We start from the raw sequence: 72,089 nt of genomic DNA on the forward strand, positions 1-72,089 counted from the left end.
TCATGGCTTGATAGTTCACTTCCTTTTAGCACTGAATAATATTCCATATTCTGGATGTACTGTAATTTATCTCTCCATTCACCTACGGGTGACACTTGGGTGTTACCAAGTTTTGGATTATGAATAAAGCTGCTATAAACAGCCACATGCACGTTTTTGTGTGGACATACATTTTCAACTCCCTTTGAAAAATACCAGGGAGCCTGAATGCTGGATCATCTGGGTAAGAGTTTGTTTAGTTTTGTAAGAAACCACCAAACTCTCTTGCAAAGTGGCTGTACCATGTTTTTATGTCCACTAGGAATGAATTAGGATTCCTATTGCTCCATATACTTACCAGCATTTGTTGTCAGTGTTCTGCATTTTGGTCATTCTACAAGGTGTGTAGTTGTATCTCGTTGTTTTGGTTTGTATTTATTTCCCTGATGACATAGGATGTGGAGCACCTTTTTTCATATGTTGCAAATCTCCTTTGGGGAAGTGTCTGTTAAGGTCTTCAGCGCATTTGTTAATTGGGTTGTTCACTTTTCTGTTGTTAAGTTTTATGAGGTCTTTGTATATTTTGGCTAATAGTTATTTATCAGATAAGTTTTTGCAATTTTTTTCTCCTTGTGTTTTTTAAATTCTATTGATAATGTCTTTTGCAGAGAAGGAATTTTAAATTTTAATAAAGTCCAGCTTATTAATTCTTTCTTTCATGGACCATGCCTTTGATTCTGTTTCTAAAAAATCATCACCAAACCCAAGATCATTGTAGGGGGTTTATAGTTTTGTATCTTACATTTAAGTCTTTGATCCATTTTGAGGTAATGTTTGTGAAGGGTGTAAGGTCAGTGTCTAGGTTTCCTTTTTTTTTAATGTGGATATCCAGTTTCACCAAAAGAGTCATTTGTTGAAAAGACTAAATTTTCTCTATTGTATTGTCTTTGTTCCTTTGCCAAACATGAAGTTGACTATATTTACGTTCACTTATTTCTGGGCTTTCATTTTTTTTTTTTTTAAGTGAGAGAGAGAAAGAGCATGCATGTGAGAGCACAAGTTGGGGAGGGGCAGAGACAGACAGAGAGAAAAAGAGGATCTCAAGCAGGCTCAGAGACCGATGGGGGCTTGAACTCATGGACCGTGAGATCATGACCTGAGCTGAAATCACGAGTCAGATACTTAACTGACTGAGCCATGCAAGCTGGACTTTCTATTTTATTCCATTGATCTACTTGTCTATTCCTTCACTAACATCACACAGTCTTGATTACTGCAGCCTCATTCTTGAAGTTGGGTAGTGCCAGTCTGCCAACTTTGTGGTGATTATTCTGGGTCTTTTGCCTCTCCACATGAATTGTACAATCAGTTTGCCAATATCCACAAAATAACTTGCTGTGATTTTGATCGGTTTTATATTGGATGTATAAACTAAATTGAAAAAATGAACATCTTGACAATATTAAGTCTTCCTACTAATGCATATGGAATATCTCCCCATTTATTTACTTCTTGACTTTCTTTCATCTGAGTTTTATAGTTTTCATTATATAGATCTTATACATATTTTCAATTTATACCTAATTATTTTAATTTTTTAGGTGCTACTGTAAAAGATACTGTATTTTTAATGTCAAATTCCACTTGTTCATCATTGGAATATAGGAAAGTGACTGACTCTTGTAGATTAACTTTGTATCCTGATTCCTTGCTCTAATTGCATATTGGTTCCAGAAGATTTTCACTGTTGATTCTTTTGGATTTTTATATAATCATGTTGCCTATGAATAAAGCCAGGTTCATTTCTTCTTTCCCAACCTATATACTTTTAATTTCATTTTCTTGTTTTACTTTGTCAGGATTTCCAGTCCAATGCTGAAAACCAGTAGCGAGAGGGGATATCCTTGACTTTTACCTGGTCTTAGTGGTTAAGCTTCAGGTTTCTCACCATTAAGTATGACGTTAACTCTAAGGGTTTTGTTTTTTTAATCCAGTTGAGGAAGTGCCCCCTCTATTCTTAGTGTGTACTGATATTTTTTATTGATAATAGGTGTTGGATACTGTTGAATGCTTTTTGGCATTTATTGATATGTGCATGTGATTTTTCTTTTTTAGTCTGCTGGTATGATGGATAACATTATTTGATTTTTGAATGTATAAAGCAGTCTTGCATAGCTGAGATAAATTCCACTTGGTTGTTGTGTATAATTCTTTTTATACCTTGTTGGATTCAATTTGCTAATATTTGGCTGAGGATTTTTGCATCTATATTCATGAGAGATATTGGGTCTATATCTTTTCTTGTAATGTCTTTGTCTAGCTTTGGTATTGGGGTAATGGTGGCCTCACAGAACGAATTAGAAGTACTACCTCTGTTTCTTTCTTCTGAAAGTGATTGTAGATTATTGGTATGCTTTTTTTCCCCTTAAATATTTAGTAGTACTCACAAATGAACCCACCTGATACTAGTCTTTTCTGTTTTTGAATATTTTTAATTATTGATTCAATTCTTTAATAGCTACAGGCTTATTCATGTCGTCTATTTCCTTCTGAGAGTTTGACAAATTGTGTCTCTCAAGGGATTGGTGTATTTCATACTAGTTATCAAATTTGTGATCATAGAGTTTTCCATAGTATTTATTAACCTTTTAATCCATGGGATCTGTAGCAATGTCCCCCTTTTCATTTCTAATGTTAGTAATTTAGAGAGAGTGTCTTCTCTCTTTTTTTCTTAGCTTAGAGGCTTATCAATTTTATTGATCTTTTCAGAGAACCAGCTTTTGCTTTTTTGATTTTCTCTATTGATTTCCTGTTTTCAATTTCATTTATTATTTCTTTTTTTCCCCAGTTGGATTTAATTTGCTCTTCTCTAGTTTTACAATGTGGAGGCTTAGATTATTGATTTTATTTTATTTATTTATTTTTTTCAACGTTTATTTATTTTTGGGACAGAGAGAGACAGAGCATGAACGGGGGAGGGGCAGAGAGAGAGGGAGACACAGAATCAGAAACAGGCTCCAGGCTCCGAGCCATCAGCCCAGAGCCCGACGCGGGGCTCGAACTCCCGGACCTCGAGATCGTGACCTGGCTGAAGTCGGACGCTTAACCGACTGCGCCACCCAGGCGCCCTAGATGATTGATTTTAGATCTTTCTTCCTTTCTAATATATGCATTCAATGCTATAAATTTCCCTCTAAGCACTATTTTCACTGCATCATACAAGATATGTAGATCATATGTAATTGAACATAATTTTGCTGTTATTATTTTGAACAAACTGCTATATGTTAGACCTTTTAGGAGTAAGACAATTAAACATTTTTATTTACTTTCACTTGTTTGTTTCCTGTTTTTCCTTTCTTTATGTAGATCTCAGTTTCTGACCAATATCATTTTCCTTCTCTCTAAATAAGTTCTTTTAACATGTGTTGCAAGGTAGGTCTACTGGCAACAATTTCCTTAATTTTTATTTGCTGAGAAAATTTTCATTTCTCTTTCACTTTTGAAGAATAATTTTGCAAGATATGGAATTCTGGGTTGGTGTTTATTCTCTTAACACTTTAAGTATTTCACTTTATTCTCTTCTTGCATCCATGATTTCTGAAGAAAAGATGGATATAATTCTTATCTTTGTTCCTCTACAGGTATGACATTTTTTTCCTCTGGCTTCTTTCAATATTTTTTCTCCACCTTTCATTTTCTATAGCTTGAAAATTATATGCTTACATGTAGGTTTTTGTCACTTATCTGTTTGGTGTTCATTGAATTTCCTGATTTTTGGACTGGTGTCTGACATTAGTTTGGGGGGATTCTCAGTCATAATTTCAAATATTTATTCTGTTTCTTTCTCTCTCATATTCTCATTACAGTCCTTGGATATTCTGTTCCTTTTTGTTTTTCCATCTTTGCTCATTGCTTTTCTGTTTTTGAGACTTCTCTTGGGATATCCTCAAGCCTAGAGATTTTTTCCCTCAGCTGTGTCCAGTTTATTATTAAGCCCAACAAAGGCATTCTTCAAATCTGCAGTAGTGTTTTTGATCTCCAGCACATCCTATCTGTACTTTCTTAGAAATTCCATCTTTTTGCTCACATCTTTTCTTACATGCTGTCTACTTTATCCATTAAAATCCTTAGCATATTAATCATAGTTATTTTAAATTCCTGGTCTGATAGTTTCAATATCTGCTATATCAAAGTCTGGTTCTAATGCTTGCTCTGACTCTTTAAAATAGGTTTTTTGCCTTTTAGAATGTCTCATATTTTTTCTTGACAGTCGGAGATTATATCTTGTGCAAGTGGAACTACTGTAAATAGGTCTTTAGTAACGGGGGGGTATGATGTATGGTAGGCGTGGCATTCTATAGTTCTATGACTGGGTCTTCACCTTTTGGCAAGTCTGTGCCTCGGGTCTGTGAACTTCACATGTGCTTCTCAGTACCGCACCTATTTAGTGGAACAGGATGGCCAGAGTGGGCTGCAGTTGTGTTATTTCCTTTCTCTCAGGAAGGAGTCATGCAAGTAGAATATATAAACTTAAGAAAAAAGGGCCAAGTACTGAAACCAATGACATAACAGCATTTATAGGTAAAATAACTCACAAAAATGAAAAATAACTCACAAAAATGACTATATAGAACTGTTATGGGAATGGGGATATATTTTGATGAGAGAGAGACAATACTAGACATTTGAAGGAGGAGGAATATTGGGGTTAAACAGGCATGGACTTGCATCTTTGTTCTCCAACCTACCAGTTTGTGCCTTGGGAAAATTATTTAAGCTTTCTATTTCTTGATATCTGGATCCATCATGGGATGACCATGACCACTATGGTGTTTTAAAGATCAATGTGACAGGGGCGCCTGGGTGGCGCAGTCGGTTAAGCGTCCGACTTCAGCCAGGTCACGATCTCGCGGTCCGTGAGTTCGAGCCCCGCGTCGGGCTCTGGGCTGATGGCTCAGAGCCTGGAGCCTATTTCCGATTCTGTGTCTCCCTCTCTCTGCCCCTCCCCCGTTCATGCTCTGTCTCTCTCTGTCCCAAAAATAAATAAACATTGAAAAAAAAATTAAAAAAAAAAACTTGTTAAAAAAAAAAAGATCAATGTGACAAAAATCTCACAGCAGTGTTTAGCTATAGTTGACATCAAACAAATGTTATTATCACTATGGAAGTGAAGAAAGAATATATAATTTGTGGGTAGCCCAATACAAGATACTTCAAAATATACAACAGAAATTACATGACCTGATGTTTGCTCAGAAAAGAGAAGACTTTTTGGTTTAGTAGAGAATATGTGTCAGTGGACACATATTTCTTTATATTGAGAGAAGAACAATTTACCTGACTTAATTTTTAGAAGAAAAAAAAGGTCTAAAAATAAAACAAAATATTTTAGGAAAGAGACCCACAATCTTGAATAGGGACCAGGCTCAAATCTAGGTACAAGATGCAATCCACAGCCATCATTTAGTAACTGGAGTTCTTAATTCTCTACTTTTCCTAGATTCTCTCTTTTTATTTTTAATTTTTTTAAAGTTTATTTATTTATTTGGAAAGAGAGAGGGAGACAGAGAGAGAGAGAGCAAGCACATGCAGGGAGGGGCAGAGAGAGAGAGAGAGAGAGAGAGAGAGAGAGAGACTCCCAAGCAGGCTCCATTCTGTCAGAGTAGAGTCTGATGCGGGGCTTGAACTCATGAACTGTGAGATCATGACCTGAGCCCAAACCAAGAGTCAGATGCCTAACTGACTGAGCCACCCAGGTAACCCTATGTTGTCTCTTTCTGTGGGTGATCTCATCTTGTGCTGCCTTCCAATACCATCACATACTTGTAACATTCAAATGTATGTATCTGACTCCATATTTCTTCTAAGCTCCAGAATCTATCTAGTGTGTTTTAAAATTTGAATTCTCAGTGATACCTCAAGCTCAACATGAAGGCTCCACCATTTATTCAAGTGCAGAAACTAGAATACCAAGGGTCTAGATGATTCCTGTTTATCAGTCTTTACAGGTAAACAATCCTTTACCAGGAGCTCTAACTTTTTTTTATCAATTTCTCATCTCCACCAGGTCTCAATTATCATTAATTGGACTCTGGTAGCATTTGTTGGTACTTCCTGAATCTATTCTTGCCTATTCTGCTCTTGTCCCTGTTCATTCTATTCATTCTTGACACAGCATTAGTGCATGAATATGCCTCTGCTCTCCTACTTCTCTGATGCTAGTTTTGAATGTCTGTCTATGGTTTTCAGGATAAAGATCAAAGTCTAAAACATGTCTTACAGGGCTCTTAATGATATGACCCCTGCCTTTCTCTGTAACTTTACTATCATATCCCACGAATCATGGTGCTTGACATGTAACAGACGTGCACCAAATATGCTAAGTGAATAAAGAAGTCAATATCCTCAGTAAGGTTTATTTTCAAAACCGGACCACATATATATATAGGGAAGGGGAAATAAGCCATAACATCCTGGAAAATTTTTTTGTGGAAAAGAAGAAATAGATTTCCCATTTTTTCTCATCAAGTCACTTTCCTGCCACTTAAAGAACTCACGATGACGGCAGTGAAATCACCTTGATCAGACTTCTGTCTATTTCTTGAACTTACCCTAAAACAACTGGATGAAATCAATTTCAAAGGCTCTGCTGTTTCTTTGTCTTCTGATACTTGAAAACCTGAATTCACTTTCCTGTAGAGATTTTGATTTGGAGAAAATACATAAATGAACCTGAGGTAAAAGTAAGAAAAAGAAAAGCGAGCTTTGGGACAAGGCAATACTAGAACTTTTCTGAAAATTAATATAAATGTACTGTTTTTTTGAGTATAGAAATTATTTTGGTGTTAAGATATATCCATCTTAGTGAGTGAGGCCTGGAAATTGGTGTTTGGTGCATTAAAGCTGATAGGGAGAGGGGAGATGAAAAAGTTAATGTTATTCAGAGAGATTGGATATAGTAAAGATAAAAAAAAAAAAAGACTCCAAGGGTAAGAGGAAAAGTCATCACAAAGGGACTTTCTGAGGCACTAGATGAACAATGAATTTTGGGAACAGTGATGTCTGATATCCTATCCTATCGTGATGTTGCATTTGATTCTCTTTTGTTACTTCTTCCTTCCTCTCCGTCACCCCTTCAGTCTCAGTCTTCAGTAAGACTGATTTTCAACCATTAAAAATTAGAGTAAGCCTTATCTTTCTCTGCCTAAAATAGGCATGAGACCAAGATCACAGTCTGGAGCAAGACAGGACATGAGACCGTAGGAGGAGCTCGTGTGACAGACCCAGAGGTTACCGAGCTGAAGATTGATGACCAGATAATATAATGATATGATATGATATGATATGATATGATATGATATGATATGATATAATATAATATAATATAATATAGAATATCCACTACTTCCAAACACCCAGATTCAAAGAAAGATTAGAGAGGGGAGGGTGGGTGATGGGTACTGAGGAGGGCACCTTTTGGGATGAGCACTGGGTGTTGTATGGAAACCAATTTGACAATAAACTTCATATATTGAAAAAAAACAAAGATTAGAGAAAAGAATAAGTTTCTAGAAGTAAATGTGGAATGGGTTTTGAAGTTATTTTGTTTGGAAATTAAAGCTAAAAGTGAACCCTGAAACTCATTCCTGGTGCCACAATGGTTTTTCTTGAAGAATGTCCTAAAAAATAAAGACTATTATACAACACTTTTTGACAACACTTAATAAGTCACAGGGAACGGAGCAATGTCTCAAGGTTGTCATACCAAATACAGGAAACAAAGACAAGTGGCTGCTCATTCTTAAGTGCTGTCGTGGTGCCCACAGCAGGCTGCCAGCCAGCATGCCACTCTGGTATTTGTCCTCTTGGGACTATGTCTTCGTGTTCATAAGAGAACTCACTCTTGCCAAAGTTCTAGCACAAAATTTCAGAAGCAGCTGTGGTCTGGCCCAGCAGCTCTGATCTGTGCAGTGTTTTTTTTTTTTTATTTTTTAACCATCCCAAGCTCATGGCATTTTTTAGGATGACCCACCAAGAGAGTGACTGATGGTCAGTCACTTTTGTAATGGAGGCTGGTCCCCTGTGCATGAGGTTACCACCATTAACATTTCTCAACCCTCCGTGGGATAGATTACTGACGCTTTTTGTGAGCTTTCTGACCTTGTCTCAAGCTTTACAATCCATGGTGATGAATTTATAGAGTGATGGTGACTATGTATGAATCGTGTAACAGAGATAAATGGGCATTAGATGTTGACGAAGCAGAGAAAAAAATATTGTTCTCGACACCTTTTGTTAGCAAACGCATGATTCACTATAACTCTTCTTTAGTGACTTATCTATAAATCTTCTTTTCTCACTTAATAAAATGCCCCCCGTTGCTCCTTCTAAGCCGACACCATGTTTTTGTAATACATTATTAAAGCCATGTCAGGCTCAAGATGCAGCATGCTTGGGGCTTCATAGCAGTATTCGTTTACTTTCCACTTCTACAAAATCCTCAAAGTGTTTCCAGGACATATTAATTCCCTTCTGCATCATTCCCGTCTGGTTGTTGGTAAGCAACCAGATCTACCTAAAGCTTTGGACGTGGATGTGTTTCTTTCACAAAGTTCTCATGTATTTCCAATAAGGTTTGAGAAAAAAAAAAACAACTATAAAACGTGGACTGTAAGACTTGGGAAAGTGGGGAGCTGTTTTTCTCAAAATGAAGTTCAGGAGAACCATTTATACAGGGTCCAGGACCTAGAAAAATGTTGAATGTTTCCATTACTCTGTAGCTCTTTTGCTAGCTGGCTTTAAAGAGCCATATTCTCTTTTTGTATGCCCTCCAAAAGGTATGCTATTTTTTCTAATTGTTTTTGTCTTTCTTCTCAGACCAAGGCAGGAGAGTTTGTTGACAGAAATAATTTCCAGTGAATGTGCCTGCTACTCGTGGACTTTCCTGGCTACAGTCAAGAACATCATGGTACTCACTTTTCTTTAGGCTCATTGCCTAACTGTGTGCCTGCTGTCGAGGGTCTCTGATGGCTTCCAGACCTTCTAGGTTGAAATTCAGGACCAATTTAATCAAATATGATAGGCCACAGGATTAAGACTTTATTGAACATTGCACAGTAGGTCAGGTCATATATATAAGGTCATATATATATGACCTTATATATATGACCATATATATATGACCATATATATATGACCTTATATATATGACCATATATATATGACCATATATATATGACCTTAAAATAAAACCGAGATTTGGCCAATTTGGACTATGTTATGTTAAGATGATTAGTAGAAAACAAGACTGAAAAGAGAGTCTGAAGGCAGATAAAGTTAACCTGAAGGCCTACTAACCATCGTGATTTTTTTCTATAAGTAGGAGAAACTTTACGTGTTTTTACACGAGGTAGGTGACTTCATCAGAGCTGTTCCTCAGGAGGAGGTGAAGTGGCCATAAGGGATTGATTAGGGACACATTAGTTCAAAAGAAGGGCTATCACCTAGGAGACTTTAGAATTTCAGGCAAGTGGTAACAGGGACCTGACCCCAGGAAATAAAGATTTCATTAGATAATGGAGGCAGAAACATGAGACCTTCTGGTAAACTGGACAGAATAATTCTAGGTAACTTCAAAAGTGCCATGCAGGAAATAATGAAGAAAACGAAACAGTTCTGTCATGCAATATAAACATGTCACTCGCTCAAGGCCTGGTATCCTAATATTACATGACAGTGTCCTCTGGGTTATTTTTCCATTACAACAAGTTGCAGGAGCTGATAAGCCTGTGACTAATTTAAAGTGTAATTGTTGTCCGTCTTCCTGCAACATAGTTTGTATTTCGTTTCCTTTAAGCAAACAGCGTAAAGAATTACAGTCAAGTTCAACACTAGGAGCTTGATTCCCAGAAACAGAAGAGGGCTTGAGAAAGGTCTCTGGCTCTAAAGCAACCATGACCCTCAAATTCTCATTCGCCATTGACAGTGGCATGGTGGGTGAGACCTTGTTCCTAGATTGAGTGAGGCTTTCTGATGCTGATACCGGTGAAGGAGACGAAGCTAAGCAAAGAAGACACGTGTCACTGAAGGGGATTGATGGGTTAACAGATCATGAAAAATTCATTTGGAGGAGAGATATCATAAATCAAAGAATGTTAGCACTGGAAGGGATTACAGAGATCACCTAGTTAAGTGTAAGAATTTTAGAGTCAGGCTAAATTAGTTATGAATCCCCAGCTCCCCAGTGTACTAGATACATGGCCTTTTATTTTTCTAGTTACCATTTCTCTGGGACAGGAGACCTAAGTCATTTCACAGAGTTACTGCAAGGATTAAATATGTTAGTAAACGGAAAGTTCTTGGCCCAGTACATGGTACACACTTAACACCAGACACGTGTTGTTGGAAATAAAATCCGGATGTGGGCTTGGGTTTCCTGAATGCAGATGGGGGTTCCTACCACGGGGCCACACCATCCCCTCTTATAATCTCACTTGAAACTAACGCTTCCAGAAAAGCTCCCCCAATTATGTTGGCATTGCTTTATATATCGGATTGCTTCCGTCATTACTAAGAAGCTATTAAAGTCAACTCTACACACCCAATCATTTAAAACAATATATTGAGTGCCTACTCAATAAAAGGAACATGGTTTTAATGATAAATGACATGCCACCATGAAAAAATTATTACCTGTTGCCCCACAAAATATTAATCATCATTATTATTTTTAACCCGAATTAAGAGTCACTGTTCTGTAATGAAGTGCTCTGGGATTTGATGCATGGATAGAAATCAGCCCCTTCCTTGAGGGCGCTAGTCATTACTTTTAGATACAGTTGCAATTTGAAAAGACACATTCTGCCTATTTAGAATAGACCTACAAAAGCATGCAGTTTATTCCAGTATCTGATATTATAATAACACAAGTATCCATAATACGTGGTTGGGAAAAGACCATGTCAAAGCAAGTTAAGAATTATGTGGGGAGAGGAAGGAAAGAAAGAAAAAGCAGAGTAGCCAGACTCTGGGTATAGATCATTGCCTTTGATTCTTAGGACAGTTCTAGAGGATGGGTTTATTCACATTTTATTGAGGAGGAAACCAAGCCTCAGATAAGAACTTGCCAGTCTCACAAATAGTACATGGTGAGCCATAATTTCAACTCACAGTTACTCGATTCCAAAACTGTTGTTCTCTGTTTCTTTCACAGATCTTTTTGTAGTGAGATAAAAGATGGTTACAGAAAACAGCACATAAGAAATTCAACGCTTGAGTGGATTGTTAGAAGGTGAACACATTTGTAGCCACCATCCAGGTCAGGAGATGGAAGTTTGGCACCTGCTCCAGAAACCACCCTCCTCTCCAAAAGTAAGCACTGCCCTGCCTTTTAGGTTAATCACTTCCTTACATTTGTTGAGGCTTTCCCAGACAAATGGGTGTCTCTATACTATACTTGAGATGTTCATATCCTTTTAGGTTTTGTATATATTTGACGTATGGAATCCTCGTTCTTTTCCTTACAACTTACCTGCTGAATAAACTAGACCGTTTCATCTGTAGCGTTTAAAGCTGTCTGGAGTTGCACGCTCATGGTGTCATGGCCACACCATTGTTCTGTGCGTTGTTTGTTAACTGACATCTGGATCCAGAGGCGTAAGCAGACTCAGGTTTGATCCCTCGGGCAAGAATTTAGAGGGAGTGTTTTCACCAAAGGGCACATGATATCTGGGTTTTGCTCTTGTTTCATCTTAACATTAATTCATTGGAAGTTGCAAATGGTTAAGTCGCTGGCATTTCTTTTTCACTTATTTGCTGAAATAATTTTGAAAGAAGAAGGTGACTCACCTAGGATTTGGTTACTCAGTAGCGTAGTGCATAAAAAAGGTAGGAATAAATGCTGACTCTTCCCTCTTAATTACCGTTTTTAAATACATGCAGTATGTTTTGATCCACTGTAATTCTCATTCCTGTTGAAGCTCAAATTTCTCAATCTTTGGCCCTAGTCTTTTTGATATAACGCTAGATGTTTTTGATAACCTCCTGGCTCTCTGGCATGACAAGATGCTCCAGACTTTTCTTGTCTATTTTCTCCTAAGTACCTGGAATCATCCATTTATACAAGCGACCTTATTTCTTTGAATGGAAAATGGTATTTCACTATCAGAATCTGGGCCTAGAGATGCTAATTGCTACCAGTTGATAATTGTTTCTGACTTTTTAATGTACAGAGATAGGATACAATTAAAGGAGCTTGTGATTTAGTAATGGTATTTCAATTTTGTCTACATAACACCTGTATTTGTTTTTAACACTTACTCATTTTTGAGAGACAAGAGAGAGACAGAACGTGAGCAGCAGGGGAGGGGCAGAGAGAAAGGGAGACACAGAATCCAAAGCATGCTCCAGGCTCTGAGCTGTCAGCATAGAGCCCGACGCAGGACTCAAACTCATGAACCGCGAGATCATGACCTGAGCCGAAGTCGGACACTTAACTGACTGAGCCACCCAGGCGCCCCACGTTTGTATTTTTTGACACCAAGAATCATAAGTTGTCAGGGCATAAGAGATAACGGAATTATAATGTGATACAAATATTCGCTTTTTCGCACATTCTATATAAACAAGGTTTGGAGTAATAATACTATGTCACCATTGCCACGACTACTCAAAAGAGTTATGCATTTTTCATTTGATATCTCATTTCTTCTCCCCCATCATAACTGAGTGGTTATATTGTATCTGTACTATCTGATACTCCAGCCACTATAATGTATGGTCCTTCATTTTTGATTCCCAATTTGTCCTACTTCTACAAGTAATTCTATAGACTACTAGTACTTATGTTCAGGTTTCTTTTGTGATTTTTGACTGTCTGAAGCTTGTTCTCTAATATATATTCCCTACAAAATGCTCTCAGGGAAAAATCCTTCCTGAATTATTGTGTATTATATGTTCCTTTTACAATTAGAGGTCAGTAATTCTTCATATAAAAGTAGTGTTTCACATTTTCCTTTCTTATTTTAATTATTTTACCCACGTTTTTTCTGAAATAAAATTGCTATAAAAGAGTCTAATGAGGACACAATGATCTAACCCTTACATATCATTGATCTTTTTGTGTAGGTTACAAAAGGATTTTTCCTTTTATTTTTAAATTTCAGGAAGCTTTCTTGAATTATTATTGTGTTGGTTGTTGTTGTTTTGTTTTGCTTTCCAGAGACTTCCATCATCAGTAGGTTAGGTCTTCTTTGCCTGTATTCAGTACACACTGATGTAGACCCATGCTATTCTTTTTCTTTTTAATTTTAAAAATTTTCTTCCTTTTAAAAATGTTTATTTATTTATTTATTTTTAGAGAGAAAGAGAGAGAGAGCATGAGTGGTGGAGAGGTGAAGAGAGGATCCCAAGAAGGCTCCATGCTGTCAGCACAGAGGCTGACATGGGGCTCAAACTCACAAAACGTGAGATCATGACCTGAGCCAAAATCAAGAGTCAGTTGCTTAACCAACTGGGCCACCCAGGCACCACCCCCCCCAAATATTCTTCCTCTTTTATCCTCCTTTCATCTTAGAAAATTTTATGATGTGTTTTTCACTCTTGTATTCCTTCTAGTTTAGTCTTCAATTCTAATATTTTTTTCCTAATTTCTAGTTATTATTTCTAACTCTGATATGTGTTTTTCTTCCATATCATGTATTATTTTCTTAAATATTTAAAGCTAATTTTAAATTACTACATTATAATTTTCCTCTGTTATTGAATATATCTCCTTGGTATATTTTTATTATCGATAAGAAGGTAACTGCCCCTTGTTCTCTATTTCCTTATGGTAACTTTGTGTGGGATTTTACCCCAATTCCTCCCTCCCTCCCTCCCTCTTTCCTTCCCTCCTTTCTTTCTTTCTTTCTTTCTTTCTTTCTTTCTTTCTTTCTTTCTTTCTTTCTTTCTTTCTTTCTCTCTCTCTCTCTCTCTCTCCCCCACCCCCCCCTCTCATGAGCCTTGTTGTCCTTAACATTTAGTAGGAGGCTGGATTCAAAGTTCAGGTAACATTTCCAATTTCACAGGTACCCTCTTCTGTTGTTTTTAGATAGTGTTTAAAAATACGCACTCTTTTTCTTCTTCTAATGTTTCCAGGTCCAGCCCAACTTTAGTTTTGACCTTTCTTTTTCTTTACCTTTCTTTTCCTTATTCTGCTTCAGTGATGAACCAACTTGTAGCAGTTTCTTGTCCCTGTCCTGGAGGTAACCCCTGACAAGATAATTTCAGGAGTATACATGGTCCAATGACTGCAGCCTCTAAACTTCACTCTGGTGTTCTCAGTCACCCGCCACTGGAGAAGGTAAATCCTCTCCCATTTTGACTGCCATTCTCAGGTTGGCCTGCCTTCTTTTTCTAGCAATATTCAATGGCAATTCATTGATTTCTCTATTTTCTGTTCTATATAGTATTTTGCCATTTCTCTTTCCCCTAATTCAGATGTTGCTAACATCCCGGGAATTGATGGCTTCTCCCAGTCACTCATATTTTGTGGTTCTTCTGTGTATCTTTGCACCTACTTCTGTTTAAATGTTGGCTATAGATAGAGGTGTAATTTTACTACCTATGCAGGGGCTAGGAAGATGCAGAATCTATATTTTTACTGCTGCCACTATATTTCTAGAATTCAATTTTATAAAGCCTATGCATTTATAATAAACATGCTACTTTCTCATAGGGATAGATTAAAGATCTAAAGAATAACTCAGAACTGAATTAGGATATGGGGAATTTGTTTAGTATATGACATTCATTTCTGAGTAAGTTCCTTTTTTTTAAAAGAAGTTTTATTTATTTATTTTGAGAGAGACAGACAGCATGACTAAGAAGCAGGGGGTGGGGACGGGGAGAGAGAGAATCCTAAGCAGGCTCTGCATCATCACCACGAGCCTGATGTGGGGCTCAAACTCACTAACTGTGAGATCATGACCTCAGCTGAAATCAGGAACTGAACACTCAACTGACTGAGCCACCCAGGCATCCCTCTGAGTAAGTTCTAATCAGATTCTAGGTACACCTTGCTGTTTCCTGTTGTAAACTGAGGCCCCAGATGATCTGCATCACTTTTTACTAGATAACATACAAATGTGTTCAATTGGGGCAGTGCCATATAATGAAAAGAGTGTGGATTTTGAAACCAAAGAGATTGAAGTTCAAATCCTTATTCTATCACTTAATGGCTGTGAAGATGTGGGCAAGGTGTTTATGCTTTAACACCATTAATTTCCTTATTTGTGAAAGGTACATAACTATATCTGTCTGTGAGTATATAGCACATTTTGAGTGAATTTTAGTCCTTTTCCAAATCCCAGAATCTCCAACATTGTGATGATCAAAACTTTTAGGACCCAATTAGATGCAGCTTAAACAGGTACCCTACTCAGATGTGTAACAAATGTATACTTTTTCCTAAAGAATTATTTGTTTTTCTATAAACTAAAGTTATTTTTCCCTTTTCCCCTGGTATCAGTTTTGACTTGCCCCAACCTACTCAATTTAGGGAAATATGGGAAAGCAAGAAAAGTAATTCAGAATTAGAAAAACTATTACATAGATTTAACCACAATTTACAGAACTGTCTCTCCCTACAGGACAGGACAAACCCAAAGGAAGGATTTCCTTCCTTCCTTCCTTCCTTCCTTCCTTCCTTCCTTCCTTCCTTCCTTCCTCCCTCCCTCCCTCCCTCCCTCCCTCCCTCCCTCCCTTCCTCCCTCCCTTCCTTCCTTTTTTCTTCTCCTTCCTCATGCATATTGTCACATAATGAATTACAAGCAGAATTCAGCTTCCCAGAACCACTAGAAGTGGGGGCAGAAGGTGTTCAGAAGATGGGCAACCATGATTAAAAATCTTTGTCAAATGCTAACTTTGAACATGCTGTGGTTTGATTTTTTTAATGTAACTATGAGCAGAAAATAGCATTTTCTCACTCCATGAAGTCACACCTCTCTTTGTCAATGGAATAGTTGATAAATCAGTGAAAACAAAATTAAATGTAAATTGAGCTTTCCATCTGGCCACTGTGACACCCTCTAATTCAAGCCAAACAACCTGTCTTTGAGGAAGTCTTTTCTGAAACACACTGGATTGACAACATTTTAAAGTTCGGTTCAGGAGAGTATTTTAGGATATCCGAGAAAAAGAAAATCCTGAAGAGGACAAAAGAAGACTATATAAAAAAAGAAAATCTAAGTATTTACCCTTACTCTGAGACAGAAGGTGTGTCTGTGTTTAAAGAATTGAATAATTCCATTGTCGGCTACCCAAGTATGGTTTGGCAGTGTGCTTATTTTCTCTAGGTTCAGGCTCTTCCTTTTCCCCTTCCTTCCTTCTTGTTACTATTTCATTGATTTCAAAGAGCCCAAGAGAGAAGGGAGGGAGGAGGAGAAGAAGAAAGGGACCAGTGACAAATTCAGGAACTGAGAGAGAAATGGTCAAGAGATTCAACTTTGGAGTCTGTCATACCAGGATACTAAGTCCAGCTGGGCCATTGATTAGCTGAACAATCCTGGGCAAGTTTCTTAATTTCCATGGGCTTCAGAAATAGATGTCATAAACCATGTAAATCATATAGGTTATAGTAAGCACTCGTTAAAAGTTAGTTATTTTTTATCAACAGATGGTTTGAGGACTAGGTTAGAATATTTTCTACTTTGGTAATATATTTTAAGTTATTCCATTCTTTTCTGTGGTGACCCGTCGACACAAAACGAATTCATTTTATATCACACTTAATGGTGTATCTGATGATACAGAATTGAATGAAATTATGATAGCTACTTCTCTTCATAGTTGGAGGTAACATGTATGGAACACACATATTGTGTTCAGAGGAGAGTCATTTCAATTTCTTCTCTTAGATACGGCTAATGGTTCCTGGAGGGAAGACAAAATATGCAACCTTTCATGAGTGAAGGAGGGAGTCCCCACTGATTACTGTCATTGAGAGTCTCCAATGACAGTAATCATTTTTATGGACAGTTCTAGGGAAGAGATGGACTGACATGCATCAGGTGTTCTTTTCTAGGATGAAAGAAAGCAAAACTGGCACAGAGACAGTCTTTAAAATCAGAGGTGGCGATGGGGTTGAGATGTTATTTATTAGAAATGAATGCATGTAATAGAAAGAGGAAGGAAGGAAGACTGGCGAGAAGAAAGTGAACTTCTATGCCAGCCTGACAAAGTCTCCACCAGCCCAGCAGGCGTGCTGGACCAAAACTTCCCCTTTGTATCATCTGTAATGGTCCTACCTTTTTACTTGGACTTTGCTCCAAATGTGGGCTGCCACGGGAAGGTGTGATGTTGAGCAAGATGGCTCTCTGCATTTCGGGCAGGTCCTGAAGGATGTGATGCTGAAGGCGGGCTGTTGACGCCACGCCCATAGCTGGCCACAAGCCCTTTCTCAGAAGGAGGTCTGTCACTGCGTCTCCAAGTTGGCCAGAGACTTTCCAGCAGTGCTACCTGCAATCTGAGAAATTTGAGAATTGTAAATCCTGACCTAGTGGACCTGGTTGAATGGACCCTAAGCATTATTATCATAATAATTAATGTCTTTTGGAAAGGAAAGGATACAGGGAGCCTTAAGGAAAATCTCACAAAGGAAGAAGGGAGAGTCTGGGCTGAGGGAAGATGAATACAAGCACCTAGAAACTTTATTTCTGCTGGAGGAGAGCTATTTCTGGTTATGTCGGACAGCACACCGAGTCTCTAAACACAATAAATTGTCAACTTTTGGTTGTGATATTATTATTGTTTTGAATTTAATTTACTTTATGCATCATATTTTTAAAAAAATGCCTTTTAGTGTTAGCTTGTCCTAATATTGAAAGAAATAGAAGTAGTTTATACTTATTTATGTATTTACTTATTTATATCTAAGCTAACATGTAGTGTGATAATGGTTTCAGGAGTACAATTTAGTGATTCATCACTTACATATAATACCCAGTGCTCATCCCAACAAGTATCCTTAATGCCCATCACCCATTTAGCCCATCCCCTCACCCGACAGGGTTGCTAGAAGTATTTTAAAGTCGTCATTGCCACATACTGACACTAAAATAGTCATATTTACTCTCTCCCTGTCTACAAATGCCTATTGCAAAAGTGCAAATTCTTCCAAGCATTGTATAAAAATACAAAGTGTAGTGTCCCCTGTTTAGTACTGTACCTCGTTTACTAAATATATATATATATATATACACACATATATATGTTTAAAATATATAAAATAAAAAATCTGTATATTTAATTTTTTTAGTGTTTACTTATTCTTGAGAGAGAGACACACAGCGGGGTGGGGAGAGGCAGAGAGAGAGGGAGACACAGAATCCGAAGCAGGCTCCATGCTCTGAGCTGTCACAAGGCTTGAACTCACGAACCACGAGATCAAGACCTAAACCAGAGGTGTAGGCTTAACTGACTGAGCCACCCGGGCACCCAATAACACCGATAGGTGTTAATTAGAGCAAAATAAATGAAATGTATTGTCCCACTTGAGGAGAAATGACTGAGTATGTAATGAGTGAACTAAAGAAGATAACAACTTTAGACAACAATGTAGTGCACCATGGTGCATGTGGGGGACCTGGACCAGTGCCCTGGAGTGGGTGAGTATCTCTGGGAAAGGACCAGGTTTAAGTTGTGATGCTATTTGGCTAGAAGTAGCAAACGCAGAGTAGGTAATTCAGCCAACACTTTCTATTCCTGTAATTGGAATAAAAAGAATGGGCCTCCTTTGGATGACGCAAATCCCTAAGGGTTTTTGGACAATTAAAAGGTCTGGATATGCAGGGAGGTAGGTATCAGGGGAGAAAACATACCTTTTGCCAGTAACGGAGGTGAGTAGTCAAGAATCCATTTGCAAATTAAAAAGAGATTACATCCATATTTATATGATGAGGTTGTGAAGCAGATCATGTTAGTTCCATATATAAGAGAGGAAGCTTCCTCTTCCTTCAGAGAGGATAGTTGTGTTTTTTTCCTTTTTTAATATTTAAAGATTTTATTTTTTCCCAGCAGTTTTAGGTTCACAGTAAAATTGAGAGGTAGATACAGAGATTTCTCATATCCCCCCATCCCCACACCTACCGTGTATAGCCTCCCGTACCAGGGGGACATATTTGCTACAATTGCTGAATCTACATTGACACATCATCATCACCCAAAGTCCATAGTTTACACTACAGTTCATTCTTGACGTTGAATAGTCTGTGAGACTGGACGAATGTATAATGCCATGTGTCCACCATTAAAAAGGCATACAGAGTATTTCCATTGTCTTAACAATCCTCTGTGCTCTGCCTAATCCTTCCTCCTCCACCTCTCTAATTCCTGGCAACCTTTTTACTGTCTCCATAGTTTTGCCTTTTCCGAAGTATTATATAGTTGGAACTGTACAGTACCTACCTTTTCCTTTCTGGTTTCTTTTGCTTAGTAATATGCATTTATGGTTCTTCCACACCTTTTTGTGCCTTGATAGCTCACTTCCTTGTAGTGCTGAATAACATTCCACTGCCTGGATGTACCAGAGTTTATTTACCCATTCACCTATGAAGAGTATCTTGAGTGCTTCCAAGTTTTGGCGATTATGAGTAAAGCTACTATAAACATCTGTGTGCAGGTTTTTGTATGGACATAGGTTTTCAGCTCTTTTGAATTCAGCTCTTTTGAATGAATACCAAGGAGTATAATTCATAGATCATATGCTAAGAGTAGGAGCTTCGTTTTATAAGAAGTTCCCAAACTATCTTCTAAAATGGATGTACCATTTTGCATTCCCACCAACAATGAATGAGAGTTCCTATTTCCCACAACCTAGCCAGCATTTGGTGTTGTCAGTGTTTTGGATTTTACTCATTCTAAATAGGTGTTTAATGATATCTCGTTGTTGTTTTAATTTGCACGTTTCTGATGACATATGACAGGGAACTTCTGGTTTCCTTTCGACTACTTTAAATAGGTACTGTATTGGTTAAGTATCTTCATCATTCCAGAACACTTTCTAAGCTTAAAAAAAAAAGGAATTGAACAAGAGCTCATGAATTTTTAAAATTTGCTAGGACTCGTAAATAAATTCTGCCAATGATATCCATATATGATTTTAGCCTCTTGTGTGGAGAGAAAATTAACATTTTATATTTCTGTAAAAATTAATTTCCTGGAACATTAAGACACAGTGTTTATAAGGAAGACTGTCTTTTCATACAATGTTTATAAAGAAGACTGTCCTTTCAATCTGTTTTTATTTTAAATTTTTTGCTGTCATGAGAACAAAATATAGCAAGAGTTAAATAATGTTGAGATCCAAACCAACAACAAAATAGGACATCAAACGAAGCTCACAGGCATCAGTTGTGGAAATTAGGCAGATCAGTTTCTAAATCTAGACAATCTTTACATGTTTCTAAAAGAATACTGAAAAAAAAACCCACGGGATTTATGGTTACCATCTCCTATTCAACAAAGCATACTGGAGTATTTTCAAGCTCAACATTGCACTATTTTTCTCTTAAAAGTTCTAGCAGCACCTTTAGCATCAAATTCCCCTTATTCTGTACCCTTCACAAGTGATTAGTGTTTTCCTGAATTCCTCAAATTCCTTATGACCTTTACCCCATATTTCAGTGTCATTCCTTTTCCAAATGTGACTAGGATATTCTCTTCTAGCACATTTTGATGGACAAGGTAATCCATTTTGTTGTCTAACCTCTATATCAAAGTGACAGAAGATTCAGTGATTTAACAGCTGGAGAAATTTTCATTACATGAATGAGATTTAGATAACACTTCCATTAACAGAACTTAAGATCAATGTCCCTAAACATACCATTCCCAAATCAAGACTTTATTGTGTGTTTTAACACTTCAGAGCCACAAAGCTTTTCTTACTCAAGCTGCCTGTAACACAATCTGGAGTGAAACATATTTAAGTAAATGTTCAGATAATTTATTGGAAACTCCCAGCAAGTAGCAGAAGATGCCTTCACCACACAAAAAAGTTAAAGTACAGTAAAACCAAATAAAGAAACAAAATGATATAAAACAAAGTGCTGATCTTTCAAAGGGCCTGTATGTAGCTATCCCGGTTCTCACATGGTACTCGGCGGAATCCACTGTTGGGTTGGGAACGTGGAAAGGACAATGGAAAAACTCAACTATTTACTCTATCTTCCCACCCACCATTCTTTTAAATAGAGAAAGTAAGCCAGGCCTATGGCACCATTTAAAGTTCTATTTTATGGCATAGCTCTTCAAAAATACATTTACTGAATAAAAGGAACTCCTCTGATTTGGCCATTGATATTTCTGAAAATAGGCTATAAATTAGTAGTAGTCCTGAAACAAATCTTACCCCTTTGTACTTATCTAGACTCTGGCATACAATATAGGAACATCTTGTGCACTCATGGAATTGTTAAAATAAAATGCAATGCTTCTGTACTAAGTAAAAAACACAATTTTCACTTTGGTGATATAGTGATATTATTTCCTGATTTGAGTGTCTCAATTTTCTTTCTAGAATTTAGGATACACTTTAATTTTTGTTTAAAGTAATTGCTTGAGTATTCTATGTGCCAAGGTAATTTTTGATCTCGTGGATTCATTAAAAAAAATTTTTTTTAATGTTCATTTTTGAGAGAGACAGAGAGTGAGGTGGGAAGGGACAGAGAGAGAGGAAAACACAGAATCTGAAGTAGGTTCCAGGCCCCAGGCTGTTCAGCACAGAGCCCGATGCGGGGACTCAAACTCACAGACTGTGAGATCATGATCTGAGTCGAAGTCGGATGCCCAACCTACTGAGCCATCCAGGCACCCCTTGCGGATTCATTTTTAAAATTGATATAAAACAAAAATAAAGTAACTGGCTGTTACTTTTTTTTTTTTTTTCAACGTTTATTTTATTTTTGGGACAGAGAGAGACAGAGCATGAATGGGGGAGGGGCAGAGAGAGAGGGAGACACAGAATCGGAAACAGGCTCCAGGCTCTGAGCCATCAGCCCAGAGCCTGATGCGGGGCTCGAACTCACGGACCGCAAGATCGTGACCTGGCTGAAGTTGGACGCTTAACTGACTGCGCCACCCAGGCGCCCCAACTGGCTGTTACTTTAAACTCAATCTCAAGGAGCATTAAAACCAATGCTTGCTAATATAGAAAGACTATCTAGGGGTATCCAATTGAAGATGCTCCCATGAAATCTAGGGAGTACTTTCCTGACATCCAGGGAAAACAACACTTTTTTCAATTTCCAACATCCTCCTGTCTTCAGCATAAAGAACTCTGTAGTGGTGACAGATGGACTTGGAGATGGGTAAGATAAGGGACTGGAATGGAGGGTGAATGACATTGGCAACCCTTAAAATACAGTGAAAAAAATCAGGGATTTGTATAGCCAGAGTACCTCACGGGTTCCAAAAAGAGAAGCAGAGGGAGGTGTTAGAACAACATGCTCTCATGTGTTCTGATAAGGGGGGTTAACTTCTGGGGGTGTTAGGGAAAGCGACGTATCCCTAATTTTAGGGGCTTGATTCTCCAAAGAGCCAATATAATCTTCATGACACAAACATGGACTATAAGCCTCAGGGAAAGTCACATGGAAAGAAGACAGTTAGGCACCCCTACACTCCTACTATATCATACCCAAACCTGCATGTCAGTTGTACTGTCTGGTCAAGTGTATATTCTCACACATGGAGGCTGATGGTGGGTGGAGAGAAACTGATCTCTCTTCTACTATTCATGTGGTAAGTCCCTGCTATTTCCCTGACAAATATATGAAATTATTTCTTCAGCAAGCCCCTGTCAGCACTCTGGTACGCTTTCCTAGGTAGGATAATTAAACCATTGTTGATCTACCTGATGGAACAATTAGTATAGTAAAATCAAACCCAATAATCGAGATCTGCCTATCATTTCATTACTTTTTTAAGTGGGATAGTTTAGCCAGATGATTTTGACTAACTGATCCTGGGGCACATATTTCCTGTTTTATTGTTGGATCCAGACAAAAATATTGAATCGTGGCTATTTAATCTATTTTCCTTGTATTGTGGAGGTTCATTTGACAGTAATTTTAGTTTTCGTCTTCCCTTACCTTGAAAAATGAATCTTCAGACAGTGATTATACATAGAAGCGAACCTGATCTACTTCTCATCCATGCCATGGAAAATTCACCCGAAAAACACTGAGTCTGTAAGACTTCTCATTTTATCAATTATCTAAGACATTAAACTCATACCAAATACGTATTTTAATTCTGATGAATGGGTTTGAAAGATCTCTGTTCATGTAAATGAAACCAACAAAGGAGCTCAATTCTTCATGTTACTCATACCATATACGTGCAGTGATTCTGTGGTCCCAGCTTTCATATTTGGCTGAGATCTAAGACTTTACCTGTTTCCTGCGTCTCTTTATTATGAGCTGAAAATAGCAACCTAAGTTTAGGCCAGTAATAGCAATAATTCAGGTACCTGACTGTAACTCTGAAAACTATTTAAAAAAAAAAGAAAGAAAGAAAACTAGGTGGAGAATGGTTTCTAAGTTGCCTTGGTAATAGGCAAACAGACTGATGAAGTTTCTTTCCTAACTCTCCTTAGAAATGGCAAAACTCAATCCCATTACCAGTGATATAAGTCTCTGAGCAGGCAACAGTCTACCAGGAGCTAATTTTTCTACATTAAAAAAAAAAGCAAAAAAAAAAATAAGGGGAAAGCATATGTTTTTGAGTTTTTGGCATAGAGAGGTGATGCTGGAAAGCTCTGGTTTTCAGACATTTTCCAAGCGACTTCTGTGCTGTTCCCAATCTGCATGTTTCCACCATGTGTATCTCCCTGGTGTGAAACTGATTAGTAGCAGCGTGAATCTGTCACCAAGAGTTACAGTGACTGGGATTTAGGGAAACTTCAGCCTATTTTTGTTGATGCTCTACTGTACCACACACTCCTTCAAATATGACCTGGGTCTGGAAATGATGTGCTGCGATGTGTCAAGGTCTTCAGGGACAGAGATTTCTTTTTGAGGAAAAATAAAAACAATTTCCACCCCCTAGTTGTTCTCAAACAAAGAACGAACAGGTCAGGGAGATTAAAATGTCTCTCAATATGATAGTAAATACCTATAGAGCTGTATCTGTGGAAGATAACAAAAAATTACCCAGCAAATTACCCAGCAAAGCCTAAATGGTCACAGCTATGTCTTTATTTACATATTACTAACTCTTTTCAAAGTATGTAGTGCTTCAGATTCCTTAAACTAAGGAGGCTTTAAGTGTTTCTTCTTTCATATATTACTACTTATTTGTAAAAATATATGTCAGTGCTCTGTGCTAAGGAGACGAGTTAGCTAGATTGCACTGACATTAACATCTAGTGTTGAAACGTAGTAGATTGTTACAGTCTGTCAGTGTCTTCTTGCAACCAAACAAAAATATCTAAATATTTGAATTCAATTTTCTAGCAAATGTGCATCAAATCCATTTGATTTGGTTAAATAAAATCACTGGATATCTTTTTTTAAACACATACATTTAAATTCACTTAAATTTCAATACATACGGTTGTTTGCCTAAATCAACGCATTCGCTTTGCTTTATTATTGGGATTTTCATTTCTAAAAAAAGGGAAGGGGCTGTATTTCTTGCCAAACAAACACTTTCTTTAGTTCCTCAAAATGCTTGTATAAAAACTCACTACCCTGCCATTCTTTTTTTGCTATTTTGCCATTGCAGGGGTATGGCGCTATGGTTGATTTCAGCCAGTGGTTCAAAGAAGAGAGCAGATCCTTTTGATTTGGAAAGGCCACAGATACTGAAATGCCATAGTTTGTTTTGAGAAGAAATATTTTCATCTTATTTGAAATGAAAAATTAAATGAAAAATTACACAACAGTTGTAATTCATACCTGTTGTATACCGGTGACTTTGTGCTTATTGGAATCCAATTGAGTCAGAGGCTGGAGTATGAGTGTCATTAACTTTTAAGAACTCCTTAACAGGGATTGAGAACCACTGACCTCGCTCAGATGTTACTTTCTTCTTTCTGTGCCTTCTTTTTTGCATACTCCCTCAACCTCCAAGCAGACACAACATTAGTCACTTTTCTATTGTAATACCATTTTTCGGGCAGATCTTTTCTGTGGACTTATCATATTCCACACTGCGTTAGTATTGTTTGGGGGCATGTTGTATTTTCCTCACCAGATGGTAAGACCATTCAGGTTCACAGACAGTGTTTAAATCTGCCATGACATGTTGGCAAATATGAAGACTTAGGCAGACAAAGGAATGCTCGTGCATATTAAAATTTAAGAAAATCTAAATATGTGTTTCTAAAAACCTAGATGATTTCGAGTGACCAAACCCAAAAATGTATGTGTGAACTATGAAGGAAGCGAAGGTGAGGCTAAGGATCCACTTCATGTAGTATAGCAATAAATATAACCCACTGGCAAACTTTGTGGAGACCATGTGGATGTCAGATCAAGAGAAGAGAACGCCAGGATTTTGTAGGCCTTATCTTTGCTCACTCATGTCAGTTTTGTCTTAAAGATTATGGCCCCGGGATCATGTAATATTCAGTGTACAGGACCAACCGGGTGCCACTTGGATATCCACAAGAATGTAGAACAAGTGACTGCTGCCTGATTCCCTGATTCTTACCTTCATAGAAAGTGGGGGGTTGGCATGGAGTCAAGCTAAGGAAGGAAAAGCAATGAACAGGAGCAAAGATCAAGTGACAGAGAAATTCAATGTGCTCACAAGTGAAACTCCACAAACACTACTTAGCACCCCATCTTGAAGTCCCTTTTAAAACAAACAAAAATATGATCCCAACTTCTACTGCCTCTAATTCAGAGAAAAAGAGTTATGACTCTAATGTTGTGAGTGTGTTTGTGATTGCTCCCTGGTTCTTGGTGAGGAGAGGGAGATCGCCTGGGATCGCTCTCCACATCGGTCATCCTCTCTGGTCACTTCCCCTATGGTGGGAATGGCTGCCCCCAGATCAGACATGGAGATTCCCAGTGAAGCCACACTGGAAGTGGGCCTGAGAGGGAGTGACTTGGATGGAAATGTCAAGTGTTGCAGGATCAGATCTGCTTAGAAAATATGACACAAAGTGTTGCTGAGTCATTTCCTGCAAATCACATTTCTCTTTATCTGGCTGTTCAGTGAGATGCTCCCTTGTTTTTTGTTGTTGTTGTTTTGTTTTTTTGGTTTTTTTTCATGTGTCTCTTTCCCTCACACTTGGGTTTCCAGCTATGAAACTCTGTGCCTGTAGCAGAGAACAATACTAATATTGCTGATGTCACATTGGCCTCTAAATCTTATGTGCTTTGGGGTGAAAAGGGAGCATAGAGCTCATAAAATCCTCACCTTCATTAGGAAAAAAAGGTATGTGATGTAGCACCTCTCTTCCTTGCCCTGGTTACATTCCATAGCCTACTGATAATGATATTTTAATACAGGAGCATTTGTGAGCATGGCTTTTTTTTTTCCCTGCCCTCAATGCCTGGTTGTCATTTACTATTTATGTGTAGTCTTGGGGATATAGAGGGTAGTAATTCAAATGCAACAAATCCATCAAAATGAGTTAAAATAACTTAATGCTTTAACCAGAATTCTGGAGGAAGAGAATGGTACAAAATGACCACAGACTATTGTACCTGGTTTTATTAAGAAATACAGAATAAGAACATTAGCAAAAGTGGTTTTATGTTAGGCAAAATTTTCTCCAATTTACCATTTAGGCTACAGAGTGATATATTTCATGAAGGTGAAAATCCTTTAAATGTAATTCTAAGCCCTTTTATTCTTGTATTTAGTTTTTTAAAAAAGAATCATATATGTTAAGAACAAAAGTGGGTTTTTATAATAAGGCAAACATGAATGTTTAATTAATTTATGGGCCTCGGACATGGGTAATAATTTACTGTAATTATATGGCTTTTGGTTTCCTGAATCCCGTCTCTCTTCCAACATTTCAGTAAAAAGCAGAATTAACCGTAAGGGAAAAATATGGTTTCCTGCATTTCCATAGCTAATCTCTTCTATTATCCAAAACCTAGCTTTTATGGCCCAGAGCAATAATTTTTATCTACCAAGGAAGCTTTAACTATGGATTACTATTGAATTTTTTACCTTTTGCTCAACTTCTATAGGCTCAGAAAAGTTTAAAACATCAGGGATAATATTCCTCTATTCTACTTTTAGAGTTTCTGTATATTATGATTATATTTCAGACAGTTATAGTCCCATGAGCTGACTACAAATTATCAATTAAATTTTCCATCTTTTCAGATTAAAATTTGATAAATTCTTTTCCACCTTTGCACTTTACCAATAATTTGGAGCTCACATTTGAAATTTTTCCATTTCTATGACTTCTTTTTTCTTCCCTACCTTGCAATTGTCTAGAAGTCCAACCGTGTCGGGGATGTTCCAAAGTGTATTGAATGGATGCCTGAGCAACCTTTTCCTTTTCCTTGTAATTTGATAAAATTGGATTTGCTGGGTGATTTCATGGGGAGAGACTGTGTGTTTTCTCTGCTCTTTTGCTCACTCTCCTTCTCTCCCTTTAGCATCTTTAGTAGCCAAATTTTGAAGCTCAAGATGTTCAATTAGCCTCAGAAAATACCCAGAATGGTGCATGGTCTCTATAATTAGTACGTTTCATTTGTTTCCTTTTGTACCCCAGTTAGTTTTGCCTCTGTGTCTCTTCTTCAGCTGTTAAGTGCTTAATGGTTAGAGAACTAAGGATATGGTGTTGAGGAATTCTAGATAAAGAAACAAAAAATGGCTCTTCTTTTTGTTTTTTAAAATAACACATCCTTTCCACTTTTTTTTTTCTCAAATCATTTTTCTAAGACCTATGGTACAGGAGCAAACCACAGATTACGAGGTGTATCTTTATGGCATATTTGTGCCCTGGAGGATACAGAAAGCTGTTCTCTGAGGACGACGGGGTATCTCGGGTTCTCCTACTGTTGTGCTTGTTCCTCTGGCCAGGCACACACATCTGGCTGGGGCAGATGATGAGTCCCACAGCTTTCGCTAGCTACTGTTCACCTGCCACTGGAGACGAAAGATGACCTTGGAAGAAGAGGATGCTATACCTTGAAAGAGGCCATCTAAATAGCACAATGAACAAGGCCGTTACTCCCATCATGACCCTTTTCAATGTTGCTTTCAGCTTCCCATTCTCCATGACTGTTCTCCCTGTTTCCATTCCCTTCGGCATCTAAATACCACTCCTCTGCTTCAAATCCATTCATGAGCTCCCTTATTACACCCCATGCTTTGCCTCACATGTGGAGGTTGGGTTCATTTTCTATTTCTATTTTCTGACCACTCTTACCATTCCTTAATGCCTCTGATACCACTTTGACTTTGAGACACACACACACACACACACATTTTCATTCATTTACACTCTAGAAGTACAGATGTGAATTAGCTTTGTTCACATAATTTCCCATTTTCCCTTTTCATTTGCTTTTTCACTATGAATATCATGAGTTTAAGAAAGATGGGTTTATTTATTTCTTTTTAATTTAAAATGCAGAATTTCATATATTGGATTCAGAAAATCAAAGTTTTTAAAGCAGATTAAATTGTGTCTTAAGGGCAAAACTTCCATGTCTCTAAATGGAGTGCAGGGCTATTACTAATATTTATCAGAATTTCTCCTATGTGGCCAGATCACAAAAATGTTTGTCTTGCCCTCTTTTCATGATCCTCTCCTCTGCACTTAGGATTCCAGACTATTCCATGGACAGTGGCTCAGATCTCCGACTTGCCCAGATTTTGGTATCTTGTCACCATGGTATAGAACCCTAGCCACCCCTTGGCTCTGTTCTGACATCATCAATTGTGTTCTGGTCTCTTGTGTGTACTTTTCCAGCATTTGTACCCTTGACATTTTCTTGGATTGTACTCTGAATCCTTTATGAATAGGTTTAACTGCCCAAAGAGAAAGACAAAAATAATAGTAGGGGTTTATTTTCATAAATGAAGTATAGGAATAGGGAATCCAGGCTTGGCATGGAAGTTTTACAGAGTTGTTAGAGACATGGCTCCTTTTAGTTTCTGCTCTGTTGTCCTCAGCATACCCTCGTGTTTGCTGCAAGTTCCAAGATAGCTGCTTCAACACTATTCATCATGTTGGCATTCCAGGAAGCAGATAAGACATACTAGGGGAGGTAAAGGGTACTTCTGTCACCTAAGTCAGTTCTTTTTGAGCAAAATGCACGAAGTTCTGTCACACATCCACGTACCTATTCTTGTCTAGAAGGGAAATCTACTGGCTAGATGTATTATGGTTACATTCCTAGGTGACAGTTCCATGATAGCCCTGCTCCCTACGGGCTGAGCAGTCTTCATGAAGGTCTTATGATGCATATGACAGACTCTACCCATGTGCTAGCAGCCCTTATTGGAAGACTGCTGTGTGAAGTCAGCTCTGTTGCTGACATATGTTGGAAAGCACCAGATATATTCAAGGAAACCCCCTCTCAAAGCCCGCCCTTGGTGGTAAGGTATCCATCCCTGCCCTTAAAGATTATTAGTCCTCCAACAAATTCCAGCCTGACCTTCCAGAATTCTGTTCTCAGTCTTAGAGTACTAATGTCCGTATGAAAGTTTACTTGTGTGGAGATATCCCTGACCTTTCTAAGTGTTTCCTTTCAGGAGGATATTTAATTTAACACCCCCTTTATGTTCCCTTGGCACAGGCATCAAAACATAACAGTAGGTCACAGTTCATTATGAAGGGCATGTTATAAATAGTAGCAAAAATACCAAATCTTGTCAATAATTTTTTTCAAAAAATTCAATGAAGTAAAATGAAATTTAAAGTATGGCTCTCGGGGAGGGCTGCCAGTTCTGGTCAAGGCAGAATAAGAAGGACCAGATTAATCTTACTACTTGAAACAACTAATAAGCAGGATAAGATATATGAATCAATGAAACTCAAGAAACTGGATGTTAGGCAAAAAAGGACAGAGACCTTGAAAAAAAACCCAAAAAGATGAGTTAAGCCCTCTGATTGCCCTAGTTTCCTAAGAAGTTTCTAGACTGCAGTGTAGGGAGGGGCATCCAATCAGTGCCTCTTTACAACTAGACCAAAAACCTCATAATTCAAGGGATATTAGGTAAAATACTGAGGAGTGTCTGGCCTCAGTATTAGGTAATTTGACATGGGACCAATACTGTTTGGATGCCCACCTCCCACATCTTAAAAGCAAGACCTGAAAGGATCAAATTCTTTCCAGGTAAATTAACCATCACAAAACAAAGTACAGGAAAATTAGGAATGTAAAAACTATTTAGCTCTTCAACAAAATAAAATATACAAAATCTGGCATCCAATTACAAATTACCAGGCATGCAAAGAGGCAGAAAATACTATCTATAATGAAGAGAAAAACCATCAATCAAAACCGACACAGAAATGACCCATGACAAAATCAGTGGACAAAAACATTTAAGCAGTAATTATGAATCTATTCCATGTTCTCAAGAAGCTAGAGGAAAGGTTGGACACATTAACAAGGGATGTGTGCAATTTTTAAAAGATCCAAATAGGATTTCTAGAGAAGAAAACTGCGATATCAAAGATGAAAAACCTTCTAATGGCATTAACAGTGGACATTCAAAATATCAGAAGGAAAAAACAAATGAACTTTAACAGATAGGAGCAGACACTATCTAAAATTAAAATACATAGAGAAAAGATATGAAAAACAATGAATAAAGCATCACTGAACACAGAGACACTTTAAGAGGCCAAATATATGTGCAGTTGGACTCTCCAAAGTGGGAGAGAAAGGAATAAGTCTCAATAAGCAATGTCTGAAAAATTTCCAAATATGATTAAAATTATAAACCCACAGATCAATGCTCATTATAATCACGTTATTTAAAACTGGTGAATAAGAGAAAATCTTAAAAAAATTTTTTTAATATTTATTTATTTTTGAGAGAGAGAGAGATAGAGCACAACCAGGGGAGGGGCAGAGAGAGAGAGGGAGACACAGAATCTGAAGCAGGATCCAGGCTCTGAGTTGTCAGCACAGAGCCTGACAAGGGGCTCAAACCCACAAACTGTGAGATCATGACCTGAGCCAAAGTTGGAACCAACTGAGCCACCAGGTGCCCCAATTGTGGAAAAAGTGAAAATCTTAAAAGCACCTGGGGAGCAAAGAGGGCACATTCAATACAGGGGAAGAGAAACAGGGATGGCAACAGATTTCTTACTGGAAACAATGCGAGTGGGAAGAGAGTGTAGCAACATCTTTGGGTAATGAAAGTGGAAAACAAACAAAAAACTGTTAATACAGATTTATTGACCAGTGAAAATGTTCTGAATAACGAAGGTGCAACAAAACCTTTTCCGACACCCAAGAGCTGAAAGATTTTATCACACCATAAGGGTTTTAAAAGAAAATCCTTCAAACAAAAGTAAAATGGCACAAGATGAAAGCCTGGCTTTCACAAATGAGTGGAGACTAACAAGACAGTAACTGCGTGGATAAGAATTAAAACATTTTCTATAAAACTTTTAAAAACTAGTTCTATTAAATTTTTATTCATCATATGTAAAAGGAAAATGTAGGACTATAAGAGCATGAAGGCCAGGAGAAGAGAAATAAAACTATGTTGTTCTGTACTCTATCACACTAAACTATACTACACCATTCACAAAGTAGTGTAATATCACTGGGAGGTAGGCTGTAACAACTTAGAGACATGTATTATAAGCCCCAAAGTAACCATTAAAATAACACAACAAAGGATTATGCTGATAAGTGAACATCATCACCACCACCACCACCACCACCACCAAAAACAACGACAAAGAAATGTTAAAGAAGTATGCTATTAAATAAAAGAAAGACAAAAAAGAGTGAAAAGGGAATAAGGAACCAATAGAATGAGGAAATAGTGAGATACTAGAGAGAGTAGACGTCAATTCAGCGATACCAATAATTATATGAAAAATAAAGTGTTTAAATACCTCAATCAAGTTGCAGAATTTGTCAGATTGCATCAAAAAGCAAGACCTAACTACATGTTGCTGCCAAGAAACCCACTTTAACCATACAGGCACAAACAGTGTAAATGTTTTTTAATGTTTATTTATTTTTGAGAGAGAGAGAGAGAGAGAGAGAGAGAGAGAGAGAGAGGTCATCCAAAGCAGGCTCCAGGCTCCCAGCTGTCAGCACAGAGCCTGACATGGGGCTCCAACCCCACGAACTGCAAACTCATGACCTAAGCTGAAGTCAGATGCTTAACCAACTGAGCCACCCAGGCGCCCTGAGGCACAAATAGTTTAAAAGGAAAAGACAGAAAAACAAGCAAACAAACAAAAAACTACTAAACAAAATATATGCTAAACAGAAGAAAACTGGAGTGGCTAGTTTGATAGTAGATAAAGTAGATGTCAGAGCAAAGGATATTACAAATGATAAAGAGAGTCATTTAATAATGATATAAAGGTCAGTTCCTCAAAAGAAAGTAACAATCCCAACCACTTACGAATGTGATAACAGAGCTTCAAAAATAATGAAGCCCAAACTGACAAGTGCCAGAAGAAAGAGACAAATCTCAATTAGAGCAAAAGATTTAATCTGACTTTTTCCCCAAAGCTATAGAATAAGAAGACTTCAGTACGTGTATGAAGGACTCAAACACTACTATCAACCAACTTATCAAATCAATACTTACAGACTATTCCACCAACCACAACAATACACATTTTCAAATGTACACTAAGGGGCATAAAACAAATCTTGAGTAATTTGAAGGGACTCAGTCATGCCAAGTATGATGCCTGATCTCAATGCAATTAAATTAAAAAACCAGTAATAGAAAAAAATATTTGTAATGTATCCCAACATTTGAGAACTAAGTAACATACTTATAAATGACCCATTGGCCAAAGAAGAAATCCACAGAGGAATTAAGAATTTATTTGAAATGAATGAAAATGGAAACCTAACATCTCAACACTTACTGAAGCAGCTAAAACAGTATTTAATGCAAATTTGTAGCATTAAACACATGCATTAGAAAAAAAGAGAGGTTTTACATCAATGAACTGAGATTCTATCTTAGGGGTGGTTTAGTTGGTTAAGCGTTCAACTCTTGATTTCAGCTCAGGTCAGGATCCCAGGGTCATCAGATCCAGCCCTGCTTTGGGCTCCATGTTGGGTATGGAGGCTGCTTGGGATTCTCTCTTCCTCTGCCCCTCTACTTCTCCCCTGCTTGCATGCTCTCTCTCCCTCTAATACAAATATATATATTTGTACAAATATATATATTTGTATTTGTATATATATATTATATATATACACATATATATACACAAATATATATAATATATATACACAAATATATATAATATATATCACATATATAATATATATCATATATATCATATATATATCATATATATCATATATATATATATATATATATATATATATATATACATATCTCAAATGAAAGATCAAGTGACAGCCAAAGAAGCAGAAGAAAGGAAATAAAAAAGGATCAGGGTGGAACAATGAAACAGAAAACAGAAGAACGATAGAGGAAAGTCAATGAAACAAAAGCTAGTTCTCTCAGAAGCTCGATAAAATTAATAAGCCTCTAATTAGAGTGACCAGGAGAAATGGGATGGAATAAACTACTGATACAACAATAGGAATAATCTGGAAACAATTAACCTGAGTGAAAGAAGCCAGACCTGAGCGTGCAGACTGTGTGATTCCGTTTATAAAATTTTAGAATATGCAAAATAAGATGTAGTTAGAAAAGCATGGATTGGGGGGTATGAGTCAGTGGTGGGGCTGGTTACAATGAGCCAAGAAAAATTTTGGGGGTGACGGATGCTGTTATCTTGATTGCTATTTAGGAGTACACACGTGCTGTGCACTGAGGGCCAATTACACCTCCGTGATCCTGTTACTATGAAATGTGTGGCTCTAACTCCCTTGAACCCTGATTCACCTCCCTCTCTATGAGGGAAACACACAGAAGGCCATAGCTGGATGTCAGGAAACCACGGACAAGCCTGTGTAGCTGCTGCCACCATTTACTCCCCAGGGTGGCATCTCCCCGCACACAGGTGAACCTTAGGACCACCTGTAGGCTCTGCTTATGGTCACTGATGTCAGGAAGGCGCTTACATTTCCCATTCATCTGAAAGCCCTTTTCACCACCGTGAAAACGTACCAATCAGCTTTGTCTCATCTTCTCTCATTTCCATTGACATGTTTCCACCAACTCCCCTTCCGGATGGTCATTTCACCTTGTCCCACTTTGTCTTAGTTACAGAGGGGAATTTATTGTTAGTAGGTGGTCTTTTATCTGCTGGTTTCCTTGACACCTTTTTCTTCTACTTCTCTTTGCTCCCTTTCTTGCCTTAAATCTCTCCTTCCCTTTTTTCCATGCAAAACCCCTACGTAGCCTATTCCTTATCTTAAATTGGCTACGGCTTCTAGTTTTATTGCTAGGCCCTCCTTCAAATTTCCTCAGAAATAATATTTAGAAACATGGACTTTTCATTCCCAGTGTGTGTTCTTGTCTGTATTTTTTCACATCAGTGCTCTCACCTAAATCTATGCCAATAAATGATCCTTTTTTTATTTAACACTCTGTTGAAAAATGTCATCTCTGCTTAAAAAATATACTTCTAATCATGTAAATGCTCCATACATACCTACTTGTGAAATGGAGAAGAGTATGCTCTATCCAGGTGTCTCTGTTTTTGGACAGATGGTCTATTTTAGAATCTCTGTGACACAGTCATTTGATATTTAAATTATAAGTGACATCATACCAAGCATCCTCTATATTTGTTCATGTATAGAATTGCAATTTGTCATTGGGCATCTCCAACCTCTTATTAAACATATTTATATGTTACATTTATTATTGTTTTGAGTTGTTCTTATAAGTTTAGCTAGCAGCTCCTGTTCTCCCAGATAATCTTTCAAAAATGAATCATAAACAGATTGATTCTTACAGCTTGAATTATATTGTTTTAGGAAACAGAACTGGTAAGAGAGAAAGATTTGTTTTCAGGGATTGGCTCATGTGAATATGAAGGCTGAGAGGCCCCATGATCTGTCATCTGCAAGATGGAGGCCCAAGTAAACCTCTAGTATAGTTCAAAGGCCTGAGAGCTGGAGGGCTAATAGCATAGATTCCAGTCTGAGTCTGAAGGCTTGAGGACCAGGAAAGGAACAAGCAGAAAAAGACAGATGTCCCAGACTGACAGTCAGACAGCACATTTCATCTGCCTCCATCTTTTTGTTCTATGCTGGCGTCAACAGGTTGGGTGAGGCCCACCAACACTGGGGAGGACAATCCCCTCTACCCAGTCTGCCTATTCAAATGCTAGTTTCTTTCAGAAACACTCCAACAGACACAACCAGAAATACCGTTTAACCAATTATCTAGTTATCTTGGGATTCAGTCCAGCTGACTCATCAAATTAACTATCTCACATATCATTCATTTATGATTTGTGCATGAGTCACCACAAAAATGAATTGCCTCCATGAGTTATTGCCACAAATTTTACCACTAATATTTTCAAAAAGGAAGTCCAACATGAATGTTTGCTGCCTTAGCCTTTAAGTTGATCCTGGTGATACATCAGTTTTGACTGCTCTTAAGTCTGTTTGCTATCTTCTTTCGTCCCGTGTTATTTGTTTTCACTTCTTTAAAATCAGAGGTCATTAACAGAGCCAGTTACACAAAACATAAATCTTGAATATTTCTTTAGACCACAGGTCGTCTTTGAACAAATATTTTGACAGATCTTTAGACGCTTATTTCCGTCCTTGTGACTAGGGATATTTTCCGTTATGTTTAAGAATGGTGATATCTGCAAATACTATTTTTCTTGAAGTTCAGATACTATGGTCACATAGTATCTCTTTGGAAATGAGAAAGTTAACATTTATCTCTGAAAAAAATGAAAACAGTTTCAGGAAGAAGAGATTTACTCTAAATTGCAATGGCAACTCCAAGTCAGGTAAATTTGAAAATGTCTGAAAGAAAAAAATGCAAGAAGAGATAGTGTCTAGCCACTATATGTTAAAAAGAGACTGCAGACTTGGAAACCAATTAAAATTCACAGTGTCTAAGTGCATAAAATATCACCAAGATTCATCAGACGCTCACTGGGTTGCCTCAGTAGAAAAGGAATGTGGTGGTTCATTCGGTCTCTGCATGGATGGTAAGGTTCTTCTGGAAGAGCAGAGCTACAGTTATCAATAACCCCAGGCAGCAATATTTTTGGTCTTTGATAATAAAGAAACACTGCTCTATTGAAGATTCAGGGAGGGGCAGATGTACAAATACGACAGCAGAACATTTAATTTGCCATCATCTCTTCTAGTATAGAAATCTCCAAGCTGTGGGTGATGCTAACATGTTGTTGAGACTAGTCTCCTTTCTGCTTCTTGTGTGAATTTGAGTAAGTCTTTTAAAATTAATTCTCCTATTTACAAAATGGTGGGTGTGTGTCTTTCAATCAGATTATAGGAAAACTCTATAGAGTGAAAACGATTTGAACTCTTGGTACAAATGGAAAAGTTCAAGAGGACTTTAGCAGCTTAGCTTAAACTTTCTATCCTTTGGAACTTTCCTCAGAGAACACATTAATTTATTAAAAGACAAAAACAAAAATAAAAAACACTCACTGAATTGCCGACGATGTGCCTGGCACTGAGGACACTGAGTAATGAAAGACATTACTTTCTTGATGGATTTCACTTGTTCTTTCCTTTTTGTCCTTGCTGTAGGACGTGGACATGCAGATATGAAGACCCGGAACTGTCTTCCTCATTTCTGGCATCCTATTTTCTAGCATGGTACAATGCACTGAACATGTTTATGAAGTACTATTAAATGAACAAGAGTGAGAGCAATGGAGCATCCCCATTTTCTCTACTTGTCTTGACTCCTAAAGGCTTTGAATCAATGTGGGTTTCTTTTTGCCCTTAACTACTTCTACTCTTCCATTTTCTGTTTGGCTCCTTGAACACAGGCATATGTATGTTGCAGGGGTGTCTGTTGCTTTAAGAAGTGGGAACAAAGATTCTCTCCCCCCATACTTGTTGTGTAGCCCCTTAACTCTCAGTGACTCTTATTTCCCTAGCTACCAATAGCAATTTGGTCTTTCCATGGTTTTTAATATATTTTTTCCATCTCCTTGGGGCACTATGAGAATTACCATCTTTTATGCTGGGTTCTGTAAAAGACACCTTCAAGGTCCAAGGAGGAAAGATACTGTACATAATACAGGTAATCTTGTAATAATGCATCACAGGCATATTGCAAGGAATGCTTGAATGCTATCTATAAAATATCGTGAGTGCCTCAGAAGACAGACACAACTGCAATTTTCTTGTGTGTAACTAAGCTTCTGGTTCATAAACAAAGAACGCATATCTCCTTCTATATGTCCTTTTTTATTTGCAAGTAGTTTGTCTTTTATCTTAAAAAATATATGACATAAGGATGAAAATAGAAAAACTTCTATTTAAATGATAGTTAAATAAATTTCGTTGTCAGCTGTATACAGAAAGTGCACCCATGCGCTTTAATCTCCTTTCTGTTCCTGGATTACTGCAACCTTCAGGACAGGGACCGATCTTTATGAACTTGAAGAACCTTTGGTGTTAAGCCAAAGATGGAGACAGTGAACTTTAGGTCCCTTCCCATATTTTTTGATTCTGATTCCCACCGGTTCTGCTTGGAAGCAGAAACAATGCATTTTTTTTTTCATCTCATTACACCTAGTCATAAGCATAACATCAAGCAAATGGTAGACCCTCAATAAACATTTGTTGAATGAATGTCTTACAAAATATAATTGGTAATAGACACTTAGGTAACACTATTCGGATCCAGAAATTCCAACACTTAACATTAGAGACGGCACTTATCTTCTCAAAAGACCGAGAAGTTGACATCATTAAGAGATTCTCTTGGAAAAGTAATAAAAAACTGTCAGACTATGTCATATGGACCAGCTCTGAACAGATGCTGTGCTAAGGATCTGGGAAGAGCCCCATGCATTACATTCTAAAGTTAACTGTGTGAAATTGTATGTTATTTCTGGCTGTGAAGCGGAAATGGGTTTGCATGGATGGTCCTGCTGCTGTGTTTGGGTGAGCCCAAATGGAAGGTTTTGGAGTCCTCAGTAGGCAGAAAGTTGAAGGCTATGGCAAGCTTGCCAAAACCCCATTCGGCAGTGAGTTAGACAAGAATAGCATTTAAAAATCTTCTACAAATGTTGCTGCACCTTGGAGGCTGATAGAAGCATACATCATTATGTGCTGAGATCCTTAGAGAAGACAATGTCTGCAATTCATTACACCTCAATTTAGGGCCTAGAGTACGAAATATGTTTTAGTCTTCTGAGTACAAAATAGAAGTAAGAAAGACAAAACAAGAGTAAGCAAGAGGGTGGGCACATCTCACAGTTGACAGTCTGTGTGCTACTATACTTTTTTTCTAAATTTTATTTATCTCTAAAGGTGTCTAAAAAAAATTACCACTAAACATTGCAACTGGAAGAAAGATTTATCTTGAGAATATTTATAAGATTCCAAAAGGACTTTGTTTTCAGGAAATCTAAAATAGACTACTCAAAACATAGGGCAAAACACTGATGACAAAATATTTAGGATAAGATAAAGAATAATATCTGGTTGAAAAACTTTCTTTCTTTTTTTTATTTTTTATTTTTAGGGAAGGATAAGTTTAGTTATCCCTGGGGAAAGATTGACTTAGAATTACCTAGGGAAGTATGTTCTGAAGGCTATATTCCCGGATTTCACTGTGGAAAATTCTAAATCAGAAAATCTGGATTTTGTTTGCTTTTTAATAGAAATTTTCCAATATAAACAGCTGCTATGCCCATGGAATGTTTGCTAATACCCTGTGAGAAACTTCTCAGGTGTAGAAAAACCATACTTGGCTTAAATACTACACGCAGCGTGACCCATGCCTACTCGGGTCTGGATCATTGCCTTGGTTAGAGGTGTGAATAAATAGAATGTATGCTGGTCACAGACAATTTGTGTGCCTTCAATGCAGCTTATTATTTCTGGTCCATTTCATAAATCCTGGCCTCTGTTATAACTAATTTCTCTCTCTTTCTCTCAAATCCTCCAATTGTGAAGACAGATTATTCTGAATATTGTTTTTTTTATTTTAAAAAATAGCCACATCATGTGATAATTTTAGAGTAAATCTTACTACAGTCTGAGATTACTTTTTCCTCTGTTAGCATGTAAATACCTTAATTTGTTTATTAAGTAAGAATGATCTAAAACAAAAAAAAATTAGGAATCATAAACATATGCATTCCATGACTGCCAAGTATTTTAACACAGTGATATAAACTTTATGGATAAATGGTTCTAATTAATAAGGGAAGATGTATCAAAATGTCAGTTTTTGATGCTGGGTAAATGAGAGCAGGCTAGGTGACATTCGATGACTCTGGCTGATCTTTAATATTGCAAGAGAAAGGTGACTTCAGCCACTGGTTTGTCTTTAACACATTTCCGAAGAGTTCCTGTAGATCAGTGGAGGCTACATTATAACATAGCTGCATAAAACCTATGCAAGCGCCAAGAAGCTAAAGAGAATCATTTGTTTTCCTAATAGCTCCCTTTCAGCAGTCCATGGCCTTACCAAGAAATGCCGTGTTAGCAAAGCTGTCATTCCACGATGATCTCTGGATGAGAGAACGATGATAGAGCACAGACCTCGGCATTTGTTGCAGAATAGCATTTTTCCTTTATTTTTGAAAGAATTCATAATTTGTATTCCATTTTCTGTTGGCTATCATGGACTGAGGTTTGATTCAAGGTAAAAACTCATCCGAGTAGGGAATTATACACTGGAGAAATATTTACAAGATGCACTGTAATCTTTCCAGCTAGAGTACATTAGATTTTCTTCTCATATCCAGGCACTTGAAATTGATACACTGAATATTTTCTTTTCCCCAGGTCACCGTATAAGAATAATATCATTTAGTTTACAAATTATACCTTGGGAGTCAAACTTTATGTGGTATAAAACTAAAGATGGGTTGATACTGTTTTGGCAATTTATACACCAAACATCTTCAATACCCTTGGGCCTGCAGGAATAATGAGGAGGGTAGGGTTAAATAGCAGTCCCCTGTTTGAAATTCTTCCATGGCTTCCCATCATCTTGGACTTAATTCAGATCCTCCCCATGTCCTACAAGGCCTTACTGGATTCCAGCCTAAACTCTCTCTCAGACTTCATCTTGTATCGGCCTTCCTTTCTGTTACTTTCCGGGTATACTTGCCTTCTTAATGTCCTTCACACACATCAACCTCGTTCCTCCCTTGGGGATTTGCTCTCCCTTTTTTTCCTGCTGAAATATTCTGTGCATAAAGTATTTACTTGGTTTGGATCTTTTTATTAGATAGCAATCAGCTTAAACATCTTCTCCTTTAAGAGGCTGTATGACCACCCACTCCAAAGTAATTTCCAATAAGATGCCCTTATCTACCTTTTTCAAAAAATAAAAAGTATAACTAATTTTACACTTGTTTATTGCTTCTTGCCTCCTTACTAGAATGTAAGCTCCATGAGATCAGCTTTCCTTCTGTGTCACTGCTGTACCTAAGGCAATACCTGGTGACAACTGCCACTTACTCTTCCTTGAATGAAGCAACAAATGAATAAATTGCGTGGAATTTCAACCTAAGGACAAAATCAAGCGAATAAAAGCCAGTTCTAATTCTCTTTCTCTGGCTCCCTCTCTTTCTCTTAAGGCACTCATGCTGTAAGTTCACATTTAAATTTCATGAAAGGCAATATCAGAGGGTAGTTTCAATTTTCTTCACACCCAAACTTAAGATGGAGAGGCAGAATGCATTCTGTTGTTGCTGTCGTTGTTTTCCTATCTCCCCAGAGCCAACATTCAGGGACTTGGGTCTATTTGCAGCAAGGATTGATTAAGTTTATGAAGGTTTGGCATTTAACTGGAACTTCCACGTTGGTTCTATAAATCTCTAGACTTAGAGAAGTCTTTCAAATTTCTCACGGACACTTCTGGACTATTGCGATGTCAAAGAGATGAAATAAATAGAAGTTATCCAAGGATACTGATGCAACGTGGTGCCAAAGGGAGTTGATGCCGTTGTGTTTTTATTATTTTTTTCTGGTTTCTTTGAGATCCAAACTTTTTCGAATTCTTCCAATTTATACGGTTGCTCTAACTGATAACCCATGGTAACTTGACCCTGTCATAAATAGTTCATTAGGGGGGGAAGTAAAGCAATAAAAATAATCCAAGATGGGTTGTTGTTTCAATATGATATTTATGGTTAGGAGATTTTATTCTGCTTTGGAGGAAAACTGGGTAATTTGTGTATAGTTAAAACACAGATACACACACACACACACACACACACACACACACACACACAGCCTAAGCACATCAGTCTCATCTAACAAACTTTCCTATATCTGTCACAGTCACTTGTGATTAACCCTTAACAGCCTTCTTGAACTTTTACCCTATAATTGCCTTCTCTGTAAGTAATGTCTGACTCTGGCTCATAAATTCCATACAACGTCAGTATTTCATGTAGGCATACATGGAAAAAAGAGTTGTGGTTCTGCATGCAGCAGAAAGTTTCACCAGTATGAGATGATGCATAACGACTGAGGATTGTAGGACACAGGAACTCAGGATATAATTTTCCTGGGAGTAATGAAATATCTGAGATGTAGCTGTGGACATGCTGAGAGGTTGATGCTATGTTTGAAATGCATAATATTTTGTTTAAAACTTAGGGACAGATAGTACAGAGCTGGGATTTGAGTGAAATAGGTTATAACCAAAGCTCTGATATTCCAGGACCTTGAAAAAAATTACTTAATTCCTACTTAATTACCTCTTAAATGTAATATGAGGTACTGACCCAAAAATTTGCTGAGAATATTTTCTTAATCCAAGATTTCTATTATGGTGCAACTACCTGCATTGGATGTATTTTTACATATGTTTCAGAATTTGCTGTATACTGGGACTTTTGGTAGAAGGAGAGATTTTATATATGAAAACATATTTTAAAGGCTTTATCTCCATTAACATGGTGGATCAAATAGTCTTAAAAAAGTTTGAATAGAAATTCCAACAAATGCTAGATAAACTATTTAATAAATAAGTAACTAAAGAAAACTCCTTCCAAATTGGCTGAATAGAATGGTTGAGTTTGGGGAAAAGTGAGGAAATTTTCCATGGCAGAATATAATGCAAGAACACAAAGCTAGAGAATTAAATAGGAGCAGAAGTTGTTTGCCAGTCAAATAATTACAAGCGGAGAACTTAGGTTGACCTGTACTGACAGAGTCCTGAGACACCTAGCAGAGACAATTCAAAGGATCTTTAAGAAGAAAAACAAGCTCAACATAGCCTTCAAAATATCTTTACAAACGAAGTTCCAGTAAACATATTCACTATTTAAAAAAATCTCAAAATACAAGAAAAATAAGGTTTATAACTTAGAAACATCAGTAGCCACAATCACCAGGACAAAAACAGCAAATGTGGATGTTGGAATTACCAGCCGTGGAACATAGACTATGAAATAAGTCAATGTATACTTACAGAATGAAAGCATGGGGTAAATAATGTAAGAGGAAGAGACTGGGTAATTTTTTTTTAAAAAAGCACTAGGCAGATCTGAAACAAGTAAATCAACAAATATGACATCTAGGATAAAACAAAACTTACTGGACAAGTTAAATAATTCATCAGGAATAGCTGAACAGAATATTAGTGAATTAGAAGAATATGGCTTTTTGTAGCAACGTGGATGGAACTGGAGAGTGTTATGCTGAGTGAAATCAGTCAGGCAGAGAAAGACAGATACCATATGTTTTCACTCTTATGTGGATCCCGAGAAACTTAACAGAAGACTATGGGGGAGGGGAAGGGGAAAAAAAGTTACAGAGAGGGAAGGAGGCAAACCATAAGAGACTCTCAAATACTGAGAACAAACTGAGGGTTGATGCGGGGCGGGGGGGAGGGGAAAGTGGGTGATGGGCATTGAGGAGGGCACCTGTTGGAATGAGCACTGGGTGTTGTATGGAAACGAATTTGACAATAAATTACATATATAGAAAAGAAGATATTTAAAAATAACAGAAGAAGAAGTGCATGTAGAGAAATAAATAGAACATATACAAGGGAGGAGAAGACATGGAGGGATGAATGAAAACACCTGATATGCATCTAGTCAGAGATCTATGAAGGGAAGATGGAAAGCATTAGAGATAAAAATATTTGGAAAGTTGCTGATCAGTGATACCTGGCCTCAACTTCATGATTTACAATGAATTCCAAATAGCATAAATAAAGAGGTATCTTCACCTAGGTATTTCAGATGCATACTCAAGAATAAGAAAATATCTTAATATTAGTCGGAAAGAAAATATCAATTTCTTGCACAGTAATGGCAGTTAGATGGTTATCTCACTTCTAAACAGCAACAGTGGAAGTTAGAAGATAGCATAAAGATGTCTTCCCGGTGCTGAGACAAAACAACTATTCATCTAAAATTACATACTACCTGAAACTTTGCTTCCATTTGTGAGGTAGATGAATACATTTTAAATAAGCCGAGAAATAAACAAGTTTACCCCTAGGGACTCTTGCTAATGCTATTTCTAAATGACGTGTTTCAGGAATATGATCCACAGTGTGTAATATTAGATGACAGACGGATAATTTTTAAAAATTCTATAATCATATTGGTGAATTAGCTAGTGGTATAAAATAGTAACTATGTCTAATATGTGAGGTTTTAAATAACAAGATTGAATTAAAATACAAGATGATAAAGCAATCCAAAATGATATAAATTGGATTTTAATTGTTTTTAGATCTTGATATTTTCCTGATGGAGGGTGAAATTGATTCACAATAGCACTGATATTTCAAATGTGTGTTAATACTAAACAGAATGCATGGTGCTTCATATCCACTAAAGAACAGAAATCTAGAGAGTACCTACTAAATTATTGGAGAGAAAAAAAGAGATTGAGAAAAAAATTAAGCTATTATAAGGAGGTAAAAAATAAAACAAAAAATAGAAAAAAAATGTGGGAAGCATGAAATAAGATAGTAGGAATAAATCCAAACATTTAAGTAATCACAATAAATGTAAAAACACTAAACATTCTAGTTGAAAGATGAAGTTTTACTGACTGTATTAAAACACCATCCTATTTATTAAAGATTAGTTATTGGCTGTTAATACATTGCAGCCATTTATAAAATAGGATACAAAAATATCTGGAAGTACAAAAACAGAAAAATATCTACTGGCTAAATATTCCCCAAGAAAATGTTAGTGTAAGAAAATTAATATAAGACCAAAGAAATGAAATAGTGAAAATTATCCTTATGGACCAAGACAGTTACCTTATGAAGTTGAATTCACTATGCAGATACAATAATCCCAACTTGAATCAATAGTGACATTGCTTCATAATACAGAAAGCAGAAATAGAAGAATTACAAGTAAAAATGTTTAAATTTATATCATAAGGGAAGATTTTAAAACTTTCTCTTTGTAATTCAATAGGCTGAGGTACAAAAAAAAATCAGTAAGTACAAGTACGTAAAAAATTTGACTCAGCATTATTCACAGAGCTAGAACAAACAATTCTAAAATTTGTATGGAACCAGAGAAGACCCCGAATAGCCAAAGTAATGTTGAAAAAGAAAACCAAACCTGGAGGCATCATCACAATTCCAGACTTCAGGCTATATTAAAAGCTGTAATCATCAAGTCAGTATGGTACTGGCACAAAAACAGACACATATATATCAATGGAAAAGAACAGAGAACCCAGAAATGGAGCCACAAATGTATGGCCAACTAATCCTCAACAAAGTAAGAAAGAATATCTAATGGAAAAAAGTCTCTTCAGCAGATAGTGTTGGGAAAATTGGACAGTCACATGCAGAAGAATGAACCCAGACCAGTTTCTTACACCACACACAAAAATAAATTCGAAATGCATGAAAGACCTAAATGTAAGACAGGAAACTATCAAAATCCTAGAGGTGAAAACAGGCAACAACTTCTTTGACCTTGGCCACAGCAACTTCTTATTGGACATGTCTCTGGAGGCAAGGGAAATAAAAGCAAAAAATGAACTATTGGGACTTCATCAAAACAAAAAGCTTCTGCACAGTGAAGAAAACAATCAACAGAACTAAAAGTTAACTGATGGAATGGGAGAAGATATTTACAAGTGACATATCAGATAAAGGGTTAGCATCCAAAATCTATAAAGAACATAGCAAACTCAACACCCAAAAATAAATAATCCAGTGAAGAAATGGGCAAAGGCATGATGTCCAAGAAGACATCCAGATGGCCAACAGACACATGAAAAGATGCTCCACATCACTCATCCTCAGGGAAATACAAATCAAAATCACAATGAAATTTAACATTAACAACTAAAATTAACTAAAATTAACAACTCAGGAAACAACAGATATTGGTGAGAATGCAGAGAAAGGGGAACACTTTTCACTTCTGGTGGGAATGCAAACTGGTGCAGCCATTCTGGAAAACAGTATGGATGTTCCTCAGAAAATTAAACACAGAACTGCCCTACGACCCAGAAACTGCACTACTAGGTATTTATCCAACGGATACCAAAATGCTGATTTGAAGGGCCACCTGCACCCCAATGTTTATAGCAGCACTATGCAAAATATCCAAATCATGGAAACAGCCCAAATATCCATTGACTGATGAATGGATAAAGAAGATGTGGTGTGTGTGTGTGTGTGTGTGTGTGTGTGATGAAATACTACTTGGTAATGAAAAAGAATGAAATCTTGCCATTTGCATCAACGTAGATAGAACTAGAGTGCATTATGTTAAGTGAAATAAGTCAGAGAAAGACAAATATCGTATGATTTCATTCATATGTGGAATTTAAGAAACAAAACATGAACACAGGGGAAGGTAAGGAAAAATAAGACAAAAAGAGAGAGGAGGAAACCATAAGAGACTAAATACAGAGAACAAACTGAGGGTTGCTAGATGGGGGAAATGGGCTAAATGGGTGATGGGCATTAAGGAGGGCACTTGGTGGGATGAGCACTGGGTGTTGTTTGTAACTGACAAATCACTGAATTCTACTACTGCAACCATTATTACACTACATGTTAACTAACCTGGATTTAAATAAAATTTTAAAAAAAGAAATAAAATAAAAATAAATAAAATGATTTAAAAAATGTGATTCAACAGACATATATAGAAACTAAACTTAACAACTAGAGAAGGGTTGAGTATTTGTGAAAATTGATCATTTTGGGGCTATACATCACATCCCGACAAATTTTAAATATTTAGTCTAATACATACTATGTTCTCTAAGTAAAATGCAGTTAAGCTGGAAATTAGTACAGGAAAAAAATGTATCTACTCACTAGAAAAGTTACAACAAAACATATACACTTCCAAATTACTCGTGGTTCAGAGAAGAAACCATAATAGGAAATGAATACTCACATGTTTCGACAAAATTTTGACCTGCAGTTAAAGAATGTAGAGAGGGTTTAGTTTAGGATACCGATAGGAGAAAAGAAAGTAGGTCAAAATGAAGATACGTGTCCAAGGTAAGAGTCAGAGAGTAAATGATCAAATTCATCCAAAGGCAATGGAATTAAATATTAAGGTAACAAATTAGTAAAGTTATATAAAAGTTGGCTGTTTGAAGCAATATTGATATAATTCACAAAGCACTGGTAAGATTTTTTTTAAGTAAAAAATTGAAAGACTCAAATAGAAAATACGGAAATAAAAATGGGAACACATAAATGCAGATATACTAGAGTAAGCAAACAATAAGAAACAAAATATTTGCAACAGTAAGTGTGAAAATTTGGACAACATAGACATTTTAAGAAAAGCAAAAATGCTTTACTATGTTTTACTTAAAGTGCTTCTGAAATTTTCCATAGGAATGAAGTACTTTACTTAGGATCACTCCACTCAAAGTTCCTTCTTCTGAAAAACTGAGGTCTTTATTACTATCTCCTTGTTCACCCTCAACGGGGATGCAGGAAGTGGTCAGGAGCATCACTCTACGTCATTTGTTTTGGGTGACTCACCTAACGACCCTTTTGCCAGACATCGATGTGACATCACGGGGACTGAATTATTGTTACAAAATCAACTTCTGGGAGGAAATCTATGAAAATGTAAACATCCAATGAAAGTGTCCTCGGCATGCAGATTTTCTGTTAATGATGGACTGTAAACTAGTGAAGAACTAACTAAAAAGGAGCCCAAAGCGGCAGAAGAAATCTGTGAGAGGTAAACACGCATGTGCAGTGCAAAGTGAAACCTGGGAAGAAGAAGGGCTGAGATAAAGAAGAGACAAACACAAGGTGCCTCAGCCAGCATGTGAGCACATCTGGTGCCTCACGGTTTTAGGGGGAGAAGGAAAAGAAAGTGAGACAGAGACACAAACAGAGAGAGTAGCAGAGAAAGACAGGTGCCTTCCAAGTTTCATCTAGGGACAGATATGCTGCATGTTTTACTAGAAGAAGAATCAGACTAGAAAGTCAAAAGATCTGAATGTCTCCTACTCACCATGGGATCTGCATAAAACATTTGGCCTCTCCATAAAATAAAGATGTTGTTTGTATAGGATTCCCTAGATCCCTTCCTGTTCTAACATTCTGCTTTTGTGCATGGTTAAAGTCACTTGCCCAGCCATACAGAAAAATTCTGATTTCCAGTTGTCTGTCTTCTAACACAATGTGGCTGTTCACCTCCAGGTATCTGTATCTATCATTTCATTGTTTTGGAAGTTACACAATCTTCTCTCCATAAACTAGGGAGCTAAGGAATGTCAACTCATCATTATTTCCAGCGCTATGCTGCCTTTTTGAGTTATTAGTTAGCATTTCTGTATTATCATAAGTACTTTAAAGTCAACAATTAATCCTCAAAACAGCTCTTCCAGGGGGGCCCTCAAAAGATTTTACAAATACTAATGAAATGCATTGCATGCCTCCTTAGGAAAGTATGCAAATGATCTCCCTGTTGCATGACTATGATTCTATATCAAGTTTCAATTTCATAAATAGAGAACAGTCAGCAGCACATGTACTAATTAAGCTTCTGTTCCTTAGGTTTATTGTGATGTGTAATTGTTTATTAACCCCAATAAGATGCTTTGCCAGGATAAGAACTGGTGACTTTATAAAATTTGTTGACGGAGGCTTAGACCTGGATGAGAAAAGGAAGAGCAGAACTAGAATTGACAGATACTTGTGAAATACAAGCACAGGATTGCTCCCTTTTAGGCACTAATGGAGGGAACACGGTAAGTAAAATTCAGTATAACAAAGGAGCTGATGGTATAACAAAGTTAGCTGAAACTCCATCTTTTACATGAATAGATGTTACCTGAACACAGACCCTAGCAATCATTTGCGTATTAGCTCATTTCCTACAGAGGCTTGTAAACATACTAACACCACACTGTTTTTGTAGGCCGCCTACTAGGACATTGCAAAATTACAAAACATTTCTCATTAAAGACATTTTCTGTGAATGGATATTTATGTATTTAGATTAAAATACTTTTTTTTTTTTTTTTTTAGTGTTTATTTATTTTTGAGAGAGAGAAAGACAGGTCGCAAGCAGGGAGGGGCAGAGAGAGACACTGAATCCGAAGCAGGCTCCAGGCCCTGAGATGTCAGCACAGAAGCCCCACGCGGGGTCCAAACTCACGAACTGCAAGATCATGACCTGAGCCGAAGGCAGATGCTTGACTGAGCCACCCAGGTGCCCCTTATTTAGATTTTTTAAAGTGATCTCTTTGGGTCATTGTGGGACCCAAACTTGCAACCCTGAGATCAAGAGTCACACGCTCTGCCCATTGAGTCAACCAGGTGCCCCTCTGGGAATGGGCTTTTAAAGTCTGATTTTACTCTGTCCCCCACACATACATTTTTCTCTGAGAGGACCCTGTACAGCCGGAGAAATCATTGGAGAGTGTGCTGTGAAGAAGCCATGGGGCAGAAAACGAAAAGAACAGAGACAAACTGCATCCACTTCTCAGGTTTTTCCCTCCTGCTCTGTTAACATTGCTGTGGTCTAGACTAGGACACTTAGTTGGGGGTGGCCTTCACCTTGAATCTGTTTCTTAGCCTGCGTTATTGAAGAAAGTAAGAGTAGCTCTCCCATAGGATGTCTTTGTCCATTTGGGCTCCCATAACAATACCAGAGGCTGAGTGGCTGATAAACAAATTTACTTCTTGCAGTTCTAGAGAGTCCAAGATCTAGGTACCCGTAGGTTCAGTGTCTGATGACAGCCCCTCCCTCACAGAAGGTCTTATTACTGTGACTTCACATGGGAAAAGGTCTGGGGAGCTCTGTGAGGTCTCTCTTATAAGGGCACAAATTGCATTCATGAAGCCTCCACCTTCTTGACCTAATTACTCCCAAAGGCCTCACCTCCAAATACCATCACATTTCGGATTAGGTCTCAACATACGATTTTTAGGGGGACAGTAGCGTTCAGTCTATAGCACTAGGTTAGTGTGAGCATCCGAGATAATGCGTAGGAAAGTACATTGTCAAACTGTAAGGTGCTACCTACAAAGTGTTTGTTAAACCTTGTTGAAATGACCACATCTCAAAAAACTGGGATTAGCGTTTACTGGAAATTCAGATATTGCTGAATTTGAACTTTAATAGTCAAATTGTTAAGGAAATTTTGAGTAATTAAATGATTTTGACATTTGCTACATTTTATGACCATATCTGAGTGTGCATGTGCATACACACACACGCACACACACACACACAGACCTAACTCTCACTAATATACTGCCAGACTGTCCATGATATACTACAGGTGAAGTGGACTATTGATAGATGTTGGCTGTCATGGAGGTGAGACAGAAGAGAAGAAAGGTTTCTCAGATGGGCCAGCTGACATTGGCTGTCGTGTGGCCTAGCTGACTCAGAGTGCTGTGTATCAGCGTGCTCCTGGCTGTGTAACATCATGTTAAATTTCAGCCAACGCTGCATCCCTAACCCTGGTGTTCACCGAGAAGCCAGCATTCTGCTTCCCATTCTGAGAGCAGGTCATAGTGTGCAGGTAAAGGAAACAAGTTTGACTCAGAGCTAAGTGTGCCTTTATACAGTCCCTTAATTGGTGACATTTTGGACCACAAAATTACCTCTCCTCACCCCACACCAGGCTAACTGGCTAGCACTGAGATCACAGACAGGGTAAAATTCTTACAAAAAAAGAGATTACTTGTAAGAACAGATTGTGCTTCTTATCTTGGGGCCTTCAGATAATGAAATCTCTCTTTTACCTACTTTAATTCATCTCCTTTAGCAGACAGGTTTTTTTCCCCCCTCCCAAATGAGTTCACATAGAAACACATCATCAAGATTAGGATTAAATTCAAGTCAAAACAGAAATGATTAAAAGCAAAAGATAATTTCAAAAGTCTGCCAACAAATTAAGTATAGAATTCTGTGCAAGTAGGGTGTCTAACATCCTAAATATCATAGAAAACACACAATGTGTCGTAGAAGTAACTTTGGACAGAGCAAGCCTAGCTTCTTCAGAGATGTAATATAAGTCATATATTTCAATAGATGTCTGGAAGATTGTGTAACTATGTCCACAGAACTGTCTGTGACTCAAATTTAAAGAAAAGGACCCATGTTCATATGAATCTGCAGGTACTTCAAGATTTCATTCTGGGTAGTGAAAGTTCCTTTATGTCTTATATTGTCAACAAAAGTTCTTGTGGTTTATTATATATCATAGCAGAAAGGCATCTTTTTCCAGATTGTTTTGTGTTCAAATAGCAATATTTCTCGCCCTCTAGGAATGACATGTTGTTTGGATTACTGAGCTCCAGAGAAGCCTCTGGACTTGGATAGAAGATTGAGATTTAGTAGGCAATATATTTGCCAGCCTTTTTGAAAATTGGAATGTCATTTTTGAACTTTATCAGAGAGCCTGTTGGATCCTTGAGGTGGACATCATAAAATTAATGAGCATATGGTTATACATTGTGAGTTTGCCTTCTACTAAACTAGAAGCGAGTGAGCCAAATTAAGAAAACACCACTGATCACATATTTTTGTTTTGCTTAATGATATTATTTACATAGGTAATCATAAATAATTAACCTGACGATTCACATTCAATTAAAATCCCCCCCCACACACACACAAACACATGGCTCTAGTGTTTTTGTCCAAGAATGAAAAATACAAGTACACATACAGAGTTTGATGTGCTCCTATGACTACAGAAATGCTTATGCATGTTAAATATGAAACTACCTTGATTAAAGTTATTAGTGGCTCTAGGCAATGAAAAGGAAGCTGGCTTTGTTTTTTTATACTGCAGGTCTTATATTTTACTGTGTGTATCCATCTCTGTGAGCACACAGCATTTGAATCTGTTGTATACAGACGCTGGCTCAGAGTGCTGTGTTAACAAGATCATTGATCTATTTTCATGCGGAGCAATTAGCTTCATTCCCCTCAAAGGCCACAGATTGCACCTAGGATCATGATCACTTATCTTGCAAATGTTTGTCATGTGTCACAGGAAGAATCTAGAGACAGAAGGAGGCTGGGTCAGTACTATTTGCCAGAGGAAAGATAACTCAAAGACATGCCTGCTGGTAGAAGGTCAGAGGACTTAACAGCGTGCGGCCCAGAGGAATTTTTGAGATTGTCCCTTGCAGCCCTCTCAGAGACATCATCTTTGAGTGTGAAGGATAGCCTGTAATGGGTAGCACACAAATGCAGAGGCAATCCTATGATATGATACTTAACATAATAAATCGAGTATCTGTAAGTCTAATGCACTACTCTCCACGCAGATACGAACGCTTGTTGGAAGGTGACAGCCTCAAGTTAGCCTAACTGTAGGAAAATTGGGGATGCATCTCAAGTGTCCTATTTTAGAGGGAGCATTAAAACTTAAATATATTGCTCTATTTGTGATTTGATGGGTCTGTGAGAGTAATATAAATCTATTTCTTGTAAAGCCACAAAACACGTAATCTGTGTGATTATTATGAATCATAATAGCAGCATAATATAAATCTTTTCCAATATCAGTGTTAAAATATAGATTCATAAAGTATTTGCAGCTTCATATTTTCAGGGAAGAGATCATTAGTAGCAAGTAGAGTAATAAAATAAAACATCGTTTCAAAAATACGTACATATTAAATACCGCAAAATCTTACGATTTTATTTTTTCCAAGTAGGCATCTCTGTAGTTTGAACAATTTTATATCACTTCTCTCATTTTCCCTGATAGCTATGGTAGCATCTATAGTAGAATTAAATAAAAATCAGAAGATTTAGTTACACTGAAGTGTTGTGGAGGGCAAGGCCTACTCCAGGCCAAGTAGAGCTATCTTTTACCTATTTCAAATGCCCTTATTTAACAACATGATGTATTGTATATGTAATAGGCATAGTATTGTACAAGGTGCTGAAAATCAAAAGTAAATTTGGTTAGTTCATGACCTCTACTTATAAGGAAAATCTGTACATCTCACCCAATCTTTGAAAGTAATAAGAAGAGAGTAAAAGGCTTTAAGACATAGTCCCTGTAGTGTGAATGGCGCCTTAGACACATATGCATGTGGAAAGAAGACGGACACCAAGGAGAAGGTTATGTGAAGACAGAGATGACAGAGACTGGAGTTAGACAGCTAAAAGCCAAGAAGCATCTGGAACCCTCAGAGGTTGGAAGAAGCAAAGGATTTCTCTCTAGACCCTGCAGAAGAGGTGCAGGTCTGCTGACACTTTGATGGAAAACTTCCGGCTTCCTTGTTTTAAGCCATCAGGGGTGGGGTATTTGTCATGACATACCTAAAACACGGAATAAAACCTGTCTCACGTTCTCATTTTAATTAATTGAGATTTCATTTAATTGAGTTTTTTTGGATACTGAAAGCCTTTAAGGTTTAAAGGCAATGGACCTTCTACTTATAGAATTTTAGAGTTTTCACTGGTTCTATTTATGGTCCTCAGACGTGGAGGTAACTGATGTTTTCACCTGTTTGTATCATCTTCTCTGTTGATTTGTTGTATTATGATGACTATCTCCTCTAGAGCCCTAATCATGCGGATCCTAACAGTAATGGTAATGATAAATGTATTGTTACTTAGGGAACTCCTCGTACATACTAGATATTATTCTTAAACCTCACAATAACCTTATGATGTGGTAGCTATTATCTCATGGGGACTACTCTATGCTGCCTTGAATTTGCTTTTTTTGCAAAAAAAAAATCCCCATGTGTAATTTCATCTTTTTCCTTTGCACTTGCTGACTCTTTTCTAAAAACTGCTCAAATCTTTCTTTTCTTAAAACAAAACAAACACCAACACCCCAGCGCTGAAAACTCCCCCTAGTTATCATCACCCTACATCAACACTTTTTCAAAAGTACCGGGCATCTAGTGTCTCCACAAAGAACCGACTGCCTATCAATGGCGAATCAGAAGAAACTGCTGACCATTGGCTGCTTCTGATGAACAAAATGGCAATCTTATCCGGTCCAGTTTGGTGTCCTTCAACCCACAAGACTCAGCCTTCTGCCTTTGGCACTCGGAATCTACCCTTGAAAGACACACAAGTAACATCCTAACTATTACCTGCAATGGTTCCCTTTCAATTCTCTTCATATAAATAGGGGTTAAAATTAACAGTAACAGGTAACATTGGTCAGTGCTTTCTATGCAGTCAGCACAGGGTTAAGCATTTTAGCCCTTCGAGAAGAGATAAGTGCTCTTCCCCAATTAAAAGAAGATGGATGGAAATCTTGGAGAGGTGGCATAAGTTGCCCTCCTACCCAGCAAAGTTGGGGTGCAAAGTCAGGTTCACTTCACTATGAAACCCTTGATGGCTATGGCAGAAATCTTCCTAGCCTCTGACACAATTGAGCACTCTCTTCCTGAACATTCTTTGTCTCCTGACATCTATGGGAACCCCCATCTCTGGTCTCCTTTCCCTGTGGTCACTATTCACTTTCTCTTTCTGACTCTTATTTCTCTGCCTAACTTTTAAGTGTCACTTTCCCCCCAAGGTTTCGTCCTTGGCCCTCTTCTCATGTCACTTTGTGTCTTCTCACCTTTTTTTACTTTATGCACTTGTCCTATGGTTCCAATTATCACTCAGAAGGTGATGACTTTCAAATCTCCACCTCCAATTCCCCCCTGAGATTCAGATGTAATTCACTGATGGCCCCTGTCCCTGCACCTTGCTCCTCAACTCATATACACATCTATTCATGCCCTAAACTCCTCTACAACTTTATCTCATTATTTCCTCTCTTGACTGAAATACTCTCACTGAAAAGTCATGCAAGCTGAGATTAATTCACAGAATTGTTTGAGTTTCTCCCCCATCTGTCACTTTTCCTCTATTTCATCAAAAACAATAATCATGAAGTGGGCTAACTGCTGGCTCTGTAATAATGCTCAACTCTACCCCCCCCCCCCCCCCGTCCTCAGTTCACCTGCTGTTGTTTGGGTCCCAGCTGCTGCTTTAGGGACTTCTGTAGCAGTCCTTTGGTCTTCCTACCGCTGTTGTGCCAGGCTCGGTGACCTCCTCTGACGCAGGTGGCCCTCCACGGAGAGCTCCCCTGGGAAGGCTGTAGGTGGGCCATCCGTACCTAGTCCCAGGCAGCTAGTTCTGCTGTGTTCTGTGGCTCCCACAAAATAGTCGGTGTTCGGCAATATCTGTTGATCAAATACATCAACCCACATTTTCCTTGCCAGGTTACAGAGCTCTTCAAATAGTGTAAAACATTTGTTATCATTATCCCGATATTTGGGGAGGTGGGCACATAAACAATCTGCTTTACAGCTAAGGAGATAAAGGCTCGGGATGTCTGAGGGGCTTGCCTGGTCACACAGTGAGTTGCAGAAATGGGATTAAACCCACATTTTCCTGATCTGTAGTCAGGTTCTCTCCTTCACTCCACCTGTGTTGAGAGAAACTGCATGTATCTGTGCTCTGCACTCCTAGAAGCAGCCCATTCTCCGACTTCAGTCGGGGTCTATTAATGAAGACCACTTCACAGCGCCGCTGGTATTTTGAAAAAAATTTTTTTAATTTGGCATCACCTCTGAGGATTTAGCTCTTCCCACTACTCCTATCAAGTCCCTAAAGCCCTCAGGCATTCTGCAACCAGAGTCTCCCTTCCCGCGAGTTTGATGGCTGTGATGAACTAGAACATAAGTTTAGTTGCTAGAAATATCCTAGAGTATTTAGGCTTGTTTGCCCATATTTACATTTACTGGTAGATGGCGGGACTGTATACCCATTTGCCATGACTGAAGAACTTTGTAAATATTATTTATAATAATATTAAACATTTAGTAAATCTAATGGAAAATGCAGAAAGCAAAAATACATTACAGTGTACACCTTTCTGAATATAAGATTGAGTAAGAAGTAATTTATCTTAATAGAAAGGCATCATAGGCTTTGGGATAGGACAGGATCGTGATTCTGTCCATTAAAGATTGCATGACTTTGTGCACTTAAGTCTCTATGCCTTCCTTCCTTTATCATTAGAAGTAATCTTGGTGAAAAAGATTAGTGAAATGCTTTTGGTGAAAAATAACTTATTTTATCATTAGAACTATCTTACAGGACTGTGGCAAGGACAAGTAAAATAATCAATTTAAAGCATCTAGCTTAGTTCCTGGCATATGCAAGATGTAACTATTACCATGTTCACAGGAGAGTAAAAAGAATGTGAAAAGTTCAGAAACTATGATGATCTAAAATAACAGAAATAAAGATACTGAAAAATATGGTTAAATCTCAGAGATAACTTTCTAATCAGTAAAGTCATCAGACACAAGAAATGCTTTCTGTAACAGAATGGGCAGCCAGTAGCTAGAAGGGTTCAAGTAGAGGCTGTGTTATGTTTGTGGGGAGGGAAAAGCTGTAAATAAACATCTTTTGATGATGTGGAAAAATTAGCAAGATGACCTTTGAAGTCCCCTTAGAATCTAATATTATTTGATCGTAAAATTGAGATCCTCATTACCTGGTGTAGCATTTAAGTCTATTGGTCGTTGACATCATTCTGTGATTGAATTTCACAGCCTCTTAGAGTCAAACAAAGACAGGTTTGACCAGGGGCTGGTGGAGGGCTCACTGAAGCTGGGAGAAGGACCCAGGAGAGTAACCAGAATGAAGGGCACAGTCCTTCGTTCCTTGGAGGAGTGGGTTAGAGTTGCTGGAAAGTGACTTTGCCTGTTTTAACTTGTTTGGATGAGCCTTTGCTTTGCCCTGGTTGTATTTAAGTATCTAATTAGCAATGGTCTTTGAGAAATCTCAGCTTTTAAAATATAATTGGCAGGCAAACATTGTCCATGGGTCCTGTTTCCCATCTCCCGGCAGCCAGGTATATGTAGATGTAGATGTAGATGCATATATATAAATTTATTCTGCTGCTGAAAGAGAATTTGCTGCTTTAGCAGTTTGACACCATAAAATTTGAGAATGTTCTGGAATCCCTGGAATCTGTTATTTAGATTTAAAGGATGCAAGAGGAACAGGAGGCTGAGTTTTCTCATATCAAAGGTCAGTTCCCTTTGTGTTGATTCTAAAATAAGACTTATTTGTGGAGCCCTGACTAAATCTGGTTCAGTGAAAGCCACCCAAGTCCACCAGGATGCCAAGAAAGACTCTTATTTGAGATCTGCGGACCTAGAATCCATCCAGAATATCTCCCATCTCGTGGGAAGCAGGCTGTGGACCAGGTGACGTGATTTGAGGCACCCCCTGACCGCTCTAAACACGCACATGTCAAGAATGCCTTTTATTGTCATTTCCTCTTAAGTCTTGCACATTAGAATTGTTCTCTGTCTGTAATACATTTTATGCAAATTTAAAATATATATAAAAACCAAGGAGAAAGTGTGTGGTTATTAGGCATTCACACATATAATGTAAACTTACCAATTCAAATTGCATTCTTTCTCAACTAGCTTGACCCATAGATGGACATAAAGGGCAATTTCTTTCTTTGGAAGTAGTAAGAAGTCGGGGGAAAGGAAGATTTGTGCAATAGGAGGAAAGTATTGGTTCATCACATGGCCAAGGAAGGAAGGACCAGAAATGGCAGATATTGGGAGATACAACTCTTCCCTTTGCCAGGCTTCTCTCTTATTCTATTCCCTCACTCCATACAGCCAGGCTAATAACAATCACTTCCATACTTTTAAATTTCCCAACAGTTTCCAAACTGGAATCAGGGAATTCTGGAATCAGAGTATCTGTATCGAATTTGCTAGCAACAAAAATCTATAGACAGTTAGTCATAGTTAGTTGCATTGGGGCACCTGGCTGGCTCAGTCAGTATAGCTTGAGATCAGTGTTGTGAGTTATGGCCCCACATTGGGTATAGAGATTGCTTACAAATAGAAACTTAAAAAAAATTTAAAAAATATATTTCATTTTTAATTGTAGTGAAATATATATAAATAAAATTATAACATTCACTCTCTTAACCTTTTTTAAGTGTCCAGTTCTGTCGTGTTAAGTACATTCACACTGTTGTGTAACCGATACCTACAATTTTTTTGCATCTTCATTATGAATCCTCTATATGCATTAAACAGTAACACTCCATTTTCCACCCTCCCCTCCAGCCCCTGGCCACCACCGTTCTACTTTCTGTCTCTATGAATTTGACTACTCTAGGCACCTTATACAAGTGGAATCACATGTTATTTGTTCTTTTGTGTCTGGCTTATTTCACTTAGCATAATGTCCTCAAGACTCATTCACATTATGGCATGTGTCAGAATCTGTTTCTTTTTTAAGACTCAGTAATATTTCATTATGTCTATATATCAGGTTTGGTTTATCCATTCTTTTGTTGATGAACATTTGGGTTAGCTTTCACCTTTTGCTATTGCGAATAATGCTTCCGTGAACATGGGTCTGCAAACATCTCTTTAAGACTGCCTTTTCAATTCTTTTGGGTGTATACGCAGAAGGGGAATTGCTGGAGAAAGTTCTGTCTTGTCACATCTAAAATGAGGGTGGGAGACACGTTGTGTTTGCAGAAGGAAGCAAACTGGAGGGAGAATGCACTATAATAGGACAGCCTATATTATGCACTATAATTCAGGACGCTCAAGGTGGCATGAAAAATCCTGTTGCGCTTGTGCATAACAGGAACTTACTAAAAACACCACTGGCAGGCAGTTTCTGCAAGATGTCTCATTTAATGCAATCCCCACAGCAGCCCTAAGAGTGTATTATAGTCTCATGAGAGAGAGCATAGAGTGTGTGTGTGTGTGTGTGTGTGTGTGTGTGTGTTTGGGGGGAGTGATTAACAGTATCTTGAGTTACATTGCCTGGATTTCTAACTCAGACCGGCTACTTACCCATCTGCATGACCTTAGGAAAATTACTTAACTTCTGTGTCTCAGTTCTCTCACGGGGATAATTGTTTTGAGTTGTATTCAGCTAATGCATGTAAAGATTTTAGAACAGTGCCTGTACTAAGCAATCAATATTCATTATAATTATGAACCTCCTTCTTTCCTTTTCTCTCTCTCTCCCTCCCTCCTTCTCACCCTTCCTTCCTTTTCATTTCCAACACAAATAAAGAACCTGAAGTTTACATAACTGACAGAACCAGGATTTGAATCAAGCTGTTTAGGACTCCAGTGAAAAAGCTCTTTCCAGAATTCCATTGCTCCTTCTCCTTGTTAATGAATAGCGAATCTCACTTCGAAATCAGATTATCGTGTGTGCACTTAGTTAACATTTGATTTAGTAAATGTTTATCGAGTATCTACTGTGCGTAAAACAAATACTATGCTGAGTATAGAGGATGCTGTTGTAGCATAAGGAAGACAAGCTAATATATTAAATAAGAGAATGTAGAAAGGAAAAGCAAATCAAATAAGAATGAGCTTTGGAAACAGGAGACTGAAGACAACAGAGCACCCTATTACACGGGGTGGGGGTTGAGAAATGGAGGTTTTCCATAGTTCTTAGAGCTTGCTTTTCCTCCCATCACGAAGACACATCTGTTGGTCTGGTTTCTATCCCTACTGCCTCCTCGCTGGATTCAACAGCACTTCAGTGTTTGGAAGAAAATAATTTGCACAATCATTGCTACTGTTGCTCAGAGCTGTTGTCTCATGGTGAGAGGTGATAAGTGGAGAACAATGAGAAGGAAAACAGCTCCTTACTGAACTCTGGTCCTTCCCTTAACCCTTCCAAGGCATAACAGGGTGTAATTAACCAGCTAGCACTTACCCCGCTAACTCCAGTGTCCCACTGCCCACCGCTAAGCCTGCTTTATTTGTATTTTCTTTACTAAGCAACAAGCTTCCCAGCTTGAGATGTCTGTGTGATATGTAAATGATGCCCTGGATTGTTTTATATTCTGCTCAGCACCGGGAGAGCACTTTCACAACTGTCATCTCTGCCGAAAGATATCAAACGTCAGATGTCAAGGAAGATTCTCAATTTAATTCAGAAAAGCCGGGTGTTTGCTTCCCCGCTCTCCTGATTTACATCAGTTTGTTTCATATTTCGTTGATGATGTAAAGGCGGGTGCTGTTATCTTCACCTTACAGAACCCGAGGTTAATTAGTCTCGAAGGACAGAGGCATTTGAAAACGTTCCAGTGTGGCTGGAGCAGTAGTTGCTCAGGTACACAGAACACAACCTGAGCAAAGGTGTGCAAAGAGGGCTTGGTGGGGACACGCCTGGGGAGAGGGGGGTGGTTAGGGCTTCGTCTTCTAGAGGGGAGCTCTGCTCTTAGCACTCTTTAAATGCTAAGTTGTGATGAACCACACCCCCATCAGGGGTGGGGGGGCCCTAGAAATCCCCTTTACCTGTGATTCCCGGTTGCCTCAGGCTGGTTCCCCTGCCCCAGGCCCCAAGCATGCCTGGCTGCCCTTTGTCACTATGGCCTGCGCCCTCCCAGAAGATGGACTTGGGGGAGGAGGGTCCTCCAAACTGGATCTGCAGCAGGAAGGCTTGAAACCCCTTTAGTGTCAGAGATGGCGTTGGGCAACGCAGTAACTTCAGGGTCAGTTTTACCACCATTTTATAGGTTTAGGCGAATCTCTGCAGCCAGATACCAAATTCAGGAGGAGAGAGGCTGGGCTATGTTGTCCCTTTCTCAAAGTGAGTCCCGGGTGAATGAAGCCCGGGCAGTTGCAACTTCTACTTTCTGTCGGCATGCTTGCCTTTGCCACTGCACCCATCACTGAGGACCTGTGTAAGCGTAACTGTGAGGGTCACCAAAACAATCCAGGTTCTTCGGACACTTCCTGAGAAGTTTCTCTGAGGCAGGTGGGACAGGCCCTTCTCGCAATGCAAACATCATACGGATAATGCAGGTGTGGTAGGTTGCCACTGCTGGGTGACAGCCTACCGGGGATGAGAATCTAAATCTCCTAGAATTAGTAGTGGTGGCCTTCTCTGGTGATGCAGAGTCTTGGGTGGAGAAGAGAAAACGTGAGGCCGTGCCACCAAGGAGACAAGACGAGTGTGTTTCTCTCCCCCAGAAGGGTGTCTGATAGCTGAAAGGTTAACACGCATTCCAGGCGTGGAATCCTACGTGTTGTTTACTTGTAATTGTGGGAGGGCATGTGGTGAAATCTTCACTCAGTTGTTTGTAATGCCAGAACATGGCTTGGAAATAGTGTGACCATGGCTTTCATCATGGCAACTGTTACCAGGGGTGGCCTTGTACATGGACTAGATCTCAGGGCAAATATGCTCCCCCACTTACCCCCAACAAATACGATGGATAGTTTTTATCTATACTGTGTGATTACAAGACACCAGGCACATGGGTGCCTAATAATTAGATACACTTTCCCTTTTGACTCTCACAAGATCCTTGTAATAAAAATTGGCAGGACTGATATTATTTGTTTAAACCCACACCATTCAAAAACTCTGGCAATCGAGCGATTCTTTGTTTTTAAGTTTATTTATTTTTGAGAGAGAAAGAGAGACAGCGCATGCGCATGCACAAGAGGGGGAGGGGCAGAGAAAGACAGAGAGAGAGGGAGACACAGAATATGAAGCAGCCGGCAGGCTCTGAGTTGTCAGCGCAGAGCCCGACGCGGAGGGCCTGAACCCACAAACCGTGAGACCATGGCCTGAGCTGAAGTTGGACGCTCAACCGACTAAGCCCCCAGGCACCCTGGCAATTGAACAGTTCTTGCCCATATGTTCTCTATGTTCTTCACAACTGAACATGATGGTTCCAGAAGCACTGGTGAGGTAGGTTAGCAAGGGAAACATAACTTATTTTCCTTCTGGAGGGCCAAAAGTTAAGACTTAGATTTGTGCGTGGGGTGTCTTAGGTGGAATGCTTTAAAGTCAGGAGCAAATGGTAAGTGGGAGCACAGTTTAACTCAACTTTAATATAGGTAGACAAGCTATAGAATTCATTATGGCTGCTGCGGACTCTTGCACGGGTAGGTCTAGACATACAGCAATGCAACCCTTATCGTCCACCGAGAACAGATGTGTATAGTGGCTGTAGTTGCTTTCCGAAGGCCTGTTGCTATTTGAGATTTTAGCCCCAGATTCAAAATTAATACGAAGTCACTTGATAGAAAAAACTACTGCATTGTGGTCTGTGGCACTTGCAGCCAGACTCTCCTGGTTGTTGTTTCCAATAACTCAGCAGCAATGCCTGCTCTGAGGCTGTGTGTCCAGGAATCGTGAGTTACTTCATCTGTCTTCTTTTTCCTGCTGGTGTCCAGTGGGGTCCTCTGTCTGGATAGTGGAGGCTGGTTGCACTGAGAACAGCTGTTGGACTCACAACATTGTTGGGCTGGGGTTGGTCATCAGGAGTCGCTACTCAGGGTTAGTGCCATTTGCAGGCAACACCAGGAAATCAAAACGTCATGGTGCTTCCTTATGGGGGTTTATCTTCTGTTGTTTAACTAAATCACAGAGACATTTTTTCTTCCTGTAGATATGCTTCAGTTGAGCATGCACATTCAAAATTATAAAGACCAAAATTAGACTGGTAATTTTATCAGGTTTCTGGCCAATGACCAACACTTTCTTTGATAGCAATACTTCTGTTATTGCAGCCAGGTCCCATATTTGCCTTAAAAATAACTATACCAGGGACACCTGGGTGGCTCATTTGGTTAAGCATCTGATTCTTGATTTCGGCTCAGGTCATGATCTCACGATCTCACGGTTCATGAGTTCAAGCTCCATGTTGGGCTCTATCCTGACAACATGGAGCCTATTTGGGATTCTCTCTCTCTCTCTCTGCTCCTCCTCTGCTCACACACATGCTCTCTCTCTCTCTCTCTCTCTCTCTCAAAAGTACATAAATAAACATTAAAAAAAATACTGTCCCACATTACCAATTCATGTCAGCCTGGGGTTCCTTATGACTCATAGGTCTCATAGGTGTATCTGTAATTTTACTTTATACCTGGAAATCTCTGAGATAGCTATTCTTTGTTTGACAAACACTTTAACAGGTCTTTTGGCTATGCCTAATCTGGATGGAAAGGTTGAGATAAAGTTTACATAATAAGAGCATACCATTTTGCAGGGAATATTTTTATCTTTTCAATATTATTAAATATACACACTCATAGAAAAATACATAAAATATAAATATAATCTATAGATAGATTGAGGAATAGAACATTATCCTATTGTACCCCAGAATTATCCTTTATTTATTTTATATAACAATCTCCTTTCATCTGAGAGGATACCTATACCAACATAGGAATATATCAGTATTTTTCACTCTGTTGAGAATAAATGTTTGGGCAGTGTTCACTTTTTTGTTTTTTTGCTTTTATTCACAATATAGATACAAGCATACTAGTATATATGTCCTCATACATATGTGAATACATTTCTCTGTGATGTATATGTTGGATGGGACACTGTGGAGTCACAGGATAAGTCTGTCTACTTTTGGTAGATAGTGCCAAATTTTGCTTCCAAAGTGGACATACCAATTTATACCCTTAAGCGTAGAGTAAGGGGCTCTAGTTACTCCATACCCTTGTCTTGGTGTTATCAGAATTCCAATTTTTTCCCTTAAGTATGCACTTAACTCTAAAATAATAATATAGAAGTCTTAATAATGAAATAGATAAAACATAGGGTATACAGCTAAATTTGAATTTCCACTAGAAAATAATAATTATGTAGAATAAACATGTCCCAAATGTTACATGGGACATACATATATTAAATATTATTTATTGTTCATCTGAAATTCAAATTTAATAGAGCATCCTACTTAGCAAATTTTCATTTGCTAATATAGCAAGCCTCTATGTCATTTTTATATTATAGTAGAAATTTGTATTTCCTTAATTTCTATGAAGGTTGAGAGCCTTTTCAAATATTTTTTGGCTCTTTAGATTTATTATCTGTGAAATCTTTCTAGAAGAGTTATTTTCCCATTTTCCTTTCTTTTTCCAGTTTTCTATCATACGTATTCTGTAAGACTCCTACAATAATACACATCCCATATATGTGTGTGCACGTGTGTGTGTGTGCCCATGTATGTATTAGTCTTATGTTTGTTATATGTATTTTGTGTGTCCATATATCCTCTCCCAGTCTTTGGCTTATTTTTTCACCTTCTTGTTGTCATTAGTTAAACAATTCATTCACTTTAATGCTGTTGTATTTTATTAACCTTTTCCACTACAATTAATACTTTTTATGCCTTTAATGTACCCTAAGGTCATACGTTCTCTTACATAATTTTATAAAAGCTTTATATGCACATCATCTACCTGCAGTTGATTTTTCTGTGTGCTGTGAGCTAACAGTTCAGTCTTCTTCTTCTTTTTTTTTAATGGGTAAACAATTACCCCTGCACTATATATTGAAAAAATATATTTATTTTCTCACTACAGTTCTTACAATGTTGAGACTTTCAGATTTCCACTGGAACACTGAGAAAGAGGAAAGCACGGACACAGAAGAAGGGGATTTGGAATATGCCGGTAGTATAGTGGCAAGTTGCTAGTGGAGAAGCCAGAGTGGTAGCCCAGTGTTCACTAATGGGCCACTTCTTGTTATTTCCATAATTTGTCACCAAAGCCATTAGAAAACTGTCAAGCTTCATGATATCCACTTCTCAGAACAAGGAAGAGAGGACTCATCCCATTTCTTAGAAAAAAGGTATCAGAAGGAGCTGGAGAAACAGCTTATGCCAGGAAGGCCAGGGGTGATGAGAGGCAGCAGGTGTTTAGAGCAAGCAATGATGGAGGAAAGCAAGGCTCTGCCCAAGTCACCTTCATGAATTCCCAGAAACTTCCCAAAAGTTTCGAACTGAATTTATTATTGTCAACCTGGAATATGGCTTGAATAACTGTATTTGAGTGTTAAGGGAAAAGGCTAAAGCCAGATATTTGGGTCACAAAAATGAGAGCCAACGTGACCGGGATGGACTGCTGGCTGCTCACTGGCTTTCTCTTAAGATTATGGGGCCATGGGGCACCTGGGTGACTCAATGGGTTAAGCATCCAGCTCCTGGTTTTGGCTCAGTTTATGATCTTGTGGTTTGGTGAGTTTGGGCCCCGAGTCTCTCTCAAAAAAATAAACTTAAAAAAATAATAATAAATTATAAAAGATTATGGGGCCATGAATTGTAAGGAAAGAGAAGAAATATTTATGGCAGGTTTTGAAAAACTCAAATGCCTACAGAGGCCAGCAGGTAATATAAATGAGTAAACTGAATCGGGTTAAGAAAGGCAACAGCGGAATCTTGGTGATGAATGGCTGCTGGCTGTAGCCTCAGTGGGAGGGAGGTGGTGGTTAGTGCTGAGGACTGTGGCTGTCTGGAGCACAGATGTCCCCTTCTACAGGGACAGCTTATGCTTTTCTCTGATGGTGGTCCCTCATAGGAATGGAAGTCTGATGTGGCTCGTAATGCAGACTTTTCAAGAAGAACCAAGAATCTAGGCTTTTATGTGAACCATCTAAATTATTAGTTGGTAACTGGTTCAATTATTTATTTTTTAAAATATCTTTTAATGTCTATTTTTAAGAGAGAGAGAGAGAGAGAGAGTGAGCGAGTGAGGGGCAGAGAGAGAGGGAGACACAGAATCTGAAGCAGGCTCCAGGCTCTGAGCTGTCGGCCCAGAACCCAATGTGGGGCTCAAACCCACAAACCATGAGACCATGACCTGAGCTGAAGTCGGCCCCTTAACCAATCGAGCCACCCAGACGCCCCAACTGGTTCAATTATTTTTTTAAAAAAGGTAAGAGAAAAGACAGGAGAGAAGCAAAGCAAAGCAAAGCAAGGAAAAGAAAACACCCTTTTGGTCAAAGAATCACTTGTATAGCTGGACTCCACGTCCAGAGCTCTGATTTGAGTACTCGAGTCCACAGCAAAGCACACTTCTTAATCACACCAGCCCAGGTAAGGTTGGGTGAGAACTGCCAGGAAGCCAGAAAGGGCAAGAAGTGACTGGGGGTTGGGAGGAGAATGGAGGGCCACTGAAACCGAACACTGTTCCTCCACAATTTTGCTTTAAACTTGTGGTTTCAATCTAGCCTGGATGGCTACAGGTTATTGTAGAAATAAACTAAATAGGCCAAGAAAGTAAATTTCTAACCACCTATAGTTCCACTTAATTAAATGCTCAAGGAGAAAACAAATACTGACCTGGAAGCAGGGTTAGTGATCACTCACTGGATATGAACACCTCCATAGAATTCCCTTTATTGGAGAATGTGTCCGTCAATAAACAGAATGCTTTTCTAGCAAGAGTTCAACATGGTATCAGGTCTGTTGTCCATTATCAATGAAATCATTTCTCCATAAAAGGTATCCAGGGATACCTTTTGGTTTAATTTGTCAACTTGTATCATATTTTTCTCTCCCGCTCTGGTGGCCCTCACATCAAGCAGGAAATTTGAATTGGATCAGCCAAGCACTTTATCAGTAGGAAGAAAACTCTTTCATTAGAGGCCAAAATTCACTCTGCACAGAAACACATATGCACACACTCGTGCTTACACACAGATTCCTCCCAGCCAGGCTGCTTATGCAGTTAAAGGTAATGTGTATCAAGCATTAATTACAAAATTGTTGTGCTCTTCTGAGTGATGAACAATTATCAGGCAAGCAGCACAAATATCATCATGCCACAAGGCTGCCCTTCCTACCATGAGCTTTAACAATTTATCTTCAGGCCTTCAGTTGTCTATTAATTATGCACGCGTGTCTATACGTTCGCCGCATGCCTGAATGATTAGGTATGTGCCATATCACGAAGGTTATGAAAGTGAGGACATGAAATTCAAAGACATCCGGTCCCAAGCTTTCCTTAGAGCTATTCCGTTGCCCACATGCACCTATATTTGTGAAGACAGTATTGCGGCAAGAGGCATGGGCTCCAGACGGAGTAGTCATACTGATCAAGAACGAGTAATTTTACTTTGAAGTGTTTTTATCATGGGGTATAAGGAACATGAATCAGAAGTTGATAATTCAGAATCTGAAATGAATCAGTCTGCCGGAAAGAAAACATAAAATTAGAAAGAAAAACTTTATGATTCTTTGAACCTACATTTTTTTTTTTTTTTTTTTTACTATCACATGCTTTGGTTAGTTTCAGTTGTCAGTTTCAGCTGTTAGAGCCAGTGACATTCTGACAGCCTGAAAAAAACTTTGGTGAGAGTATAGATAGATATTCGAAGTCCTTCTCCCCTGCTGAGGAATCTGAACCTGCGGTTTCAACCCTAAACAGATAGATCTTCCTCCCTTCTACCTAACTTTCAAGGCTGTTTCCTAATGAACTATTAATAACTAAGTAATATATCTGGCATAACGGGATGAAGTGACTTAAAGGAAACTATTATTTTTGTATCTAGGAAATAATATACCATAGCAGAAATGGACACATACTACTTATTAAAAAATGAGAATATTTGAATTTTTAAATACTTCTTGGCTATTTGTCATGTGACCCGAAAGCTTGTACATAGTTCCTGATTTTCAGGGGTGTGCTGCAACAGGTTTTACATGCGCGAGACATCTTTGTAGGCAGGTACAAGCCGGTGAAGCTCAAGTCTCTTTCATAGATATACCTCATCAACAGCTTTCAAGCTTTAGCAGGGAATCATGTGGGAGGCGTGTTAAACTGTAACAGAATCTTGGTGCCCCGCCTGGACAGTTTCTGATTCCCTAGTTCTGGGTGGAGCCAGGAATTTACTTTTTTTTTTTTTTTTTTTAAACACGGTCCCTGTTGCTGCTAAGGCTGGTCCAGAGATCACACCTGGGAGAATCACTGCTCTAAACATAAGCTCCATCTTATCAGTAGCAAAATCTCTGTTGTTTATGTCAGCACCATAGCTGGTGCTCAACAAGCAAGTAATAAGTGAAGAGCACTGCAGAAAGCCATCAAAATGCCCGTACATTTTTATTACAAAGAAATGTTAATAGACCACCTTAGAGTAGAAAATCATCCATATCTGGGGAGACAAAACCACATTCCAATGGGCTCAGATGCTTCCATTTGAGCAAAATGTTGGTTCTGCTTTGTTAACAAAATTCATTGAGGCTAGATTTGTTTTTATTATTTCATTTCCAGCATTTTTACGAATTTTGCCACCTTCGATTTTTTTCTGTGCGTTTAACGTACATTTCAGAGTTCTACATTTCCTATTCCATCTGGGGGAGGCACATTCAGATTCGTTGCGGAAACAACTAATGCCAGCATTCTTACTGTTGTCTTTCTTCTTTTCTGCCCGTTAGAACCACTTACTCCTATTGCAAGTGTCCCAAGCCACCAACAAACCACTTATTTGAGGTAGCATGCAGAATACAAGGAACTGCACATCCCTAGAGTAAATTTCATCTGTGATTGGCAGAGGCTGCTGTTCAACAATCTGGGCCAGGCATCAGGTGAAGTCTTTTACATGTATGACTTCATTTATCACTTACAATGACCTTTTAACTAAAACTGTTATTTTGAAGTTGCTTTATATATAATTAGAAAGGTTGCCAGCCAGTCATTTATGGACAGGGGAAAACAGATATAGAATGGGGTGCATGGGGTGAGGGGGCAAGCCAAACATGTATATACATTGAAAAAAAAAACTAGTAAAAATCAGTGAGTTAAGTTGGATTTAGAATCTGTATCTTCTTCCTAAAACAGTATTTTCCCCCTCGATCACTTGATCTGATATGTTCAGAGATGTGGTTTGTCCTCATCCCCTACAAATGAAAGTCATACTCTTCATATTCAAGTTGGGTAATTCCGTAAACATCCTGGTTGGGGTAGAGAAATGAGATGGGGACAAAGTCAAGGTCTGTCCTTACCCATTCCACGTTAGGCTGAAGTACAGCAGAGGTTGGGGCTCTCCGAGCCAGAAATGAAACCGGCACATCGATGCAAGACATGCTTTGTAGGCAAATTACTGCATATACTTGGTTCCCCCTTTCCTCCCCAACTTCGCCTGTCTTTGGCCATGTTCGTGTTGTCGCTCAGGCTATGACCAGCCTCTGACTTAACCATGCGGGTGAGAAGAATTTTAAAAAAGAACATCCTGGCAGCTTTATGTGAGGAAGGGTTGATGTTTTTTCTAGCAATGGGACGTGTGCTAAGCAAAATACTAAAGATGACCCCTGAGAGTGCCATCCCTACTTATTCAGCCAGATGCTAATCTAGGCACCATCATGAAGGGACTTTGCAGGTGGCATGAAGTTTAGAATAAACACTTTGTGTATGTTTGTACGTTTATATTTAGTTTTGAGTAAACCTGCTTTAGGCGGGTAGGTTCGAAATAGGCAGATTCATGTGAGCCTGAAAAGTAGGGAACTGACTAGCTGGAGGGAGATGAAAAGACTGTTAGAGACATACGGCAGAAGGGAAGAGAGCCACAGGCCAAAGAACGCGGTGGTTCCACACAAAGAGTGGCAGCCAACCACCGCCCAGCGAATACACGGTAACCTCAGTCCTATAACTGCTAGGAACTGGATTGGGTCAATAGCTCGAATGAGTTTGAACGCAGAATCCCCACGGAACCTCTCAATAAGAACCCAACCAGCTGGCAACTTGATTTTGACCTTGCGAACCTGGAAGTAGAGAAACTGGCTGAGCCAACAGGAACCTCCGATCAATAGAAATATGAGATAACACATGAGTTGCCTCGTGTTTCCACGTGTGTAATGACTGGTGCCTGTAGGACACCACAGCTAAGACAACAGGAGTAAGTGTGACCAAGGACTGTGTCAGGCCCGTATTTTCCCCAGCTCACATACATTCTGCACACCCCTCATGTTTTAGCAGTCAGGACAGGGGGAGAATCACATCTGGTACATCTCTGTATCTTTGATATCTGGTTCAGCCTTTGGCACCTGGTACTGATATGATAGATTTGTCTAATACATATTAAGATGGCATTTAATTTTTGCCACCTGATATATATTAACCCTTAATGTTACTAAACATAAATTAACGATCTAAATTTCACAGCATCCCCTTTGTGGTAGGTGTCATTACCACTCTCGTATCACATACGAGGGAACTGAGGCATGGACAGTTAATCACGTGCTCAGTTCACGCAGCTAGTAAGGGGCAGAAGCAAGGTTTGAATCCAGGAAGGCTAGCTGCACAATGCATGGTCAAACCCCTAGAGGTCTGCTGCTATTTGCTAAGTGAATACACACTTATGAGCATCAGATATTTCGTAAGGGGCACTGTTGAAATTTCCCCCACCATTTTGCAGAGCTACTCATCAGTTGCCAGCAATGCAATGGGTGCAAAATAGAGCTCAAGGATCTACTACAAATGTTAAGCAAACACTGTATGCTGTCCCTGGGAAGCCATGTCTTGGAAATGTTAACTTCTGAATTATTTTAACTCTCTCCAAAATGCTCCAAAGCCATCTTTTCCTATTCTCCCCTTGGTCTCTCCCAAGTATTTAGGGTTTCAGCACTACCGCTTGGCACAAGAGGGAGTTTGGAAACCTGCACTTGTTTTCTAGTGCACTGATGATAGGGGTATGATGCATTCAGTGAGGGAAATGAATCAACTCACAGACACTTGGAAAATTGGTGTTGCTTGCAACTGGGTAATACATTTGAGGTATATTTTCTTGTCCCAAAGTGTTTTTCTTTCTGTCATCAGGACAGCTTCTCTGTCATCACTTCCTAGGGGGAACTATTTTTAAGGGCAGAAAACAAAAGCAAAAAAAAAAAAAAAGTTTCCTGGGAAGAATGCTATGTGTTATTCAAAGTCGTTATAGAATATCAGTAAGAATTTAAGACAGAGCAAAGAAGATAAGCCTATTTTCTTTTTATTTATTTTTACCTGAGTATTTATAGGGCATTTTTCTTTATACTTTTGATTTAAAAAAATGTCAAGCCTGGGTCAGGAGAAGGTATTGGTTTCTACTAATTTTGTCTCAAATATGATTTCCACTCTTACTCTACTTAGTTGGTCCTTTTTCAAATTGAGGAAATTTGCAATTATGGCTTTGAGTATTGCTTTATCCAATTCTTTTTTTTTTTTTTTTAACATTTATTCATCTTTGAGAGGCAGAGAGACAGAGTGCGAGCAGGGGAGGGGCAGAGAGAGAGGGAGACACAATCTGAAGCAGGCTCCAGGCTCTGAGCTGTCAGCACAGAGCCCGACGTGGGGCTCAAACTCACGAGCTGTGTGATCATGACCTGAGCTGAAGTCGGACGCCCAACCTACTGAGCCAGCCAGGAGCCCCATACTTCATCCAATTATTCCATTTTAGGAAGAATTCTTCTAAACATGAGTTTCAACCTGTTTTCTTTATTACTCTTATTTGAAGGGATTTTTAGATTTTACTAATTAATCTATGTTAGCCTTTGTGTAGTGTCTGAGATACTTGTGGTGAATTAAACTGAATTGGTGATTTCTATTTTTAATCCATGGGTAGTAGAATCCCTAATCTGTATCTCCAGGTCTGTCTGCTTGACGTTTACAAAACAGACTTCATGGTTTCTCTTATTTCCCAACATTCCTTTTCCTCTTCTGTTCACTTGTTTCCTCAAAAATAAAATTTATCCTTGATTCCTTTCTTTCTTTCATATCCCACATCAAACCCTCACCAGATCATTGTTTTATTAGAAAAACATGCCCCAGAGGCACCCAGGTGACTCAGCTGGTTACACGTCCAACTTTGGCTCAGGTCATGATCTCACGGTTTGTGAGTTCAAGCCCTGCCTCAGGCTCCACGTGCTGACAGTGTGGAGCCTGCTTGGGATTCTCTCCCTTTCTCCCTCTCTCTCTGCCCTCCTCCCCCCTCGAAATAAATAAAACTTACAAAAGAAAAGAAAAGAAAGAAAGAAAACACATGTCCCAGAATCCACTCACTTTTCCTGTCTTGACCAAAGGTGCTTCCTGCTACAGGACCCACACCGTGAAAGGGGAGGAAAAGGCAAGAAGAATTGCAGAAACTTCTGTAGTGGCATCACCGTGTTGCCCAAACTGTCCCTGGGACCTGGAGGCCGAACCTAAGGGAGGTGGGTTGCACTGTTTCCTTCCTCACAGACCGGAAGTGAGGAGGCTGCCTGCTTGCCTGTCCTACCTCCTCCATCCCTTTTCTTTGTTCCATTCTCCCTTCTTTCCTCTCTCCTACCTTCCCATTTTCTCTCCTCACTCTTAATTTATTCCATCTTTAGGTTATCTTTCAGCTTATTTCTCGCATTTTTATAAAATAGTATCTAAATCACATAATTTTACATTTTTCTGCCTATTTAGATCCAACGTTCAGGAGTCTAACTCCGTCATCCTGTGCATGGTCCAAGAAGACTACATTTTGTAGTTAAACTTCTCCTTTTACATTTATTGCTTCCAAAAATATTTTCCCTAAACTTCGGTACAATGAGTGAAGAAGGACCCCTCAGTGAGAAGTAGACTGTCAAACACAGACTCCCCAG

The sequence above is a fragment of the Acinonyx jubatus genome, chromosome D3 (genome assembly GCF_027475565.1).
Source record: "Acinonyx jubatus isolate Ajub_Pintada_27869175 chromosome D3, VMU_Ajub_asm_v1.0, whole genome shotgun sequence".
NCBI classification, from domain to species: domain Eukaryota; kingdom Metazoa; phylum Chordata; class Mammalia; order Carnivora; family Felidae; genus Acinonyx; species Acinonyx jubatus.